General features: G+C 39.5%; 1 protein-coding gene and 1 long non-coding RNA gene across 5 annotated transcripts; both read left to right on the top strand.

The window, feature by feature from the left end:
• Positions 1–14077: 14077 nt before the first annotated feature.
• Positions 14078–35212, top strand: LOC107790499 (putative protease Do-like 14). 3 transcript variants are annotated; one of them, XM_016612419.2, is made up of 11 exons: positions 14078–14278; positions 14375–14474; positions 14564–14695; positions 14790–14975; positions 15298–15422; positions 27453–27664; positions 27894–27975; positions 31377–31519; positions 31995–32115; positions 33134–33226; positions 34653–35212. In XM_016612419.2, the coding sequence occupies exons 1-11, from the start codon at positions 14264–14266 to the stop codon at positions 34767–34769; spliced, it is 1326 nt and encodes a 441-aa protein (XP_016467905.1). In that variant the 5' UTR covers positions 14078–14263; the 3' UTR covers positions 34770–35212. The 3 variants fall into 3 exon arrangements, with proteins under 3 accessions (XP_016467905.1, XP_016467906.1, XP_075103987.1); XM_016612420.2 differs by having other exon boundaries at positions 14094–14278; positions 14551–14695; XM_075247886.1 differs by lacking the exon at positions 14564–14695 and having other exon boundaries at positions 14128–14278.
• A 1681-nt stretch (positions 35213–36893) lies between these two features.
• Positions 36894–51296, top strand: LOC142178502 (uncharacterized). 2 transcript variants are annotated; one of them, XR_012706667.1, is made up of 4 exons: positions 36894–37223; positions 39936–40002; positions 49206–49275; positions 49800–51296. It is a non-coding gene; the product is annotated as an uncharacterized LOC142178502 (long non-coding RNA). The 2 variants fall into 2 exon arrangements; XR_012706666.1 differs by lacking the exon at positions 49800–51296 and having other exon boundaries at positions 49206–49428.
• Positions 51297–72089: the final 20793 nt, after the last annotated feature.

Raw genomic sequence — 72089 nt, 5'->3', positions numbered from 1 at the left:
TAATGAACTTTTGAACTTTCAACTTTCAAAACTCGTGCCGAACCATATCAAATCAACTCGGAATGACCTCAAATTTTGCACACGAGTTTTAAATGACATAATTAAGCTATTTCAACTCCTGGAACATAAATCCGAACCCGATATAACCAAAGTCAACTTCCGATCAAACTTATGAACATTCCAAAACTCAAAATTGCCAACTTTCGCCAATTAACGCTAGAACCATCAAGAAACATCCAAATGCAAATTCGGGCATACGCCCAAGTCCAAAATTACCGTCTGGACCTAACTGAACCATCTAAAGTTTGATCCAGGTTTAAATATACAAAAGTCAAACTTGATCGACTCTTCCCACTTAAAGCTTTCTAGTTGAGAATTATTCTTTCAAATCAACTTCGGAACACTTGAAAACCAAAACCGATGATTCACACAAGTCATAATACATCATATAAAGCTACTCAAGACTTGAAAAAGCTAAACGGAAGGTAAATGCTCAAAATGGCCGGTTGGGTCATTACTAAAAAATCAACGGGTAAACAATATTTATCAATAAAAATGATGAATCTTCCCGAAATCAATCCAACCAACCCGACAAGTCACATAATCACAAAAGAATATAAAAGAATCAATAAATAGGGGAACGGGGCTACAATACACAAGACGACTAGCCGAGTCGTTACACTAAGTTGCTCTCCTTAGTGGCTTCTATATAGGTAGTAACTAGGCAGGGATAGCATGTGCTGAGCACGAGCCCAATAACATTATGCTAAATCTCTAAGGGGTCATTTGGTATGTATGTATTAGGGAGTACATATTTTAGCATTAATATTATAATCCCTTATTTGGTCAGTGTTTTTCAGTTTATGTATAACTAATATTTGTATTAGTTATACACCCTATTCAATACTATTCTTATACATAGCAAACCATGACATTAGAAATATTATGATTTTTCATACATGGATAAGCATGTATAAAGATAGAACTGCCATTTCCAAACCTTTAATACACCAATCCAAGCAGTCGATAAGGAATAATCCCAGTATAACTAGTTTCAGTATAATTAATTTTAACATTATTAATCCTAGCATTGTTAATATACCTTATTCATTACTATTCTTATCCACCTTACGACACTGCCACTAAGTGTTGTTTTCTTTTTATTGTAAAAAAAAAATTATATTAACACTACATATTGTATTAACCTCTATTTAAATTCTAATCCCTTCAATCCAGTGATTTAAATAGATTATTAGCACTATATATTTGTTTAACCTCTATTTAAGTTCTGATCTCGTCAATCTAGTGATTTAAATTTATCTCCTTGAAAAATTCTCCTAACGAACTCTTATATTAGAGTCGATCTCCAAATGATCAAACAGATATTTCGAAATCTCTTAAGATAATTAAAAAGGGAAAATATTATAATTTATTAGTCACAACTATTACCTAAAAAGCTAAAATTCAAAAGAAACTCTCGTAAACTTTTCAAAACTAGGGCATAAAGGCATTCACAAATTTAGTGGTACGAAAAGTTTCAGCAGTGATATGTATGACTGTTGAGGAGAAAATGTTTTATTTTAATTAAGGTTTTAACATGACACATTATCTGTTGAATAGATATTCAAGGGGGAGTATTATAAATAGAATTGTATTTAAGGTGAATGTCTATATTGTAGAGAGATTTTAGGGTTTGTTACTTGGTGGCTAAGTCACTTTTCCCCTATAAATAGAGGAGTTCTATTCCATTATAATTCATCCCAAAAATCAATAAGAATTCTCTCTCTATTTTTCTCTGCAATATTATTCTTCTTCTTTTATTGTTTCATTACACTTACGTCAATTGTTCAATGAACTTCCTTCAGGAATAAATTCTTGACTTAAGGTAAGTATTTTAACCTTATTTTTCTCTTTTAAATTCTTGAAATTATATAATTTGATTTTAAATACAAGCAAAGACAATAAATTTTGATATAACTCTAATGGAGTTTGTAAGAAATTATAACCACCAGAAGTGGTGAAATTTCTTTGTCTTGCCATGATCAAATTCATGTATGATTGTGGGCACAAGAAGTGAAAACTCGTCCCATTGAATTTTCTTTATTCTCATTCCCTTAAGAGAATATGATAGCAATATGCGATAAGTCTGAAAGAAGATAAAATTATTACCGTGAAGTATCAATGGATGTGGACGTGGCAATAGACGAAATTATAGTCGTCATCATTGTGATCAGGAGAACAATAAGGATTCTCAAAATAATCCTTCACTCTGTAAAAGTAATGTTTGTCATCGATTTGACATGAGATTTTATAAAGCACATATAGATGATTATGGTCCATTCATGATGTGAATGTGACAACATGTGATTTATGAATATATATTTCATTCTTGGAAGAATGTGAACGTGCTAGTGGTAGTGAATATACCACACTCACCTCTAGAAGGAGGTTTGAGATGAAATAAGAAAATAATTTTATTATTATGGCATGAATGGTCATTGGCCACGTACCTATTGTGATTATGCCAAAATAGTATAGCAATGTGATTATTACAGGGCAAAAGTAACAGAAGCAATATATCTTGCCTATAATGATTTTGACCATGACCATGACCATAATGGTATAACTTTCTCCTTGAAAGATATATTCATCATATAGATGTTGATGAATATGTGGTAGTACAAAATTAATTGAAAGCTCTAGAATAGCCAATTATACTACTTTGGAGAAATAAAATTGATTATCAATAAGGTATGGCATTGTAGTAAGTCTCAAAGAAACGTATTGAGTTTCTAAAGTATTCGCGAAAGCGATCGGCTATATTGAGACTATAAATAAAGGAAAGATTTAATATCTTCTATTACTATAACTTATAGCGGGGTAATATGTATGTGAAAAGCTACCCGTTTTATTCTCCAGTTTGTACTACACAAACAAAAGAATGCCACAATAAATTAGAAGTTTATTGATATAAAAACTCATATCATAATAAACTTGGAGTTTATCATAATTGCACACGTCATGGTGTAAACCTAAAGTTTATCAATATTGATAATTTATCCAGTTGATATAATTGGTTTAGCCATGTTAATTTAAGTATGATGTGCAAAAATAAAAGAGAATTCACATGGGTAAATATTAAAGAACTAAAAAATTCTTTACGAATTCTCTTATGTTGCTCGTTCTCATTAATTAATAGACCAACTAAAATTGGGATTGAATCCCATGAATGCTGGAAATATCAAAGGTGAATATGGGCTCATTCACCTGCCATGTATACCATATGCATTTATGAGATGGTTACATGTGCGATTATTATTAACCCGCAATATGATATTTGTGAGGTAACTTGCTCAATAATTTAATTTAGAGCATAATTTTCAGATTTTTTTTATTCAAGAAAATTCATCTTGATAAGTTAGTTTACATCACAGTTGGTTTAGCAAAATAATTTATTGAGTGCATCCACTTAATAGCTAAACTACTGCTTATGAGAACAAAGTTATCTATATCAGTTTGATATACGTTATATACGAAAGTATATTACATTCTCCCCTCGCAAGTGGTTCAGGGTCGGGAACCAAATAATTCCATCTTATTATTATTGTTGTGCGGTGTATATTTTGATTAATATCATAATACACAAAGGTGAGTTTCCAAAGTTGAGGAAGCAAGTTAGTTTTTCTAACATGAGGGGAAGACAGGATAAATAATTGAGAAAAAGTTACGTGGAATGAATTATCATTTGTATAACTAGATCATCGAATAAGATAATATGAATATTAATTTCATAAAAAGATAATTCATCTGCAATATATTGCAAAGCATGCCAAACGTATTTGCGGACCCAAAGAAAGTAACTATATTCTCACTGCAAATGCTCCTATTAGTATAAGTCCTAGAAGGACAAAGTCTATAGTACGCTTAAAGCGTATAGACAAATCAGTTTCAAAAATATTCTTGATAAAGAAGATGAGCAAATGATCAAAATGATCATAACAAGGAGGCAAGTGATCTAGAAGATCACATGACATAACACTTCATAAAATCTCAGGAGAGATTTAGGTACCTGAATATATGAATGAAGAGATCTCTATGTTATATCTTTATGAAAAATTATTGGAACCGATATAAAATGTTCGTCGATGACATCTATCATAGCGCTAAGTATAGATGAGGATCTTAAGTCTATCGAATATAGACATAATTAGTTTCATATAAAAGACATGTAGTTTTGGACATATAGTTCAAACACTCGAAAGTATAAAGTCAATGGTGTATGCAATCACTTTCATATATTTTATATGTCTGGCATGACATGAAAACTTGATATGCATCTATAGTCCATTCATATAGCTTATATGACTTATTGGTCAATCCCTGAAGGATTTAAACCGCTTAAAATATATACAATTCTTGGTCCTGATGTACCATATCCTAAGTGCAATTTGTGTACATGTCACGCCTCAAAATCGAGGAGCGAGATTGGCGCTAAATCGAGTGAACCCGACTGAGTAAGCATGTTAGATTCCTTCTACCCAAATTAATTCATGAATAAAGAGGAGATGTGCTCCGTTAATTAAATACTGAAGAGATTTCATTAACCGCTTCCATTTCATTCCTATTAACAACATCATTCAAGATTTTCAAAATAGTACGAGTTTATAGATTTAATGAAAAATATGTTGCCAAATACCAACAATTCTAATCCAATTCTCAATATCAAATACCATCCACAACCTGTCTACGGAGCCTCTAAGTACAACTGAAGAGTAATATGGAAATGCCGGCAACAAGGCCCCGGCTATACCTCAACCACAAAGTACATGAGAAACAAAAGATACATGACCCCGAAATAAAGTGGGGCTCACCAAATCGGCTGAAAGAAGTGTACTGCTATCACTGATCAATACCACCTGCTGTAGAACCACCTGCATCCATTAAAGATGCAGCGCCCCCGGCAAAAGGGATGTTAGTATTGTCGAATAGCACTAGTATGTATAGCTAGAAATCCTCTTTCAAAATAGAATGCCCATATGATCTATACGTGGAACACATAATATAATGTAATTGAAACAACATGTACAAACAAGAACAACAAAAGGGGCACCTATTGTCTGCATTAATAATGTGTCTCATTAGACCGTCCTTAGTGTTCACATATCATATTATACACTTATGCGTTTCATAGACCATCCACAGTGTTTATTCATACCGTATATCTATACCTCTTATACACAATGCACTTATGCATTTCATAGACCATCCATAGGATTTCATACTACAATGGATTTCATAACACAATGTACCTATGCATTTCATAGACCGTCCACAGGATTTCATAACACAATGTACCTATGCGTTCATAGACCGTCCACAGAATTTCATAACACAATGTACCTATGCGTTCATAGACCGTCCACAGGATTTCATAACACAATGTGCCTATATATTTCATAGACCGTCCACATAATTTCATAACACAATGTACCTATGCGTTTATAGACCGTCCATAGGATTTCATAACACAATATACCTATGCGTTTCATAGACCGTCCATAGGGTTTCATAACACAATATACATATGCGTTTCATAGACCGTCCATAGGATTTCATAACACAATATACCTATGCGTTTCATAGACCGTCCATAGGGTTTCATAACACAATATACATATGCGTTTCATAGACCGTCCATAGGGTTTCATAACACAATATACTTATGCGTTTCAAAGACCGTCCATAGGGTTTCATAACACAATATGCCTATGCATTTCAAAGACCGTCCATAGGGTTTCATAACACATTGGAAATAAAAGTACAAATACGTACATCTCATAACCTTTCACATCACATATCACCTAAATCCGTATTTTCAATCACTTACAACATTATTATTTCATTGGCTCTCTTGGCCAAACATATGATTCTTTATTCATAGCGCAATGGCCGTATTTTATATTCCACACTTTTATTTTCTCCCTTTCATAGATCATCATCATAATTATCAACAAGTAGAATATTCCGGAAATCACAACTTTAAGTTCATTAGTAATGAAGGCTTTAAACATAATCGATTCATTTCCAATAAATGGATAAAATGATTGGCAATCGAAGCACAAATTAAAATCATACACAATTTTGACTCACGAATATGTAAGAATGCAAAGCACATTGAAAATTACTTACAAAGCATAGCATTAGCTAAAACAGCCACAAATGGGCATCACTTGAGTTCATAAACTTTTAGCCGATTATATTGTCGAAGTCAATTTTGAAATAGTTGAGTCAAAGCTCATTTCATAATCTTTCTCACATTATTTCATTACATCGGCACCATTGGACACAAGTATACCTTTCACTATTGGTACGTTGGCCACACTTTATATCTCCAATTCACTGATTTCACTTCCAAACATCTTTATAGGTTATCAACAATAAGACATTCTCAATCAAGACTTTAGGTACACATACGAGCAATTAAGAGTCTTAAGAATATTGAGATTTTCTCACACAATTTGGCATACTAGCTTTTATTTGAAATACGATTCAAAGCCACAACATTTTAATACGCAACCCATAATTTGAAACTCACGGTAACATTTTGGAATTCAATTCCAAGAGAGAAAGTTTAGCCAACATACCTCAATTGAGCTTTTCTTAAATTACTACAACGTTCCGAAAATTCTAGCAATCCCAATCTATTTGAGACATAACAAAATTAAATCATAATTAGGGAGATATTCATGGTCTCAGCTCATTTGAGCATTTTATCAAATACTAGGTGTGCAAATTTAACCACAAGGTTCTTCTACAAGATTTTCTTTACTCCACAACCCAATCCTTACTTATTTAAGTTCAACAATCTTTCCACAATTCTTATTGGTACATGCATGTATAAATAATACTCTCATACCCATGAATCATACTCCTAATCAACCATCTTCTACCCAAATTCGAAATTAAAAACTAGGGTATGGAACCTTACCTCTTAGATGAAGAACTTGTGGGTTTCCCTTGTTAATCTTCCAAGATTTGAGCAAGACTTGATGAATAATTAGTCTATGATTTTCTCTCTCTCTAAAACACTCTCCCTTCTCTCTAAAACATCAGAATATTTGTTCAAAAATGACCCTTTGCGTGTATTTAACGAAATAGGGTCGGGTTTTAAAAACCTAAAAATAAAGCTCCGGAATAGGTTCTGTGGTCGCATATGCGATCGCATAATGGTTATGCGGACCGCATATCGGTCACATAATTGGTGTCCAAAATGACCAAAAATCTATCTGAGTCTGCGGTCACTATGCGGTCCGCATAATTGTTCTGCGGTCGCATAGTACACCGCATAACAGTTATGCGGTCGCATAGTCGACCGCATAATTGCTTTCAACTGACCCAAATAACTGCGTCACTCTGCGGCCATTATGCGGTCCGTAGAGTAATTCTGCGGTCACTTAATGGACCGCAGAAATGCACAGTTCCGCCAAAAATATTCCTTTACTTTTTCGTGCATTGTTCAACCCAAAAGGTCTGAGCCGCGGCGAGCAAGCTCGCCGCGAAGAATTTCTAAAATCCTCAAACACGTAATCCTAGTCCGGCACCATGAAACATTATTTTCTTTGCAAATTTTACCGGGCTTTACACTTAAGTTCTTCAAAAAATTTCGGGATGTTACAGTACATATGTATCTTGCTATAACTATAAGCATGATATATATGATAGCGAGAATCTCTGTGAAGATATTGAAAAGACCATTTCACGATATTATATGAAGACATTACATATCTATCAAGAATGATAATTTCAAGGTGCAACATATTCATGCAAGTTAATATGGCTGATTTGTTTATCAAATCTTTACCAACGATCTTTTGAAGATGGTGCACAAGATTGGAGTGCAAAGGCTTAAAGATATGAATTGATGCTCTTATCAGGGGGAGTTAATATGCGTTGTACTCTTTTTTTCCTTACAAGGTTTTGTCCCACTGGATTTTCCTTGCAAGATTTTTAACGAGGCAACCAAAAAGCGTAGTTCTAAACATGTGTACTCTTTTTCCTTCTCTAGAATTTTTTTTCCACTGAGTTTTATTTTAGTTAAGGTTTTAACGAAACACATTATCTGTTGAATAGACATTCAAGGGGGAGTATTATAAATAGAATTGTATTTACGGTGAATGTCTATATTTTAGAGATTATTACTTGGTGGCCAAGTCACTCTTTCCCTAAAAATAGAGGGGTTCTATTTCATTATAATTCATCCCAAATCAATAAGAATTCTCTTTTTCTTTGTAATATTCTTCTTTATTGTTTCTTCTTTTATTGTTTATATATATATATATATATATATATATATATATATATATATATATATATATATATATATAACAGTTTACTCATGGCTCGAGAGTTTGTCAATACTCGGTACTGCCTCCAATGTAGGTCATGACTTACCATGTATAATTAGGCGCGTGTGTGATTCAGCATGTTGTCATGTGCCTTTCTTCATGTCTTAACTCTTTCTTTGATTTGTTCTAATGCTTAATTAAAAAATTTCATGTTACTATCCCCCAGCTTCCCAAAACATGGCAAGCATAAGAAAGATGCAGAGGCGGAGCCAGAATTTAAAAATTGTGGGCTGTAAATCATAATTGTTTTAAGTTACTGTATTCTAAATTAATAATTTATATATATTTTAAAAAATTTTAAGACAAATACAGAAGTGAACAGAAGCTATTGGATTCGGCCGAACCCGTATCCCACGCTCTAACTCCGCCCTTGGAAGAATGTCACTAAGAAGCCTATGATAGCAAAAAGAGCTGCATCTAACTCGTTTGGGTTCCGTATGAGAATTCAACAAAACGAGAATGGACGAAAAAAATCATAAAAGTCTCTATTGATACTACTTTGCTCTTTTTTAGGGAAACTTAGCGTGCACGACCAACTTCACTAGATGTTTCCTTAATTATTGGACTGGTGTTCTCTGCTTTCTTCATTAGCGTAATACCCCCTCTTTAATATAGTAAGACTTTGGTTAAATTTACCTTTTCTAGAAGTGGAAAAAAGAAGCAAAAATAACTAGGAATATTGTTTTTTGAAATGAAACTGAAAAGAAACGAAAGAAAATAGAGAAAGTTGACACAATTAAGCTTCGATTGTTCAAAAGAAGAATATGTGCATCGGGGATTATAACCCCGGCTAGTATCATGGGAGGCAGTGACGAAACTGGAAATTTTTCAAGGGTATTTAAATTTGAAAGAAGTGAAAAATAATTTCCAACAAAGGGTGTTCAATATGTATTATATACTTTTAAAACGTAATATTTTATCTATATACACAGTGCAATTTTTCGACGAAGGGTGGTAAGTTGACCATATGGCTTCGCCACTCATGGGAGGGTATTATGATACTACTACACTACATGCGCTTTCTTTAAAAAGTTACTTCTCCTCGTATAAAGAAGACTTACAGGCATATACCCTTCTTGTTAGGAAGATAGGCAAAACAAGAAGATATGGAGAAGAAATTTTGGGGAGAAGGGGGGATTTGGACTTTTATTCTCTGCTTTCTTCATTAGCGCAACACCTCCTCTTTAATATGGTAAGACTTTGGTTAAATATATCTTTTCTGGAAGTGGAGAAAAAAGCACTGTTCAAGAGAAGAATATGCGCGTCTGGGAAATCGAACCACAGGCAGTATTGTGGAAGAGTACTATGATACCACTACACAAGATGCCCTTCTTGTAAAAGGCTATTTCTCCTAACACAAAGAAGACTTCACAAGTGTATACCTTCTTGTGTGGGAAGATAGGCAAAATGTCACGACCCCAATTTTTCTATGTAGGATATCGTGACGATACTTAGTTTCTTAGACTAGGTAAGTCTAATAAACATGTGAAAATAGTTGAAACAATAATTTAAAAATCCCAAAACCCAACAACTAATATAAGGAAATATCTCCACAGCTCCGCGTATATACAATAGCCCAAAACCCAACGTAATACAAGTCACAAGTTCTATGCCAATATCAAAGTCATCCCTATACAACTGTATCTAGTAAAGAAGGAAAAATATAGAAATGGATAGAAGGTGACTCTGAGGCCTGCGGACGCGGGCAGGTATACATTGAAGTCTCCAAATGCGAACTCAGCTCACTGGTGCCGGGACTGATAGGAAGTACCTTGATCTGTACAAAAAGATGTGCAGAAGCACAGCATGAGTATACCACAATGATACCCAGTAAGTGTCAAGCATAACCTCAATAGAGTAGTGATGATGTCAGGTCAAGGTCCTACTGGAAATAATAAGAAACATGACGAAATATTTAACAATATAATAATAATGACAAGGAAATGAAACAAGTAAGGAATATACCAAAAGTTAGCTACACAGAATCAATGCAAATAATACATCATGGAAGGGAACAAGGACTTGACATGTTAAGGAAACAAAACAACCAAAGACAAGTACATCAAATAGAGAAAGATCAACAAGGGTCACTATCGAGGTACCGCCTCGTAGTCCCAAATCACAGGAATAACTCACAATCATTCTTTATATCACCGCGGGAGCCTTTACATTTAGTTTTAAAAATTATTTTTCCGAAATAACATCCCGCGTTTTAGCTCACATTATCACACCGCATGACTTCTAGTAGTTCCCCTACTAGCCACGCGTATCAAGCCCACCTTATCTCACCGCATGTGTTTCAACCCTAAAAACTTTTACCACCGTATATGTATCAATATCATAACGTATCACAAATCGCACTTCAAGTGCCCAATAACACAACTTGCTAGAGAAACCAAACAATAACAGTATTTTCACAGTAAAGAGCCCATGGCCCAACCACAATGTACACAAGAATCTCAACAATAATAACCGAAAAGGGACAACTCAATAGAATGGTATTTCATAGCTTAACACTTTGCCTTAATTTGAATCACAACCTTTATATTTCAATACCAATTTCAGCAACCAGATATTCCATAATTCAATAACTTCAAGTAAAGGGTTCAACGATCAAATAATGAATACAGAATAAAGGAAACAAGAACTTCAATTAAACATTTAAGGCAATTAGCATGCAAGAGAATAAGATAAGTAGACATGCGAAAATAGACTAGAAATGATGACTATAACATGTTAAGGTAACTCAATTACTGCATGAAAGGAATCTACATAGCTAAAACCGGTAATTTTTATATTTAGCCCGTGTACACACTCGTCACCTTGCGTACACGGCTTTCACATATCACAATTATTACAACCAGTCACAAAATCCTAAGGGGTAATTCCCCCACACAAGGTTAGGCAAGTCACTTACCTCAAATCACGCTAAATCAATCCACTAGTAGGCCTTTTCCTCGGGTATCCAACTACGAACGGTGCGAATCTAGCCAAAACAACTTCATACTATAAATATAAACTATAGGAAACTAATTCAAACAATGAAATTACGATCTTTGCAAAGAATTAAAAAGTCAACTCAAAAAGTCAACCCGAGTCCGTGCCTCAGAACCTGACCAAAATTACAAAATCCGATCATCCATTAGATAACGAGTTCAACCATACAAGAATTACTCAAATCCGACCTCAAATCGCCTTTCAAATCCTCAAATTTTACCCTAAGAAGTTTATACCATTTTCCCCAATTTTCCATATCAAACCACTAATTAAATGATAGAATTAACAATAGATTCATGTAAATCAACCAAAATCGAGTTAGGATTCCTTACCCCAAAGTTTTTCTTGAAGAACCCTCGAAAAATCACCTCTCACCGAGCTCTCTAAGTCCAAAAATGGATTATGAATCAAACCCTCGAATTTCTTATTTCTGCCCCAGCGACTTCCGCTTCTGCGATCTTTTTGTCGCTTCTGCGACGCCGCACCTGCGGAAAAATCATCGTAGGTGCGGATTCCACTTAAGCTCGGGGGATTCTGCTTTTGTGGATAAAGTCTCGCACCTGCGAGTGCTCTCATGCGAAAATTCCCCGCTTCTGCGATGACCGACCAAGCTTGCCCCCTTCTGCATCTGCGACCATTTCTCCGCACATACAAACTCGCAGATGCGGACACCACCTCGCACCTGCGATCCCAGCTAGACCGGGCCAGCTTCACTTCGGCGACCAATTGCTCGCTTTTGCGAGTCTGCACCTGCGATCAGTCCCTCCGCAGGTGCGAAGACACAAGAAGCTGGAAACTTCAGCAATTGCATAAGTCCAAAAATTGATCCGAATTCAATCCGAATCACACCCGGGGCCCCCGGAACCCCGTCCGAATATGCCAACAAGTTCAAAAATACATAACGGACCTACTCGAGGTCAAAAATCACATCAAACAACATCAATTCTACGAATCGCAACCCAAATTCAAGCCTATGAACTATGAATTTTCGAGTTCCGAAACCAATGCCGATTCATACCAAAACAAACTCCGATTGACTTCAAATTTTGCACACAAGTCATGAATGATATTACAGACCTATTCCAACTTTCGGAATCGGGATCCGACTCCGATATCATTAAAGTCAACTCCCGGACAAACTTCCCAATCTTCCAACTTTCTAACTTTCGCCAATTCATGCCGAAATGACCTACGAACCTCCAAATCAACGTCCGGACACGCTCCTAAGTCTAAAATCACCATACGGAGCTATTAGAACCATCAAAACTCCAATCCGGAATCGTCTACACAAAAGTCAAACTACGGTTAACTCTTACAACTTAAACCTCCAACTTAGGAACTATGTGTCCCATTGCACTCCGGGACTCACCCGAAACCAAAACCAAATACCCCCGGCAAATCACATAACCATAATACAACATAGATGAGGCAACAAATAGGGGATCATGGTTTAAATACTCAAAACGACCGGTCGGATCGTTATACAAAACAAGAATATATGAGGAGAAATTTTAGGGGAAGGGACGGTGTCAGTTTTTATTTATATTAAAAGAATAAAAACCCATACTGTGATGCTTACACAAACTTTAGGCACACCAAAATAGGAGTAGCAAAACTGATAATGTTAAAGAGTGAATCGTTCAGTGAATTTAAATTATCGAAAGTCGCAAAAATTATAATGGCAGAGACTGCAAACTGCTTGTTAGGAATCTTTCTGAAAAATTGCGCGAACACTTTTGAATTTGATGGGCCTTCCAACGGGCTTGTAACTTGCATCTACGTAATGGGCCTTCCAATGGGCTTGGAGGTAGATAGCAGGGGGTGAAGTACACAAATAACGCTCAAAGTAGAACGTCTTAAATTTTTGTTCTTGCTTTTTTCATAGGCAAAACTTCAATATAATAAGTGCACCATGATTAACACTTTTAACTTTTGACTTAGAAGTTTTACCTATAAAATCAAAAGTTAAAAACCATACAAAAAAATATTATATTTCTGCAATTTTTTGGATAGTAGGTAGGGGTGTTCATAAAACCTGAAAAACCGATTCAAACCGAAAACCGAACCAAACCGACCAAAAAAACCGATATTTTTTAGGTTTGGTTTGGTTTTGGTTTTGAATTTTAAAAACAGATCAAATTTGGTTTGGTTTTGGTTTTAATAAAAAAAATAACCGAAAAAACCGGAACCAAACCGACTATAGAAATAACTATTTAAATTTAAATATTTTTATATAAAGTTTCTAAAAATTTTATGGTACATATTAGTCATTTATATTTTTAGTTTAATTCTTTGCTATTATAATAATCTAATTCTTTGTTTTTATATTCTAGTTTGATTGGTAATTAAATTATTCATCACTATTTAATTCAATTATCATCAATATATTTTGTTAAGTGATAGATTTCTCAAAGAGCAATTAGTTTGATAGTGTTACATTAAAAATGTACTTGTCGGAATATGTGTTTGGCAGTGTATGTCTCATATTTAAAAAAAAATCGATAAATAACCGAAAAATCGATAAAAATCGATAGAAACCGAATCCATAAAAAATTAATTTAATTTATTTAGTTTGATTCCAATATTTGAAAAATCAACTTACTTTATTTGATTTCTTTTTTGAAAAAAATCAATCCAAACCGAATAATTACCGCCCCTAAAATAGGTAGGTTCAGAAAATAGCCCATCATCTCAGCTGCCTTGCTCCCCAAGTGTCAATAGGTTCGAGAAGGAAACCACTTTTTCTGGGTTTTGCAAAGTGGGGTTTTTAGAGTGGAGTGTGGAGCATCCCCAATTAACTGCTCAAATCTCCTTCCGAATAATCAATTGAACCGAATATTTAATTGGCATATCAACCACTCATGAAACGATTTCTGGTACAAACACTTCCCGAATTCCTCAAAATTTTCATATATCTTGATAATACAATCGTTTTCTATCTTATTGAGTAAAACTTTTTAACTGTTGTGCAGAAAATATTATCAAATTGCGGTGACAAATCCTTCATTCCTGTATTAGCTTTGGCAGCAGCTGGATCAACAGTAGTTTTTACTGGCAACGGGACCAGTTCAAGTGAGCATTTTAATTAAGATTTTTGCTATACTTCTAACTTTTTCTAGCGATCAAATGTGCCTTAAATTTCTGATAGAGGTCCATTCCAGGAACCTCAATTTCGGTTTCAGTACCGCAACCTTTAAAAGATACTTTGACATTGCATTTGACATTGCATTGGACGTATATGAAAGACAAACTTCTTCGTCCTGCTTTTCTTTCCGGGGGCCCATCGCAACTTTGTATGTTGTCATAAATTTTTGTTTTCCGAATTATAACTTCTCCTACTTTGTTTCGTTTTTGTTTTTAAATTCAACTGATACCACTTTATTTTAGGTATTTTCCCATTATCTTTTGCTAGAACTGGTTTGGAACCCCCTGAGAATGTGAAGAAAGAATGTAGTGGGGAAGATGGAGATGATGAGAAGAAACATAAATGTTGTAATTGTTTCGGACGAGATACTATTGCCAATGCAGCTGCCGCCGTTGGTCCTGCTGTTGTTAATATTTCTGTTTCAAGGGGTATGCTTTTTAACTATATTTGCTTAATTACTCCTCCCTTCCAATTTTATGACTTTCTTTCTGTATTAGTACGTCCTAAGATGTTGACATAATCCATTTTTGTACAACTTTTGCAACTTATAAAAATCTAAGTTTTTAAAGTAATCAAATTTTAGCTTTGATGTAATATTTTCTCGATCAGACTAACTTTTAACCATTTCTTGAATGTTTCTTCTACTATCATCTAGTGTATAATACTGTCATGCGAAATGGGATGGACAGAGTTTTCAATATGGGGACTGCCTGTAATATGCTATAACATATATATTTGGTCCTTTTGTAGGCTTTCATGGGTTGAGCGCTGGAAGGAGTATAGGATCAGGAACTATAATAGATGCTGACGGCACTATTTTGACTTGTGCTCATGTGGTCGATTTTCAAGGCTTGAGTATTTCATCAAAAGGAAAGGTCAGTGTGTTGTAAAGTGTTATTGCAAACATTTGCGGGGACAAAGCGTCGTATAACAATGCTATAATTTTTCAAGATTACTTGAACGTACATGCGTGCACCCAAGCTCAAAGAGTTCTATGGTGCAATGATTATTGGGTGCACCTTAAAGTGAAGTCGGAGTTTTAAATCTCACTGTTCCTCTAGAATTAGGTTGGGAGTTTCAAATCTTATGTCTATCTTGTTGCTTTTTTCTTTCTTTTTCTAAAATTGGGTCAACCAATTGGGGATGGGCATGTCTTGTATCCCTTTTGGCGTTTCAATTAAGTACTTTTTTTGTTTTTCTTTCTTTCTTTATTAGTTTATTCTTTCAAAATTCCCAAGTCATACATCCAAATCGGAATCAGAGGATAGAAAGGCAGAATGCTCTCAAGCACCCTTCTCGAGGCTAACTTTTTCTAGCGTTCCTTTTTTTCAACCACTTTTTCAGGGGAAAATTCCAGCGGTACTGGAATTTATTCCCGTCTTCAGTTATTTTCGACAAAGTAATTCTTGTTCAGAACATGGAAGAAGATAAGATTTATTATAATGCAGGTTTTAAATCATATGACATCACAAGGAGATGCTCCAAGGCGGAGAAGTGGTTTGATTGGGTTGAACATAGCAGGAATTTAATAAGACAAGTTACTATCAGCATAAATGTTATTAAATGGATAGTTTATGTATTTAATATGGCATCCAAGGAGCAAAAGAAGACAATGAAGAGCAGTGTTGTAAATAGCGCTTGCTCCGTCGCTAATAGCGAGTAGCGACGCGAAGCGAGGCTCAGACGCTTTTTTGGTCTGTTGCGATGCGTTTTTAAAAAGTGCCGACGAGGCGAAGTAGCGCCGGCGAGGCGAGGTAGCGACAGAGGCGTCGCTTTTTAAAAAAAAAGAAAGAAAAAAGAAGAGACTTAAATAAAAGTTAGGATTTTCTTCGACTTACAGGTACTTCTTTCTTCTTTCTTTTCTCTTTCTTTTCCGGCAGTAAGGCTCGGTTTTTCCGGCAGTAAGACTCTCTTCTTTCTTCTTTCTTTTCTTTTTCTTTTTCCGATAGTAAGTCTTCTTTGTTCTTCTTTCCGGCAACAACCGATTTCCTGCAGAAATATTCTTTTTTTCTTTCTTTTCTTTCACCTGTGTTTTCGCTTCTGCTCTTCTTTTTTCTTTTGTTTCTCTCTTTTGATTTTTTTTCCAGTTTAGTGAACTATTAATTGCATATTAACTTCTCTCTATAATTACAATTATAATTAATTGTTATTTTCTCTCTTTAATTGTAATTAATTTCTCTCTATAAACAGTATATTAAAATATTTGATTTCTATCTATTGAGTTTTTGAATTGATATATTTATTAGTATGTTGTTATTGAGTTTTTAGTTATTTATACATGCAAATTTAATATTTTATTTTTTGTATTAATTGGTGCTTCACATATAAAAGGCAAGCGCTACGCTTCTCGCTTCTCGCCTCAGTGAAGCGGGCCCTCGTCGCTTTTTGTCGCCTCACTCTATCCAAAACACTGGTGAAGAGGTGGAACAAGAAGGGTCACTTTGCAGAGTTTTTCTGTACTCTCAAATACAATGAGCATGGTAGATACATCAGCTTTATTGTTATTCTAGGAGAAAGCAAATCTATCATTATTACATCGGAGACTACATATAAGGAAGGGTGGAGACATATAGGTCTTAAGATATCCACTTTCATTAATGTTCCAGAAAAAGAAAAGGTGCTATCTCTTCATCACCAACCTTCAAGTTGAGTCTTCTTTCATGGAAACCTTCAGAAACAACAGATGGACGACAAAAGGGGCAAAAGTTTCTCCGATCAGAAGCAGCAACTCTAGAATATTCATCCCTGGTGGCACAACAGTCTCATACAAAGATCTATTGGGTAGATGCCTTGTCAGCAGATTTTAGGCTTCTGTTCAGGAAACTACGACTTTGAATGATGTCCGGTGATGGGCCTGTAACTCATGGAAATCATCATGCCGGGTCAATGTCTTTGAGATGAACGATCATCAATTTCTGTTTGAACTTCTATCAAGAAGATAGCTGAACACGTCTTTTCTGGCGAATGGAGTTAGAGGAAATCGAAGTGGAAGCTTGAATGGTGGAGCCCTACCACTGGCTGCTGGCCAAATGAAGTTGAAAGTAACTAGGTTTGGATAAGGTTGCTGGGATTACCTATGAATGTATGATCTAAGAAGGTATTCAAATAAATAGGGGATCGTTGTGGGGGATGGATCAAAATAGAGAAGGAGACTACTCTGAAAAATTATCTCCATCGGGCACACATTAAAGTAAAGAAGTTCCGAGAGATATCGAGGTGGAAAGGGATGGACTTTTGTACACCATTCCAATTTGGTGTGAAATTCTAGTGAGTGAAAACCAGAATCTTTCCTGGAGATGGAGATAGGCAAAGACCTTTGGATGATACAAGAAGTCTATCCTATATAGGGGGAGAAGTGACTTATTAGGCGGAGCAGGGGCTAGGTCACGTGGGCACATCGAAAGAAGAGGAAAATTTTGAAAGGGAACACGTGGGGTAAGAGGGTCCGGAAAGAAAGTGTTTAATGGTCAACTAAATGGACTATTAAAGAGTAAGGAGAATCTAGGCCTCACCAATTTGGGCCCAAACCTGAAAAATAACAGTTTAGTGGGCACGTGCTCCACTTCAGACACACTGGCTGAACCCGTTAATGAAAGTATTGGGCCGATTCTGAATGGCCCATCCGACAAGGATCTTCTAGTCATCTCCCAGCTTTTGTTCCACAAACTCCAACTCTGGAAGAACCGATATTTATCTTGATAGAACATGAGGCAGAGATAGAGAAGTTTCTTTTGATATCATGTTTTTGGAGTTCAACTCTTCTTCTCTTTCTACTGACTCTGGTCTAGTTCCAGAAGAAGGTCTGCTCCAGACCCCTCACATAGACATGCAATCGACCCAAGAGATGGACAATGTTGAACTCACTGGAGCAGGGGAATCAAGCCAAAATGATAAAGGTAACAAACAATTGGTCATGTTTGGGGAATCGACTACAAGCATTGATGAAGAAGCCACTCCAATAGAAATTCAAGTTCAAAGGGCAGAATCAGAAGCGATACTATGGATGCATTTGAATGTACTCAAATTAAGCAAACAATTTGGTGTTGATTTTGAAGGGTGTGAATGGGAAGCCATTTCTTTATTTATGAAGATTAATAGCAGAAGGCGCAAGAAGATGGAGAACACCACAATCTGAAATTTTCCTACAACCAAATCAAAAGGCCAGAGATAATTGGAAGATCTCAAATCAGGTATTCAATACAAAGACGGGCATTCTAAGGTTAAGGGGAGAGCAACCTTAAAGTAGATTAATGAAAATAAATATACATTCGTGGAATGTATGGTGATTGAATGATAGAGAAAAAATGGGAGTTATTAAAACTGTTCTTAATGAATCGATATGTGATGTAGTGGTTGTTCAAGAAATAAAGATAGAAGGAGATATAACCTATATAGCCAGACATTTATGGGGGAGCAGATGGGTGGATTTTGTTAACCTTGAAGCTATGGTACCAATGGTGGAATTTTTAGCATGTGGGATAAAAGGATACTTTAAGGGGAGGTGATTACTACTGTAAATCAGTGCATCACTTGTAAATTAACTGTTATAGCTAATGGTTTTCATGGTTTATCATTGGGGTCTATGCATCAACTTTCAGAATTGAGAGGCAAGACTTATGGTGGGAGCTGGCAGCCTCAAAAGGTCTTTGTAGTGGCCCGTGGGTGGTTTGTGGTGATTTCAATACAACTAGAGATTCAATTGAAAGGATCAATAATCACCACTTTACTAAAGATGTGAAAAAATTCTCTGATTTAATTAATGATCTACAACTAGTTGATCCTCCACTTTTTGGGGGCTCCTTCACTTGGAACAAGGTAACAACCAGGGGATTGCTTCAAGACTTGACAGGTTTCTTTTTATCACTGAATTAGATGAATTTTCCAGGAATATCAGACAGTCTACTTTGCCAAGAATCACATCTGATACATCTAATCACTGTGCTATCCAGCTTTTTTGTGGTGATTAGGAATGGAAACAAAGAAAATCATAATTTAAATTTGCCAATTGGTGGTTGGAGGTAGTAGAGATGGTTAAGGAATGGTGGTCATCTTTTATAGTCCAGGGTTATCTAGATTATATTTTAGCAACAAAAACTTTTAAAAGTTAAGCTGAAGGAGTGGAATGCTTCTAACTTTGGGGATCTAGCAAGGAGGAAAATAGAGCTTTTGAACCAATTAGCCATTCTTGATGTTTTGAAAGAACAAAGAAACCTTACTGACGATGAATTGATACACAAAACCAACATAGCATTGGACTTTGAGGAAATCCCCTAATATGAAGAGTCATCATGGAGGCAAAAATCCAGAATTCTATGGTTAAAACAGGGGGATAAGAACAAAGGTTTTTAATAAGATAGGCAATGCACACAGAAGATACAATACCATAGACAAGCAGGAGATCAATGGGGTTGAAGTCACTAATCCAGTTGGGATCAAAGAAGAAATCATATCTTTTGTGTAAACAGTTATATTCCGAGTCAGAAGCATGGAGACCTAATTATAACCTTTAGAATCCAGCTTCAATAACAGTGAAGGAACAAAACTGGTTGGAGAGACCTTCTGAGGAACAAGAAGTTCTCAATAGACAATATAAGGCTTTGTGCTGTAGACAAAGCTCCTGGCCCTGATGGCTTCTCAATGGGGTTTTTCATTACTTGCTGGGATTTTTTGAAGGATGACATCCTACAAACCATGGCCAATTTTCACTCTTGGGGAATCTTTGAGAAGAGCCTAAATGCCACTTATATGGCTCTTATACCCAAGAAGAATGGAGCCAAAGAATTGAGAGATTTCAGACCAATTAGTCTGATCGGCAGCATCTACAAGATTCAGAAACATCCTCTCTGCCCTCTTGAAGGTAGGGATAAGGCCGGTGTACATACTACCTTCCCCAGACCCCACTTGTGGGATTACACTGGGTCTGTTGTTGTTGTTGTTGGCAACATCTACAAGATTATCTCCAAGATTTTACCTAAAAGACTCAAAAAGGCAATAGATTAGATTGTGAACAAGCATCAGCTGGTTTTTATCAAAAGAAGACGGATTATTGATGCTGCCTTTATAGCCAATGAGTGTGTCGATGCTAGGCAAAAGGAGAAGAAACTAGGGATCTTGTGCAAATTAGATATTGAAAAGGCATTTGATCATGTAATTGGAGGTATTTGATCAATATTCTGAGAGTTTTGGATTTGGGGATGAATGACTCAATTGAACCTTCTTTTGCATTAGCATAGTGAATTCTCTGTCCTTACTAATGGATCTCTAGGCTTCTTCCCTTCAATGAGGGGTTTAAGACAAAGAGATCCTCTATCCCCTTTCCTTTGCATACTTGCCATGGAAGGGTTAAGCAATATGCTGAGAATTTCCACTGCTACCGGATGCTTGAAGGGTTTTATAGTCCAGAACAGGAACACCAGTATGGAGATTTCACACCTGTTGTATGCTGATGATGCATTAATTCTTTATGATGCTGAACTCGCTCAGTTAATGCATTTGAGGTTGGTCCTCACAATTTTTGAAAGCATCTCATGTCTTCATGTTATTAATTGGAGAAAGAATTTGCTGGTACCAATTAATGCAGTTCCAGATAGTCCAATTCTAGCAGGGATTTTGGGTTGTAAAGTAGGAATTTTACCAATCAAATATTTGGGATTATCACTGGGTTCTAAGAACAAAGCTGCAGAAATATGGGAAGGGGTACTTGATAAATGTGAGAAAAGACTTACAAGAAGGACAACTCAGTACTTATCCCTAGGGGGAAGGAAGGATCATTTTGTTAAGCACTGTCTTGGATTCCCTTCCCACATGCATCATGTCCTTATCGCCTATTCCAGTCAAAGTAAGGAATAGAATTGACCAGCTGAGAATGAACTTCATTTAGGAAGGCAACAGAGAACCCAAAGGCCTTCATCTTGTTAACTGGAAGGCTCTTATTTCAAGCAAGAGAGTTAGAGGTTTAGGCATTAGAAATCTAAGTCTGCATAACAAAAGTCTCTTAATGAAATGGCTTTGGAGATACAACACTGGAAAACAAGCTTTATGGAACAGGTTATCAAGTGCAGGTATGAGCAGTCAGGACACTGGAGTACCAAACCAGTGAGAACTCCTTATGTAGTTAGCAACGGGAAATACATTAGGAACCTATGGGAGGAGTTTTCAGCAAAAATAGGTCTTAAGATAGGGATGGAAGGATCGTCTCATTCTGGAGTGAGATTGGCTTGGGCATGGAGCGTTAAAAGACCTCTTTCCTAATCTATTTATCTTTTCAGCTTCACCTAATACCATAATAAAAGAATCTTGGACGCCCCATGGTTGGAACTTAACTTTCAGAAGGTTTATCAGTAACTGGAAAGTTACTAGAGTTACTGAAATTCTCAAAATGCTAGAAGGTTGCAGGATTGGATGGGGAAGAAGAGTCTCTTACATGGAAAGGAGGAAGTAACTCAAAATTCACAGTCAAGAGCAGTATACACCTATCTTTCATTTATTAGGCAACCCAATACCCCTAGCCTTGGAAAAGGATCTGGAAGATCAGAGTACCATTCAAAGTTATCTGTTTTCATGGTTAGTAGTAAGAAAAGTCTGCCTTACACTGGAAATTCTACAGAGAAGAGGTATTCAGACCAATTCTACATGCTTTCTATGCTTGCAGGATGCTGAAACCAATGAACATCTGTTCCTACACTGCGTTACTAGACAATTTTGGCAGCTCTTTGTAACACTACCTGGAACTGTTTGGGTGATGCCTAAAGACATTATTGGCCTGATATGCAGCTGGAACAGTATAAAAGGAAGAACTTGACACAAGGTATGATGGAAGATTGTTCCAGCTTGCGTATGGTGGACAGTTTGAAGGAGAGGAACACAAGATGTTTTGAAGGAAAGAGCAGCCCAACCCAGAAAATCAAGAGTTCATGCATTTCTCTTTTTGATTTTTGGTGTAAAGAACAGTTGGTAGATGATGCAGAATCATTGCTAGACTTTTTTCACTCCTTGTAAGAATTGCAGGGGTTTTCTTCTTGTAATTATTAGATACTAGCCCTATTTTGGGTGCTGATGATAAAATTATTAACCTTTCTTAAATAAATTAAATTCCCAAGTCTAATAAATTGAAATTCTTATTTTTCTTTTGTTATCACCTGTTAGATAGTAATGTACATAATATGAATTAGTCCTAATCCCACATAGAATAGGAGTATGATATGTATTGTATAAATAGGGCTCATTGTAGTATAATTAAACTGAATATCAATAAAAGATTTTTCTCCGTGCATTCTCACATGGTATCAGAGCAATCGTGAGAGATTTATCGCTGTGCATAAATTACAGCGACTCCGGGAAGAAAAATCAGTCAACCGGAAGTCTTTTTCCGGCAAACACAGGTATGCCGCAAGTAAAAAGTCACTTTTCGTCAGTGTTGTGCAAAAACCAACACCACCACGAAGTAGATCGGTCTCCGGCGACCTACCAATAAACAAATCTCCGTCAGAAGCCTTCTACGCGCTGCCACGCGCCGACGGAAGAAAATTTTCCGGCGAAGTTCCGACGTCATGCGCCGGCGCGTGGGCCACCTTCCGGCCATTTTTTGGCGACGACTCTTCAGGACAGATTGTTCCCATTGCAATTCCGAGCCTACCCATCCAATTTAAATCAAATTCCGACCACTTTCATATTTTTCCGGCGTGAACAGTGATATTTTCCGGATAGAACAGTAATTTCCAGAAAATTTCTGTTTTTTTTTTCCAGCGTAACCATTATAATGGCATTCGTATTAGAAGACTTTGACTCACAATCCGTTAGATCCAATGCATTGAATCCAATACAGATGGTTTCTTTACCGGATTATATTGAGTTCCTTCAGTACAAAGCATGTAAACAGACATCTTCAGGGATAGCTTCCGTTGTTCAAACAGATAGTAGCGTGACTTGTGTCTCCCAATCTTCAACCTCTGAGTCTTGCGTCATTTTTTTAGGTGTATCTGATCATATTTCTGGTAACAAATCTCTTTTCACTACTATTTCCTATTCTCAATCTCTCCCAACAGTAACAATGGCCAACGGGTCTCAAACCATGGCAAATAGAATAGGTCAAGCAAGTCTACTTCCTTCCTTACCTTTAGATTCAGTTCTTTATGTTCCCGGTAGTCCTTTTAATCTCATAGCCGTTAGTCGTTTAGCCAAATCACTTAAATGCTCTGTTTTATTTCTTGATGACCTTATTTTTATACAGGAACGCAGCACAGGGCGGATCATTGGTACCGGACATGAATCAGATGGACTTTATTACCTTATCCTTGCAAAACCACATGGACTCACATCTTGTCTTCCTTCACAACTTGTCCTGTCACTGATTCACTAGATTTATTACATAAATGGTTGGGACATCCCAGTTTGTCAAAACTTCAGAAAATGGTACCTGGTTTATCTCACTTGTCTCTTTTAGAGTGTGAGTTATGTCAGCTCGGTAAGCATACCCGCTCCAATTTCCCTCGGCGTCTTGATAATCGAGCTGAGTCACCTTTTACTTTAGTCCATTCAGATGTTTGGGGTCCTAGTCGGGTCAGTTCTACCTTGGGATTCCGCTACTTGTCAGTTTCATTGATGATTATTCCAGATGCACTTGGATATTTTTGATGAAAAATCGATCCGAGTTGTTTTCTATTTTCCAGACCTTCCACGCTGAAATTCAAAATCAATTTGGGGTTTCTATCAGCACATTTCGTAGTGATAATGCCTTAGAGTATTTGTCTTCTCCTTTTCAGCAGTTTATGAACTCTCATGAGATTATTCATCAAACATCTTGCCTGTACACATCCCAACAAAATGGGGTAGCTGAAAGAAAGAATAGACATCTTATTGAAACAGCTCGTACCCTACTCATACAATCTCATATTCCGTTGCGTTTTTGGGGGATGCAGTTCTTACATCATACTATCTTATTAATCGTATGCCATCTTCAGCTATCCAGAATCACGTTCCATTCTCTGTCTTATTTTCCCACTTACCTTTGTTCTCTTTTCCACCCCGTGTCTTTGGGAGCACGTGTTTGTTCATAACCTTACTCCAGGAAAAGATAAGTTAGCTCATCGTGCTCTTAAGTGCGTATTTTTGGGTTACTCGAGAACGCAAAAGGGATATCGATGTTATTCTCCTGGTCTCAGGTGGTACCTTATGTCTGCTGATGTTACCTTCTTTGAAACCCAATCATACTTCACAAGTCCAGGTAATCACTTAGATATTTCTGAGGTGCTACCAGTTCCATCTTTTGGAGATTGAGTCACTATCTCCTATTCATCTTCACCTACAGCTCCAACTCCAACTCCACCACCTATAGCTCCAGCTTCACCAGCTCCAGCTCCAGCTCTAGCTCCACCACCTATAGTTCCAGCTCCACCACCTATAGCTCCAGTTCCACCGCCTAGTCCAGTTAAACCTTCTACAGCTCCACTACTTCTGACTTATCATCGTCGTCCGCGCCCAGCATCAGGCCCAGCTGATTCACGTCCTGCACCTGACCCTGCTAATACTACGGACTTGTCTCCTCTTAGTCAACCGATTGCACTCCGGAAAGGTATACGGTCCACACTTAATCCTAATCCCTATTATGTCGGTTTAAGTTACCATCGTCTGTCATCAACCCATTGTGCATTTGTATCATCTTTGTCCTCTGTTTCTATCCCTAAGTCTACAGGTGAAGCACTGTCTCATCCAGGGTGGCGACAAGCTATGATTGACGAGATGTCTGCTTTACATACGAGTGGTACTTGGGAGCTTGTTCCTCTTCCTTCAGGTAAATCGACTATTGGTTGTCGTTGGGTGTATGCAGTCAAAGTTGGTCCAGATGGCCAGGTTGATCGACTTAAGGCTCGTCTTGTTGCCAAAGGGTATACTCAGATATATGGGCTCAATTACAGTGATACTTTCTCTCCCGTGGCTAAAATAGCATCAGTCCGCCTTTTTCTATCCATGGCTGCTGTTCGCCATCAACCTCTCTATCAGTTGGACATTAAGAATGCTTTTCTTCAAGGTGACCTTGAGGATGAGGTTTATATGGAGCAACCACCTGGTTTTGTTGCTCAGGGAAAGTTTAGTGGCCTTGTATGTCGGATGCATCGGTCCCTCTATGGTCTAAAGTAGTCTCCTCGAGCCTGGTTTGGTAAGTTCAGCACAGTTATTTAGGAGTTTGGCGTGATTCATAGTGAAGCTGATCACTCTGTGTTTTATCGGCATTCTGCTTCAAATCTCGGTATTTATCTGGTGGTTTATGTTGATGATATTGTTATTACCGGCAATGATCAGGATGGTATTACTAAGTTGAAGCAACATCTCTTTCAGCACTTTCAGACTAAGGATCTGAGCAGATTAAAGTATTTTCTAGGTATTGAGGTCGCTCAATCTAGCTCAGGTATTGTTATCTCATAAAGGAAGTATGCCTTAGACATTCTTGAGGAGACAGGAATGACAGGCTGTAGACCTGTTGACACTCCTATGGATCCGAATTCTAAACTTCTACCAGGACAGGGGGAGCCGCTTAGCGATCCTGCAAGATATAGGCGGCTGGTTGGTAAATTAAATTACTTCACAGTGACTAGACCTGACATTTCCTTTCCGGTGAGTGTGGTAAGTCAGTTCCTGGATTCTCCCTGTGATAGTCATTGGGATGCAGTTGTCCGCATTCTTCGATATATAAAATTAGCTCCAGGCAAAGGATTATTTTTGAAGATCGAGGCCATGAGCAAATTGTTGGGTACTCAGATACTGACTGGGCAGGATCACCTTCTGATAGGCGTTCTACATCTGGATATTGTGTTTTAATAGGAGGTAATTTGGCATCTTGGAGGAGCAAGAAACAGAATGTGGTTGCTCGGTTTAGTGCATAAGCAGAATATCGAGCAATGGTTGTGGCAACACGTGAGCTAGTTTGGATCAAACATTTGCTTAATGAGTTGAAATTTGGTGAGGTCAGCAAGATGGAACTTGTGTGTGATAACCAAGCTGTCCTTCATATTGCATCAAATCCGGTGTTCCATGAGAGAACTAAACACATTGAGATTGATTGTCACTTCATCAGAGAAAAGATACTCTCAGGAGATATTGCTACAAAGTTTATGAAGTCGAATGATCAACTTGCAGATATTTTCATCAAGTCCCTTACTCGTCCTCGTATTAGTTACATATGTAACAAGCTCGGTACATATGATTTGTATGCACCGGTTTGAGGGGGAGTGTTAGATAGTTATGTACATAATATGAATTAGTCCTAGTCCCATTGTATTGTATGATATGTATTGTATAAATAGGGCTCATTGTATTATAATTAAACAGAATATCAATAATAGTTTTTTCTCCCGTGCATTCTCACATCCCAAGTCTATAATTTAATTGAATGTCTTTATCAAAAATTGCGATAGTGGAGGATGTAGCATATAGGCAATGGGTTCACTTGATCCTAACAATTTCGGTACAAATTATAGATATATACATATGTGGAAAATCACTGAAATTGCCCAAAAAAAAATTACTTTTAAACCTATAATTTTGGAAGTATAATGAATTCATGGTAAGAATGCAAAGGTTGAATGCGTCAAATGTAAATCCTGAATCTACCTCTTCGTAATAGTGTACCCATGTTCTTGAAATCCTGGATACACCGTTGTATGCAAGTGGATCTCGGGTTGTGTTTCTTTCCTCTGATTTTATTTTTTGGTTGTAATTAGTGTATTTGATCTTCTGTCTTGGACCTTGAAATCCGAAGGATGATCCTCTTCTTTTTTCTTTTGGAGTGGTATGCATGGGTCATTATGTTAAAGTAGCTTGTCCATATCTATCTATCTATCACCTGTATTCTTTCGCTGTTGTCCTTATTTCAATTGTGTGTAAGTCAATTTTGAAAACCTTTTTTGTAGGTTGATGTGACTTTGCAAGATGGCCGTGTATTTGAGGGTACTGTGGTCAATGCCGATCTACATTTTGATATTGCAATTGTAAAGATAAAATCCAAAACTCCACTTCCAACTGCCAAGCTTGGCACTTCAAATATGCTTCGCCCTGGGGATTGGGTGGTGGCTATGGGTTGCCCCCTCTCCCTTCAAAATACAATTACAGCAGGCATTGTGAGGTAATATGAGCAGAAAGCAACATGGAAGTTTCTTCTGTTTCTTTTAGTAGTGCAAAATTATTTGTTTCATGAAGTCTCGGTTAAAGATAAGTTTGTATGGGCATGCAGAATAACATGAACCAGAGAAATGTCCACTGCTGTCAGACCTAATTATCTCTACTCTGAGTAGATGTTGCATAAATGATTAATCTTTATTGATCCCAATTTTTACTTTCCCTGTTCCATGTAGCTGTGTTGATCGTAAAAGTAGTGATCTTGGACTTGGGGGCATGCGGCGAGAGTATTTACAGACTGATTGTGCTATTAATGCCGTAAGTTACTCATAGTTGATGTATAAGTTTGCTTATTTCTAATGTTCCTTGCTCTTTAGATTTCTTGATTTTGGAGGTGGATTGGGGGTTTCGGTAATTGGTGGCAAATCAGATCTTAATTTTTCCATGAGAAGCACATCAAACGATGAGCTTTCAAGACTTTACTAGTTGAGAGAGTAAATGAATAATGCCGGTAATGAAGTGTAATTTTCGCCGTCAGTATGTGTAGGATTAGAGTCCTATTCTTTCTTTAATCTAAGCTTATCAACACCTGCAGTCTCAATGCATTAGAGTACATAATGTTCTTTAAGGATATTGGCTGTCAATGGAATTTGTGCAGCTTGAATATTTTTCCTTTCCTTTTTACAGCAAGAAGCTTCAGTAAAGGATTGTGGCCTTAGTCATCCCACCTCAACAACCGTCCTCCTCATCAGGTTTAGCATTTGAGATTACTCATAATCTATTTAGTCCTCTTCCCTACAAATAATAGATTTTAGTTTTTGTAGTTCTATATGAAGTGCTGATTTTTGAGGGATATACAATTGCATAATGCTAATCAGATACATAACATAGCTTACTTTGCTTTGATCTATTTCTCGTTGAACCTTAGCACCCTGTGGTGTTGATTGTCCCCTGTTACGTGGATTTAGAGCTTCTTAGAAAGAGTATTTCTAGGAATTTAATGTCCTATTTGCAGAAGACAATCCCCAGTTGAAAGTTAGATACTAAGAAAACTTTAGCTGTAGTGCTTCCTTAGGATTGATCAATCATGTCATCCAAAAGCGATACATGCTGAAACTATATCTCATTAAATCTGAACTGAAGTCTGGTCCAGTTATGTCTTAAGATTCCAACAAGTTTTTTTTGGTTTCCCACCCGGTGTCCGGTACCCACATTGGGGCCCGACTAAATCCGGATTCGCTCCAGGAAGCCCCACATTGGGGGGTAAAGCGCTCCCTAACAAAGGCGATTCCATACCCTGGGACTCGAACCCGAGACCTCTGGTTAAGGATGAAGGAGTACTTACCACTCCACCACAACCCTTGTTGGTAAGATTCTAGGAAGTTTCATTTCTTTCACATGATTGTGTATGATTAATTCAGGCAATTGTGCAACTTTGCCAAATGTGTATTGCCGAGGAAAACATTTGGGTATGCAGAACTTTTCATAATCAGGTGGAATGATATTTTCTGAAATTAGCACTGCCATTCCATTTTATATGATAGTGTTTGATATGGAGTTTAAGATGTTACTTTGACTTTTATATTATAGTTACTGAAAAAAATTTAAGGGGATAGGTGATTAGTTTAGTAAGAACATTACATCAAAATTCTAAATTATTAGTGGAATAGTGTCAAACGTTTTGGAACGTCCCCAAAATAGAAAGAGTATCATCTAGATTGGAACCAAGGAGTATAATATAGCTGTTCCAGTTATATTATCTAGCCGTGAATTTAAGAATGCGGATAACACGGATTTATATTAAGTAGTTTACTAAATAATTCAAATTTTATTTTCTTATAAATCAAATTTTTTAGATATACACCAAGATGATGTTCACTAAAAGAAAGTTATACTACAAGATTGCATTGATCATCCAAAACTCCTGCCAACTATCTACACAAAATGGATGTCATGTTTACGCCTAAAGTAAATGAAACAAGGGTTCTTTTAACTTTTAGTACAGAATTCTCAAAAAGTTCTTCTATTCCTCTCTTTTATATTAGCTAAACAATACATAACGGAATGCTGTTCCATAATTTCTTCTTGTAGCATCTAATTTTTTATCCTGCAGCTTATGCATGCCTCTTCTGAATACTGCAAACTTACTATCTGTACAATTAATTATCAGTGGCTTAAAATTTTCGGTGACATACAGTTTAGACATAAATATTTAGTCTTTAAGCCTAAATATTTATTTACGCCTACTAAGATAAAGGAGCAATAGTAAGGGAAAGAGACAATAAACAAATGCTCCCTCTATCCAAAATACAACATATTATTATCCCTTTTGGATAATCTATATATATTTCTCTTTTCCAAAAAAAGACTTTTGTTCTTGCGCTTTTGCATATTTCTTAAAACTCAAACTGCCTCACAGGTAAATGTAAACCTTTTATGTAATAAAAGGGCAGCCCGGTGCACTAAGCTCCCACTATGCACGGGGTCCGGGGAAGGGCCGGACCACAAGGGTCTATCTAAACCATTTATGTACTAAGAAAAATTCCATTCATCAAGAAATTATTTTATACCCACTTATGTTGTCGCTCACATTTGAATATGATATACTTCCGATCTTGCTTTAACAGCCACAGGCTAATAACTAAGAAACCTGATTTGGGTTTCGGGACTAGAAGTAATTTTCTGGAATCTGCCAGTAAACATGTGGTCCCGAAAATTGCTGCTGTGAAGGTTCCCTTGAATCAATAACTGTTGGTAAATTGCTAATTATGCCAATTGTATACATTCTTTTTTCTGGGTGACCAACTAATTGGGATTAAACTTTAGTTGTTATTGTAGCACTCAGATCGTTTATTTTTGTCCAGTGTTTGTCAGATGCCTATTTAGTCCAGTTAGAGACTTGTATTGGATAAGTGGGAGATTTTAATTATCTTAATTGAAAAACACTCCCAATATATATATTTGAATGAGGGATTCGAAGGGAGTCAAATGATTATAGAGGATTCATATATTCGATCGAACTAGTTTGGGAGTGAGATGTACTTGTTAATTGCTTGATACCTTTTGAGGCTCAGAGGCGATGGGTCGTCCTCTCCCCTTACAGTTGAATATGGGAAGGAGAAAATTGATATTAATGAATCTGATTTACTTCATCGGGAAAAAAAACACTGGTTGACGTGAGAGCTTTGAGGCATTGGATTTTATACCTGCTTAAGGGGCAGGCAAAGGAGATATTATCGTTTTCTTATTTTTATAAATAAAGAGAGGCGTAGGAGCAATATATCAGGAGGGAGCAGGAACAGTTGATTGTTATGGAGTGTGTGTGGAGTGGCATCATAAGTCATTTTGTCCAGTAATGTCAGAATTTCTTATTGCCTTCTAATTGGGCTAATATTCCTGCATAATGCAATCCTTTATGTAAGTCGAACAGCCGTTTGACAGATCGAAACGGTGGAAAAATGTTCTAATTGTGTTGACGTCTGCATGGATCTATGAAATCCTGAGAAGCATGTCTTGTTTTATTATCTCTTCCAGATTGACTGGATTATGATAGATAAATTTTTTTCCTCTTTTCAGCTTCAGTTTTCAAAATATGAAATTACCTATTTTGTTTTGACAGAGATAATTTTTTTTTCTCTTTTCAGCTTCAGTTTTCAAAATATGAAACTACCTATTTTGTTTTGACATATAGCATAACTTTTAGTCTTTCCTCAATGTAGGGAAATTCTGGAGGACCTCTTGTAAATGTCGACGGAGAAGTAATCGGAGTTAATATCATGAAAGTATTGGCAGCTGATGGTTTGGGCTTTGCTGTACCAATTGATTCTGTTACCAAGATTATAGACCACTTCAAGAAAAGGGGGTATGATATCAAGACACTATAGTTGTCGTCAGGTGCTAAATTATCAGCATTTTGTGTAGGCTTGATTTTAACATCTCCTTCCCCCTCTCCCCGATTCACTCGCACTAACAGGAAAAATCAAAAGATATGAATACTGAATATACTGAAAGATCCAAATGCAGACATAGAGCCACAGAGGCTCTGTCACTGTGTTGAATGGATATTTGGAGATTTCGTGAGCATTTCTACCATAATTTTACTGACATCTCTTTGTTTTTTTTTTTAAAAATCTCTGTTGGCTTTCAAGGACACTTTTCCTCTCGTCTCACAAACTTGTACTAATTGATAAGAACCAATAAGTTTCCATGTAATCATTCTTCTTGCATGGGCATTTAAGAGTTACTCATTCCTATTCTGAGGTATTTGAGACTCTTTTTTGATTGATTTTGAGACTTTTCTTTAAAAAATTTTAGTAATGGAATTTGATCTTACACAGGAGAGTTATTCGACCTTGGTTGGGTTTGAAAATGCTTGATCTAAATGATATGGTTGTTGCACAGCTTCAGGAAAGAGATCCATCTTTTCCAAAAGTCAACAAGGGAGTTCTTGTATCAATGGTATGTCATCTTGTGTTTTTCCTCTTTCCTTATTTATAGATTGTTCTTTTATCTGGTGAAGGAGTGGTGGTAGGCTCTCTTTTACAGACCTTAGGGGCAGATATTATGTGCACTACAGCTGCGCAGAAACGACTCTGGTACTTGTTTTTTTTGATGAAGTAAGACAACTCTGGTACTGAATTCTAGATTGTAGCAGATTTTTATTTTTCCGGAAAACGGGGAAGAAATGAAATATTTCATGTCATGGACTCAAAACTAATTTAACGAGAACATCTTTACCATCTGAACTTGTTTCATTGGCTGTAAAAAGCTTTCTCCTTGTTTATCATTTGATTTGTGGCATTTGCCAGGGAAAATTCAGATTTACACGTGTAGCAGCTCAAACATGAGCGTTCAGCTTTTCTTTAGTTTGGCTTATTCTATTTTTTGATCAAACCTAGAATCAGCTTCCTGCCTGGAACTTCCCTATTATGTCTATGAATGCTGCTACACAGATGGATGTTAGGCTGGTGTTTAACTATCACCAGCTTTGTCACCACTATTTTCTATTGTTGATGATCAATGATATTGGGCATTTGCACTATTTCAATGACAATAAATTTCATTGTCTTGTTTTTCCTCATATACTAGTACATCTCTGAATAGATCTCCGTGTTATAAATTTGAAGGAGCACTGGCGTGAGGTACGTGTCTTTGCCATTTGTTTGTGTATGGGGTTTGAACTGTGGACACTAAACTTCAAGTTAATTTATTTCATGGATTCTTAGGCACTACTGCTGCATCATGAATCTTTAGTCTTTAGATATTCACCCTTTTGATGCTTTGGTGCTATCATGAGACCTGCTAATCATTTTCGCTGTCATTTTATTGTATAGGGTGGATGTTAATGTTGTAAAGTAGTGAACATACATGTTGGTCTTTTTCTGGGTTATGTACATAACTTATTGGCTCTCTTTGGACCTTTACATGCTTGTCTGTTGAATATGTTTTTGAGACAGTGGATCATTTATTTTCGCAGGTGACTCCAGGGTCCCCTGCTGATCGTGCTGGATTTCACCCTAGTGACGTGGTTGTTGAATTTGATGGAAAGCCTGTTGGGAGTATAAAGGAGGTAAAATCACCTTAAGAGCCATAATGTTAATGATGTCCGGTTGGAGGGACCAAAAGGACAAAATGAAAAGAATAAAAAATTGATAATTTTCTACCTGCAGACTAGGTGATCTACAAGTTTCTTATTTCTTTATAATACTTCTTGGGGAGGTGTATTTTTATGGTTTGCAAAATACCAGATGACATTTTATTATCTACTCTAACTCTCTAAGTTGGTCCCATGTAAACAACCTGATTTCCCTCAGCTGATACTTGCTATATTTGTACTAATCACCAGAACCTGGTCAGAGTTTGTAGCCATTACCTTCTCATTTCACACACTTCCACTTTGAGCCCTTTTGCTTAGGATTTTCTTCTGAAGACCAGTTGCTTCATGTAAAGATAACTCTACCTTTACTTCCAGCTGGCACATTGTCGAAAGCCCTTCCTTATCGTTATTTGTGTTATTATTAATTGTCCTACCTTTTTCTCATTGTTTTACTTGTCAAATGCTGCCTTTTCCACCTATTGCTTCCACCCTAGCATGCACAAACCTTCTTTGAAATAGTCTCACACGCACACACCAAAGAAAGAAAAAGCACCTAGAACTCAAGACAAGGCAATGATTGGGTGCTTTTGTCACTTCTTTTCTTTTTATTTTTGTGTTTCTTTTGGAGGGGAAGGGGTAGGTGGGTTGACTGTGGAATTGTGGTGCTGGATCTAGGGGGTAGAAGGCTCCAATAAAAACGGGACGAGACTTAGGTGTCAATATGCTTGCTTCAGAGCAACTGCGCTGGAAAAGCAGCATAGAAGAAGATGGTGAGATTCTCGTAGTTCCATCTAGCGTCTAGTAAATTCTTCATTCCCACAATTATTCTAAATATCTCATTCCAGCAAAATGGAAACTACAAAATGGTTTAACAGCCTTCAGTTTCTTCCTCCTTGCTATTGGGGCGAAGGAGCAGTAGACGTGCTTTACTGATAAAAAGGGAATAGGGCTATCCGGTGCACAAAACATCCCGCATTCACGCAAGGTCCGGGGGAGGGCTGCATCCCAGGGGGTGTAATGTAGGCAGTCCATCCTGATGCAAGCATCAATGGTTGATTCCACGGCTCGAACCGATGATTACAACTTTACCATTGCTCCAAGGCTCCCCTTCTACGTGCTTTTATTGATAATCAGGGTAATTTTGACTGTTACAGTGCAGGTGTCATGGTTACTCTGCAAATTTTTGTAGTTGAAAATGAAAAGACAAATATTCATTCTACTGATGAAAAGTTAAGACATTCATGTGAAGTGCAAAATTTGAAACCTGAGTGATGGTATATAATGACAATTACCTGCGATATATTATTATTTTAATTGGTTGATTGGCTCTTATATAATAAATACCAGCATTACTCTGTACTAAGCACTAGTGACTTTTAATTCTCTGATTTTTCTACAGATCATTGATATAATGGGCGACAACCTTGGAAAACAATTGAAAGCTGTGGTGAAAAGAGCGAATAATGCTACTGCCACCTTGACTGTGATTCCAGAAGAAGCCAATCCTGACATGTGAAATGACCATTTTGCTTTTGTTCCTATAATGTGGCCTGTGAGTTCCAACCACTTTCCGTCACTGGCCTGCTACTTCGTTGAAGTTGATTCAGAACCAATTCCATGCGTGTCAATTTCTCTGGGGTACATATTTCCTTACTATGCATGACTGTACTATGCCAATGGTCTTTTTTTGGCTAATGTTCCGTTATGCCACATTCAACGGGTATTGGTGGAAGAATTTAGGTTGAAGGAATATTTTCCCATGTAATTGGTGACACAAATTAGGAACTTTAGATTCTGAACACATTGATCGAGTTATGGAGAACGCGACAAATGCTTCCAAAGGACTTCTCCTCTAGGGTTTGCCTTTTCTACCATCATTTAGAAAGACGAGGGGAGATACTGTGCTATGGAAACCTAATAAGAGTTTAGTAGACGAAATGAACATGACTCCAATTCTATTCCCCTTGTATATCATCTATACTATATTAAAAACATGAACCCTAAGAGAAAAATTAAATTATAAATATACCCCTTTTTTATATCTAAATACACTATTAAATGAAAAGAAAAGTAACGCCTCTTTTGCGACTTATCGGTAAAATATTTAAATGACCAGGCAGCACTTGACTTTTTGCTTCCAGTAAGCAACCCCTTAGTTTGCTTCATTTTCCATATACCATCGGCATCTTTCTTTGTTTTTCTCTCTGTCTATCTTTACTGGCTTATCTTTACCAATCATTTGTCGATTCTCAACTATCATCTTTTACCTTTTGATCATGCTAATTGTGTTTTAGTTTGAGCGCTTCTCCATTTTAGCTTTGGTTGTTCAGCTTTCCTGGCGAGTTTTCTCCAGACTTTGTCCTTGGTTATTATTGTTTGTACAGTTGATTGATGTTAAATATTGTAAACCTTTGATGCTTTTTCCTTCAAAATTATTGATCTTAAAACCTTTATTAAGTTATCTATAATTTGTGCTACTATTTTTGATGTTGGAACTTGGATAGTAGATACTAGGGGTGTCAATGGTTAGGTTCGGCCGGTTATTTTATAAAATATATACCATACTAATTTTTCGGTTATTCTATTATGTATAATCAAAATTAGACTTTTCAAAACCGTTCCAATCATGTCGGTTTTTCTTCGGTATCGGTACGGTTCGGTTAATTTTCGGTAATTTTTTAAAATATCATGTAAAAGTCACTAGTAGAAGTAGAATGCAATAACATACGTACTTTTGTAGGACTTAGCAAAACTCTCTAGACATTTTTACAGTTTAAAATGTGATGAATTAAGAAAATATGAAAGATGGTTAGAGTATATATCCATCAACTATTCTACAACAACGTAAAATAAACAAAGCAAATACAAAAAAAATAAATATAAATCACACGAGTGGAAAGATATTAACCAAGTTGGGATTCAAGAATAAAGTTTATAGAAGATTAAACATTCAAAAAGATAAATCTAAATCATACGAAAGGAAACATATTCAATACACTGTAGTTTGCTACATATAATCGCTACAATACCTTGTGTTTTGCTAGTGAATATGCTAGAAATAATTTAGTTTCAATAGAAGTAGCATAATAGGTTTGAGAATTAAGATTTTGAGTTTAATTACTTGTTGGCTTATAACAGTTTCATAATTTCAAGGCCCAAGAACAAATTTAATACTTTATTATTTTTAAACTTAACATATAAATATATTTTTCACGTTGTAAATTTATTCGATACGGTTCGGTATTTTTTCGGTTTATTTTCATAAAATAAAAAACCTACCATAATTATCGGTACGATTATAGATTTATATAAAATTCTACGGTTTTATTAAAAAAAAAGAAACCTAAAAAACGGTTCGGTACGATACGATTCGGTTGGTTTAATCGATTTTTAAATATCCATTGACACACCCCCAGTAGATACACATGTGTTCCTGTTTTTCTCCAGTTTTCTTGGTGGAAATATGTACATGCATATGGTTAATTTTCACCAGTTTGCACATGTTTTTTCGGATATTTGTTGTCACTTAATCTGTATTCCTTGTGGGTTTCCTTACATTTCGTTTGTCTAGATCTATTTGTTAATTAGGGAATAATACTGATGCCCATAATGTGTTTGATAAAATTTTCCATAGGAAAACCTTCCTTACTGCTTTAGGAGATGTTTCCGTTCGTTCACCAACAGTGCCTCCTTGCTACAGCCTTTTTCCTGCAGTTCTCATGGATTCAACTCTAGCATTATTCTCAAATACTATGTTTTTATCCCACATTTGTTACTGCTATTTGACTAAAACCTTCGTCTGCCACTATTTAAGAGTTGAACTCTTGGAGAATAGTTATGTATTTGTTATCATCACATAAATGAACCAATCCCATTTACATTTTAAATGAAACTTAGTATTTTCGCAGGAGAACAGTCACGTCCAATGACTTCGAAGCATTAGCTGCACGATGTACTAACAAACGATAAGGTAAACATTGTGACTGATATTATGGCTTTTGCTTAAATGTTAGCAATTGTGTTTTATTTTTTCAAGAGGATTTAAAAGTAATTCAAGGTTGAATGATAGAGATCAATGGTAACTCGAAGCAAGTGTCTATTGCATGTATCATAACAAGTGTTTTAAATATTTCACTACTATATTTTTTATTAGTCATTCTGCTTACAATTTTTTAAGATAATGAGTCTCTTGAACAACACAAATTGACATAAACTGATTTTGGATCAAGAATTCTCCATTTCCCATAAATTCTTCTTTTAGCCTTTCACTGACTTCATCCTGAAACTGTTTGAGGAGGACTTGAAGATAGGTCTTCTTAGATATCGATTTGGATACAACAAGTATACACAAATGATACTTAATAAAAGTTAGTTGTCGTGTTTCTTCGAAGGGAATGTAGCACCAACTGTTTACTAGTTGGTGTTGCATACTTACTGTTACGCGGCGCCTTCCTGAGATTCCTTGGAAGGGCGACATGAGGCTAAGCAACCGATGTCTGTACAGTTACTATCCGTCAACTGGGGTTCCCTCCGTACGCTAGACGAGATCGTCAGTGCCGTACGGGAAAACCAATGTCAAGAGCAATTGAGAGAATAGAAAAGAGAATTGAGAATGAAAGAAAACTTGATTGCATTAGTGAAAGCTATTACAGAAAAGGAACACGGTGTTGAGGGGGAGAGATACCAGTACAGAGAATTGTTTGCTTGCTAGAAAGCTTGATCGCTTGATCCCCCCTAATAATGATTAAAAAAAATAAACAAAGTTACATGACTTGACCTAACTAAGCTAGAGAGACATAATGGAAATACATGAAATAAAGCTACTCTATATTTACAATGAAAAGAACTTCGATTCCTACAAGGTAGAAGCAGGTCTGTTGGCAGCAACCTTGTCTTTAGTATCAGAGTCTGCGCGTGTGGCGCTGTTGGCATCTGCCTGCGGTTGGGCGCTGGCGAGGGCTATTGGTGGAGCGACATAGGCACATGTGTGCTTGTCACTTGGCGCGGCTAAGACAACGGGGCCGTCCATGGCGCTAGACGTTGGGAGGCTTGCTCGGACGCCATGGGGCGCGTCCAAGGGGTCATGGGACATGGCTGGAAAGCCGCCCATGACATTCTCCCTGTAACGACCCGGCCGGTCGTTTCGAGAGTTATAGCCCCGTTTTCCCCATTTCTACTTCTTTTTGTGTTATTCAACTATATTATGTTATATCGGGTTAGTTGGGTCGGGTCCGGGAGGAACTCGGAGTGAAATGAGACACTTAGTCTCATAATTGAAAAATTAAGTTAGAAAAGTGGACCGGATATGGATCTATGTGTAAACAATCTCAAATTCGAATTCTGATAATTCCAATAGCTCTGTATGGTGATTTTGTGCTTAGGAGCGTGTCCGGAATATTATTTGGAGGTCCGTAGAGGAATTAGGCTTGAAATGCCGAAAGTTTAATTTTTGAGAAGTTTGACCGGGGGGTTGATTTTTTAATATCGGGGTCGAAATCCGATTCTGAAAATTGAAATACCTCTGTTATGTCATTTATGACTTGTGTGCAAAATTTGAGGTCAATCGGACGTGATTTGATTGGTTCTGGAGTCGTTTGTAGAAATTAGAAATTTTAAAGTTCATTAGGCTTGAATTGGGGTGTAATTCATGGTTTTAGCGTTGTTTGAGGTGATTTGAGGGTTCGACTAAGTCCGTATGATGTTTTAGGACTTGTTGGTATATTTGGTTGAGGTCCCGAGGGGCTCGGGTGAGTTTCGGATAGTTAACGGGTTGGATTTTGGACTTGGAACTCTATTGGAATTTTTCTGATACACCATCTGGTTTCCTTCATCGCGTTTGCGAGTGGAGCCTCGCGTTCGCGAAGAGGAACTGAGAGGCTGGCAATATTTGCTCTTCGCGTTCGCGAAGAGAAGCACACGTTCGCGAAGGGTGGACTGGGTGTGCATCGCGAACGCGAGAGGTGTTACGTGTTCGCGAAGAGGAGAGGAAGCAGCCGAAGACCCCATGCAATTGGTCTACGCGTTCACGTAGGGGGTGTCGCGTTCGCGTAGTGAGAGGGAACGAAGCATCACGTTCGCGATGGGTTGAACGCGTTCGCGTAGAAGGCATTGAGGCAGAGGCATTTTGTGCTTCGCGAACACGAGGGTGATGTCGCGTTCGCGAAAGAGGAATTTGGACGGGAGTTATTTTGTGCTTCGCGAACGCGAGGCACTGACCGCGTTCGTGAAGAAGAAAAGTCTGGGCAGTGAGTTTAAGTTCTGAAAATGGGACTTCGTCCCATTTTCAGTTTTTGACGATTTGGAGCTCGGATTTGAGGCGATTTTGGGTGATTTTCAGAGGAAATAACGGGGTAAGTGTTCTTAACTCAATATTGCTTAAATTACCCGAATCCATGATTATTTTTATCATTTAATTGGTGAATTGAGTTGGGAAAATTTGAAAACCCTCTTGGTTTAAATTGAAGATTTGAGGGTCGAGTTGGTATCGGATTTTGGTAAAATTGGTATGGTTCGACTCGTGGTTGAATAAGCTTCCGGATTTTGTAACTTTTGTCGAGTTCCGAGGCGTGGGCCCCACGAGCGATTTTTGAGCTAATTTTCGAATTTTTATGGAAAATCATTATTTTCTTATGGGATTAATTCCAATGAATTTTATTGACTGAAACGAATTATTTATGATCAGATTCGAGGCGTTTGGAGACCAATTCACGAGGAAAGGACATTGAAGAAAAAGAATTTCACGGCTTGAGGTAAGTAACGATTGTAAATCTAGTCCTGAGGGTATGAAACCCCGGATTTTGTATCATTCTACTATATTTAGTGACGCACATGCTAGGTGACGGGCGTGTGGGCGTGCACTGTTGGGGATTTGAGACTTGGTCCGTCCCGTAGCAACTGTAAAGTTGCATACTTTGTTGAAACTATATGATACTTATATGTTTTAGAAAGAATTTCTGTAAATTGGGCTGAATGCCATGCTTGAGCCTTGCGCCAATGCTGTTTGGACCCTTAGGGGCTGTTTCTTACCATCCTCTCATTGTTTTCGATTGAAAATCTATACTCAGTCATATTTATACTTATTTACCGCATAACTCGGTTTTATGACTCTATTTTGATGCATATAAATATTTTAGGCCGAATGCCCTGTTTTACTGAAATGCCCGAGTGGCTTGAGAGGTTTATGAATGAGTGAGGCCGAGGGCCTGATTTGTGAGGATGAGTGTGGCTCGGGGCTGCCCGCCTGCAGCATACTTTATTATTATGGCACGTGAGTTGTCCGTGCAGATTATAGCGCTTGGGCTAAAGGAGCCCCTCCGGAGTATGTCAAACCCCCAGTGAACGCATGTACCTACTGAGTGCGAGTGCCGAGTGCGGAGTGCTGAGTGACTGGGAGGCATGAGTGATTGTGAGGTATGCCCGAATTGTAAGAGTGATTGTGAGGTATGCCCGAGTGGCACGAGTGACTGTGAGGTTTGCCCCGAGGGGCTGTATATGAGTGATGTTTTGCCCGAGGGGATGTTTATGATTTCATCATTTTTGCTCACCTTTGCATTGAGCCTTTGTTTGAAAAACTGTTGGAAAAATATCTTTAAATGATTTTTACTGGAACCGGGTTTAAACGAGATGATTTGATTCAAACACTGATTTTTAAAGCATGTTGTACTTTACTGAGATTTCATGATATGAACGTTATATGCTTTATTGCTCGTCACTACTGCTCAGTCTTTATTTATTGTTGTTACTTACTGAGTTGGCGTACTCACGTTACTCCCTGCACCTTGTGTGCAGATTCAGGTGTAGCTGGACACGGTAGCGGTTATTGAGTGTTCTGGTTGCAGATTTTCTTGGAGATAGCAAGGTAGTTGTTTGGCGATCTCAGCCCCTGCTCTTCTCCCTTTTATCTTCCTCTAGTTGTATTTAGTTACTTTCCAGGTTGAGTTAGCCTTGATATTGTTAGACAGTTTGTAGTAGATGCTCATGACTAGTGACACCCCGATGTCGGGCTTTTCTTTGATTTGAACTCCTTAAATGAAGGTTTTATGTTAAATAGTATTGAAATTATCTTTGAAAGGAAAATATCGGTTTGTTTGGAAATGAGTCGGCTTGCCTATTTTCACGATAGGCGCAATCACGACAGATTAGGTTTTTGGGTCGTGACAGTTTGGTATCAGAGCCTAGGTTACATAGGTCTCATGAGTCATGAGCGGGTTTAGTAGAGTCTTGCGGATCGGTAAAGAGACGTCTGTACTTATCTTTGAGAGGCTGCAGAACCTTTAGGAAACTTCACATTCTTGAATTCCTGTCGTGCGAATCTGTTGATTCTAGTAACTAAATATCTGTTGTTTCATTCTCTCACAGATGGTGAGGACTCGTGCTACTGGTGAGGAGGGCCAGCTACCAGTACCACCATCCAGGGCCGCGAGAGGCCGAGGCCGCGGTAGGGGCCATGGTAGGGGCAGAGGTGCAGCCCGTACAACAACTGGGGCAGTACCTGCAGATCCACCGGTTGTCTCAGATCAGGACCAGATTCCAGTTGTTGATGCACCAGCTCAGGCACCACCTGTGCCTATTGTGATTCTAGGTCTTTTGGAGGCCCTAGCTCAGATTCTGACAGCGTGTACCGGCCTTGCTCAGGCGGTCTCTATTTCGACGGCCGCAGCCACTTCTCAGGCCAAGGGAGACACTCAGACTCCCGTCGCTCGCACACCCAAGCAGGTTATTCAGGGACTTCAGACACCGGAGGCACCACCAGCCCAGCAGGTTGCTGTTGCTCAGGATTATGTGGTGCCTGCTATGCCTGAGGATGATCAACGTAGGTTGGAGAGGTTTGGGAGACTCCAACCACCACCTTTCAGTAGCACAGAGAGAGGGGATGCTCAGGACCTTTTGGATAGGTGTCAGAGGATACTCCGTATTGCTGGTATTTTGGAGACTTGTGGGGTCTCATTCACTATCTTTCAGTTTTCTGGGGCTGCACTCAGATGGTGGGAGACTTACGAGAGGCGTAGGCCTGTTGGCGCAGCACCCTTTACTTGGCAGTAGTTCTCCGTGGTCTTTTTGGAGAAGTTCGTGCCTCGATCCCGCAGAGAGGAGCTGCGTAGACAGTTTGAGCGACTCCGCCAGGGTGATATGTCTATGACGCAGTATGAGATACGGTTTCTCCGAGTTGGCCCGTCATGCTATCTGGTTGGTTCCCACGGACAGAGAGACGGTCATGAGGTTTATTGATGGCCTCACTTATCAGCTACAATTGCTCATGACCAGGGAGCGGGTTTCGGGTGCTACCTTTGATGAGGTTGTCGACACTGCTCGGTAGATTGAGATGGTTCGCGGTTAGGAGAGGGTTGAGAGGGAGGCCAAGAGGCCTCGTGGTCAGGGTAGATTCAGCGGTGCTCCTTTTGGGGGTCAATTCCAGCACGGTAGAGGTCGTTATTTCAGACAGGCTCAGTCAGCTCGGCCATTTCACCGTGGTGCATCATCTGGCCATGGTTCTCACAGTTCTCATAAGGGCCACTCATCACTTAGTGCCCTTCCAGCTCAGAGTCAGTCCCGTGCTCCACCTGTTCAGGGCTTTTCCATGCCAGGTTCTTCTACCAGTTATCCCAGTACTAGGGGTCCGCCGCCAGCACCAGGGAGTTGTTTTGAGTGTGAGGAGATTGGGCATATGTGGAGGCAGTGTCCTCGTCGGCATGGAGGTATATCTCAGTAGAGGAGTCAGCCTCCAACTACAGCACCAGTTACCTCATCACCCGCCCAGTCAACTCGGGGTGGAGGTCAGTCAGCTAGGGGTCGCCCTAGAGGGTGAGGCAGATCAGGGGTTGGTCAGGCCCGTTTCTATGCTCTCCCTGCCAGATCAGAAGCTATTGCTTCAGATGCTGTGATTACAGGTATTGTCTCAGTTTGTCACCGAGATGCCTTAGTATTATTTGACCCTGGTTCCACGTATTCATATGTTTCCTCGTATTTCGCCCATTTTCTGGATATGCTCCGTGAGTCTCTAGTTTCTTCTATTCATGTATCTACTCTTGTGGGCGATACTATTATTATGGACCGCATATATCGGTCATGTGTGGTGATTATTGGGGGTCTGGAGACCCAAGTGGACCTTTTGCTGCTCAGTATGGTCGACTTTGAGGTGATATTGGGTATGGATTGGTTATCTCCATGTCATGATATTCTAGATTGTCACGCTAAGACGGTGACGTTGACTATGCCGGGAATTCCGAGGGTTGAGTGGAGCGGTTCTGTAGATTATGTACCAAGTAGGGTGATTTCATATTTGAAGGCTCAACGCATGGTTGAGAAGGGTTGCCTATCTTATTTGGCTTTTGTGAGGGATGTTAGTGCAGAGACTCCTGTCATCGATTCTGTTCCGGTGGTACATGATTTTCCGGATGTGTTTCCTGCAAACCTGCCGGGCATGCCGCCTGACAGGGATATTGACTTTGGTATTGATTTGGTGCCGGGCACTCAGCCCATTTCTATTCCACTGTATCGTATGGCACCGGCAGAGTTGAAGGAATTGAAAGAACAGCTTCAGGAACTCCTTGATAAGGGGTTTATTCGGCCTAGTGTGTCACCTTGGGGTGCACCGGTTCTATTTGTGAAAAAGAAGGATGGTTCCATGAGAATGTGTATTGATGACGGGCAGTTGAACAAGGTCACAGTCAAGAACAAGTATCCTTTGCCTCGTATTGATGATTTATTCGACCAGCTTCAGGGAGCGAGGGTGTTCTCCAAGATTGATTTGAGGTCCGGTTATCACCAGTTGAAGATTCGGGATTCAGATATTCTCAAGACAGCTTTTAGGACCCGATATGGCCATTATGAGTTCTTGGTGATGTCTTTTGGGCTGACCAATGCCCTAGCAGTGTTCATGCATTTGATGAACAATGTATTCCAACCCTATTTGGACTCATTCGTCGTTGTATTCATTGACGACATCCTGGTGTACTCTCGTAGCCAGGAGGAGCACGCTTAGCATTTGAGGGTGTATTGCAGAGATTGAGGGAGGAGAAGCTTTATGCAAAGTTCTCCAAATGTGAGTTTTGGCTCAGTTCAGTAGCATTCTTGGGGCACGTGGTGTCCAGTGAGGGCATTCAGGTGGATCCGAAGAAGATAGAGGCGGTGCAGAGTTGGCCCAGACCGTCCTCAGCCACGGAAATTAGGAGCTTTCTTGGTTTGGCGGGTTACTACCGTTGCTTTGTGGAGGGATTTTCATCTATTGCATCGCCCTTGACCAAATTTACCCAAAAGGGTGCTCCATTCAGGTGGTCGGATGAGTCTGAGGAGAGCTTTCAGAAGCTCAAGACTGCTTTAACCACAACTCCAATGTTAGTTCTGCCATCAGCTTCAGGTTCTTACACCGTGTATTGTGATGCCTCGAGGATAAGCATTAGTTGTGTCTTGATGCAGGAGGGTAGGGTGATTGCCTATGCCTCGCGCCAGTTGAAGACCCATGAGAAGAACTATCCTGTCCACCATCTTAAATTAGCAGCCATTGTTCACGCCTTGAAGATTTGGCGTCATTATTTGTATGGGGTTCATTGTGAGATCTATACTGATCACCGGAGTCTGCAGTATCTGTTAAAGCAGAAGGATCTTAATTTGCGTCAGCGGAGATGGTTGGAGCTTCTTAAGGACTATGATATTACTATTTTGTACCATCTAGGGAAGACCAATGTGGTGGCCAATGCTTTGAGTCGTCGGGCAGAGAGTTTGGGGAGTTTAGCATATCTTCCAGCAGTAGAGAGACCTTTGGCATTGGATGTTCAGGCCTTAGCAGCAAGCTTGTCAGATTGGATATTTCGGAGCCTAGTCGGGTATTGGCTTGTGTGGTCTCCAGGTCTTCTCTTTATGACCGTAGTAGGGAGCGTCAGTATGATGACCCCCACTTGCTCGTTCTTCAGGACAGGGTTCAGAGAGGTGATGCTAGGGATGCGACTATTGGTGATGACGGCGTGTTGAGAATGCATGGCCGGATATGTGTGCCTAATGTAGATGGGCTTCGAGAGTTGATTCTTGAGGAGGCCCATAGCTCGCGGTATTCCATCCATCCGGGTGCCGCGAAGATGTACCAGGATTTGAGGCAACATTATTGGTGGAGACGGATGAAGAAGGATATAGTTAGGTTTGTGGCTCAGTGTTTCAACTGTCAGCAGGTTAAGTATGAGCATCAGAGACCGAGTGGCTTGCTTTAGAGATTAGAGATCCCATAATGGAAGTGGGAGCAGATTACCATGGACTTTGTAGTTAGGCTCTCACGGACTTTGAGGAAGTTCAATGCTCTTTGAGTTATTGTGGATCGGCTGTCCAAGTCCGCGCACTTCATTCCAATTGGTACTACTTCCTCTTCAGAGTGGTTGGCTGAGATTTACATCCGAGAGATCGTTCGCCTGCATGGTGTCCCAGTTTCCATCATTTCAGATAGGGGTACTCAGTTCACATCGCAGTTTTGGAGGGCCGTGCAGCGAGAGTTGGGTACTCAGGTTGAGTTGAGCACAACTTTTCACCCTCAGACGGACGGGCAGTCTAAGCGCACTATTCAGATATTGGAGGACATGTTGTGTGCTTGTGTCATTGACTTTGGGGGTTCATGGGGCCAGTTTCTGCCACTCACGGAGTTTGCATATAACAACAGTTATTAGTCGAGTATTCAGATGACTCCGTACGAGGCTTTATATGGGAGGAGGTGTAGATCTCCGGTTGGATGGTTTGACCCGGGTGAGGCTAGGCTCTTAGGTACAGACTTGGTCCAGGATGCATTAGATAAGGTGAAATTGATTCTGGAGCGGCTTCGCACGGCGCAGTCTAGGCAGAAGAGCTACGCGGATAGGAAGGTCTGTGATGTGTCTTTTATGGTTGGGGAGAAGGTTTTGCTGAAGGTATCACCCATGCAGGGTGTTATGAGGTTTGGGAAGAGGGGCAAGTTGAGCCCCCGGTTCATTGGGCCTTTTGAGGTGCTTCAGAGGATTGGGGAGGTGGCTTTTAAGCTTGCCTTGCCTCCCAGCTTGTCGAGTATGCATCCAGTGTTTCATGTTTCCAAGCTCCGGAAGTATATTGGAGATCCGTCCCATGTTTTGGATTTCAGCACGGTTCAATTGGAGGGTTATATGACTTATGATGTGGAGCCGGTGGCTATTTTGGATCGGCAGGTTCGAAGGTTGAGGTCAAAGGATATAGCTTCAGTGAAGGTGCAGTGGAGAGGTAAGCCTATGGAGGAGGCCACCTGGGAGACCGAGCGGGAGAGAAGATATCCACCCCTATTCGAGACTCCAGGTATGTTTCTAGACCCGTTCGAGGACAAACGGATGTTTAAGAGGGGAGGATGTAACGACCCGGCCGGTCGTTTCCAGAGTTATAGCCCCGTTTTTCCCATTTTTACTTCTTTTTGTGTTATTCAGCTGTATTATGTTATATCGGGTTAGTAGGTTCAGGTCCGGGAGGAACTCGGAGTGAAATAAGACACTTAGTCTCATAATTAAAAAATTAAGTTAGAAAAGTGGACTGGATATGGACCTATGTGTAAACGATCTCGGATTCGAATTCTGATAATTTCAATAGCTCCGTATGGTGATTTTGGGCTTAGGAGCGTGTCCAGAATATTATTTGAAGGTCCGTAGAGGAATTGGGCTTGAAATGCCAAAAGTTTAATTTTTGAGAAGTTTGACCGGGGGGTTGACTTTTTGATATCGAGGTCGGAATCCGATTCTGAAAATTGGAATAACTCTGTTATGTCATTTATGACTTGTGTGCAAAATTTGAGGTCAATCAGACGTGATTTGATAGGTTCCGGAGTCGTTTGTAGAAATTAGAAATTTCAAAGTTCATTAGGCTTGAATTGGGGTGTAATTCATGGTTTTAGCGTTATTTGAGTTGATTTGAGGGTTCGACTAAGTTCGTATGATGTTTTAGGACTTGTCGGTATATTTGGTTGAGGTCCCGAAGGGCTCGAGTGAGTTTCGGATGGTTAACGGGTTGGATTTTCGACTTAGAACTCTGCTGGAATTTTTTTGATACACCATCTGGTTTCCTTCATCGTGTTCGCGAAGAGGAACTGAGAGGCTGGTAATATTTGCTCTTCGCGTTCGCGAAGAGAAGCACGCATTTGCGAAGGGTGGACTGGGTGTGCATCGCGAACGCGAGAGGTGTTACGCGTTCGCGAAGAAGAGAGGAAGCAGCCGAAGACCCCAGGCAATTGGTCTACGCGTTCGCGTAGGGGGATGTCGCGTTCGCGTAGTGAGAGGGAACGAAGCATCGCGTTCGCGATGGGTTGAACGCGTTCGCGTAGAAGGCATTGAGGAAGAGGTATTTTGTGCTTCGCGAATGCGAGGGTGATGTCGCGTTCGCGAAAGAGGAATTTGGACAAGAGTTATTTTGTGCTTCGTGAACGCGAGGCACTGACCGCGTTTGCGAAGAAGAAAAGTCTGGGCAGTGAGTTTAAGTTCTAATCCCATTTTCAGTTTTTGACGATTTGGAGCTCGAATTTGAGGTGATTTTGGGTGATTTTCAGAGGAAACAACGGGGTAAGTGTTCTTAACTCAATATTAGTTAAATTACCCGAATCCATGGTTGTTTTTATCATTTAATTGGTGAATTGAGTTGGAAAAATTTGAAAACCCTCTTGGTTTAAATTGAAGATTTGAGGGTCAAGTTGGGGTCGTATTTTGATAAAATTGGTATGGTTAGACTCGTGGTTGAATGGGCTTTCGGATTTTATAACTTTTGTCGAGTTCCGAGGCGTGCAATTTTTGAGCTATTTTTCGGATTTTTATGAAAAATCATTATTTTCTTATGGGATTAATTCCAATAAATTTTATTGACTGAATAGAATTATTTATGACTAGATTCGAGGCGTTTGGAGACCAATTCACGAGGAAAGGACATTGCAGAATAAGAATTTCACGGCTTGAGGTAAGTAACGATTGTAAATCTAGTCCTGAGGGTATGAAACCACGGATTTTGTATCATTCTACTATTTTTAGTGACACACATGCTAGGTGACGGGCGTGTGGGCGTGCACTATTGGGGATTTGAGACTTGGTCCGTCCCGTAGCAACTGTAAAGTTTCATACTTTGTTGAAACCATATGATACTTATATGTTTTAGAAAGAATTTTTGTAAATTGGGCTGAATGCCATGTTTGGGCCTTGCGCCAATGCTGTTTGGACCCTTAGGGGCTGTTTCTTACCATCCTCTCATTGTTTTCGATTGAAAATCTATACTCAGTCATGTTTATACTTGTTTACCGCATAACTCGGTTTTATGACTCTATTTTGATGCATATAAATGTTTTGGGCTGAATGCCCTGTTTTACTGAAATGCCCGAGTGGCTTGAGAGGTTTATGACTGAGTGAGGCCGATGGCCTGATTTGTGAGGATGAGTGTGGCTCGGGGCTGCCCGCCTGCAGCATACTTTATTATTATGGCACGTGAGTTGTCCGTGCAGATTATAGCGCTTGGGCTGAAGGAGCCCCTCCGGAGTATGTCAAACCCCCAGTGAACGCATGTACCTACTGAGTGCGAGTGCCGAGTGCGGAGTGCTGAGTGACTGGGAGGCATGAGTGATTGTGAGGTATGCCCGAGTGGCAAGAGTGATTGTGAGGTATGCCCGAGTGGCACAAGTGAATGTGAGGTTAGCCCCGAGGGGCTGTATAAGAGTGATGTTTTGCCCGAGGGGATGTTTATGATTTCATCATTTTTGCTCACCTTTGTATTGAGCCTTTGTTTGAAAAACTGTTGGAAAAATATCTTTAAATGATTTTTACTGGAACCGGGTTTAAACGAGATGATTTGATTCAAACACTAATTTTTAAAGCATGTTGTACTTTACCTAGATTTCATGATATGGACGTTCTATGCTTTATTGCTCGTCACTACTGCTCAGTCTTTATTTATTGTTGTTACTTACTGAGTTGGCGTACTCACGTTACTCCCTGCACCTTATGTGCAGATTCAGGTGTAGCTGGACACGGTAGGGGTTATTGAGTGTTCTGGTTGCAGATTTTCTTGGAGATAGCAAGGTAGTTGTTTGGCGATCGCAGCCCCTGCTCTTCTCCCTTTTATCTTCCTCTAGTTGTATTTAGTTACTTTCCAGGTTGAGTTAGCCTTGATATTGTTAGACAGTTTGTAGTAGATGCTCATGACTAGTGACACCCCGATGTCGGGCTTTCCTTTTCCGCATTTCTATTTTTTTTCTTTGATTTGAACTCCTTAAATGAAGGTTTTATGTTAAATAGTATTGAAATTATCTTTGAAAGGAAAATATCGGTTTGTTTGGAAATGAGTCGGCTTGCCTATTTCCACGATAGGCGCCATCACGACAGATTAGGTTTTTGGGTCGTGACAGTTTGGTATCAGAGCCTAGGTTACATAGGTCTCACGAGTCATGAGCGGGTTTAGTAAAGTCATGCGGATCGGTAAAGAGACGTCTGTACTTATCTTTGAGAGGCTGCAGAACCTTTAGGAAACTTCACATTCTTGAATTCCTGTCGTGCGAATCTGTTGATTCTAGTAACTAAATATCTGTTTTTTCATTCTCTCACAGATAGTGAGGACTCGTGCTACTGGTGAGGAGGGCCAGCTACCAGTACCACCATCCAGGGCCGCGAGAGGCCGAGGCCGCGGTAGGGGCCATGGTAGGGGCAGAGGTGCAGCCCGTACAACAACTGGGGCAGTACCTGCAGATCCACCGGTTGTCTCAGATCAGGACCAGGTTCCAGTTGTTGATGCACCAGCTCAGTCACCACCTATGCCTATTGTGATTCCAGGCCTTCATGAGGCCCTAGCTCAGATTCTGACAGCGTGTACCGGCCTTGCTCAGGCTGTCTCTATTTCGACGGCCACAGCCACTTCTTAGGGCAGGGGAGACACTCAGACTCCCGTCGCTCGCACACCCGAGCAGGTTATTTAGGGACTTCAGACACCGGAGGCACCACCAGCCCATCCGGTTGCTGTTGCTCAGGATTTTGTGGTGCCTGCTATTCCTGAGGATGATCAACGTAGGTTGGAGAGGTTTGGGAGACTCCAACCACCACCTTTCAGTGGCATAGAGAGAGGGGATGCTCAGTACCTTTTGGACAGGTATCAGAGGATACTCCGTATTGCTGGTATTTTGGAGACTTGTGGGGTCTCATTCACTACCTTTCAGTTTTCTGGGGCTGCACTCAGATGGTGGGAGACTTACGAGAGGCGTAGGCCTGTTGGCGCAGCACCCCTTACTTGGCAGTAGTTCTCCGTGGTGTTTTTGGAGAAGTTCGTGCCTCGATCCCGCAGAGAGGAGCTGCGTAGACAGTTTGAGTGACTCCGCCAGGGTGATATGTCTGTGATGCAGTATGAGATACGGTTTCTCCGAGTTGGCCCGTCATGCTATCTGGTTGGTTCCCACGGACAGAGAGACGGTCATGAGGTTTATTGATGGCCTCACTTATCAGCTACAGTTGCTCATGACCAGGGAGCGGGTTTCGGGTGCTACCTTTAATGAGGTTGTCGACACTGCTCGGCAGATTGAGATAGTTCGCGATCAGGAGAGGGTTGAGAGGGAGGCCAAGAGGCCTCGTGGTCAGGGTGGATTCAGTGGTGCTCTTTTTGAGGGTCAATTCCAGCACGGTAGAGGTCGTCATTTCAGATAGGCTCAGTCAGCTAGGCCATTTCACCGTGGTGCATCATCTGGCCATGGTTCTCATAGTTCTCATCAGGGCCACTCATCACTTAGTTCCCTTCCAGCTTAGAGTCCGCCCCGTGCTCCACCTGTTCAGGGCTTTTCCATGCCAGGTTCTTCTACCAGTTATCCCGGTACTAGGGGTCCGCCGCCAACACCAGGGAGTTGTTTTGAATGTGGGGAGATTGAGCATATGTGGAGGCAGTGTCCTCGTCGTCATGGAGGTATATCTCAGCAGAGGAGTCAGCCTCCGACTACAGCACCAGTTACCTCATCACCCGCCCAGTCAACTCGGGGTGGAGGTCAGTCAGCTAGGGGTCGCCCTAGAGGGGGAGGCAGATCAGGGGCTGGTCAGGCCCGTTTCTATGCTCTCCCTGCCAGACCAGACGCTATTGCTTCAGATGCTGTGATTACAGGTATTGTCTCAGTTTGTCACCGAGATGCCTTAGTATTATTTGACCCTGGTTCCACGTATTCATATGTTTCCTCGTATTTCGCCCATTTTCTGGATATGCTCCTTGAGTCTCTAGTTTCTTCTATTCATGTATCTACTCCTGTGGGCGATACTATTATTATGGACCGCGTATATCGGTCATGTGTGGTGATTTTTGGGGGTCTGGAGACCCAAGTGGACCTTTTGCTGCTCAGTATGGTCGACTTTGAGGTGATATTGGGTATGGATTGATTATCTCCATGTCATACTGTTCTAGATTGTTACGCTAAGACGGTGACGTTGACTATGCCGGGAATTTCGAGGGTTGAGTGGAGCGGTTCTGTAGATTATGTACCAAGTAGGGTGATTTTATATTTGAAGGCTCAACGCATGGTTGAGAAGGGTTGCCTATCTTATTTGGCTTTTGTGAGGGATGTTAGTGCAGAGACTCCTGTCATCGATTCTGTTCCGGTGGTACATGATTTTCCGGATGTGTTTCCTGCAAACCTGCCGGGCATGCCGCCTGACAGGGATATTGATTTTGGTTGTGATTTGGTGCCGGGCACTCAGCCCATTTCTATTCCACTGTATCGTATGGCACCGGCGGAGTTGAAGGAATTGAAAGAATAGCTTCAGGAACTCCTTGATACGGGGTTTATTCGGCCTAGTATGTCACCTTGAAGTGCACCGGTTCTATTTGTGAAAAAGAAGGATGGTTCCATGAGAATGTGTATTGATTACAGGCAGTTGAACAAGGTCACAGTCAAGAACAAGTATCCTTTGCCTCGTATTGATGATTTATTCGACCAGCTTCAGGGAGCGAGGGTGTTCTCCAAGATTGATTTGAGGTCCGGTTATCACCAGTTGAAGATTCGGGATTCAGATATTCTCAAGACAGCTTTTAGGACCCGATATGGCCATTATGAGTTCTTGGTGATGTCTTTTGGGCTGACCAATGCCCTAGCAGTGTTCATGCATTTGATGAACAATGTATTCCAACCCTATTTGGACTCATTCGTCGTTGTATTCATTGACGACATCCTGGTGTACTCTCGTAGCCAGGAGGAGCACGCTTAGCATTTGAGGGTGTATTGCAGAGATTGAGGGAGGAGAAGCTTTATGCAAAGTTTTCCAAATGTGAGTTTTGGCTCAGTTCAGTAGCATTCTTGGGGCACGTGGTGTCCAGTGAGGGCATTCAGGTGGATCCGAAGAAGATAGAGGCGGTGCAGAGTTTGGCCCAGACCGTCCTCAGCCACGAAAATTAGGAGCTTTCTTGGTTTGGCGGGTTACTACCGTCGCTTTGTGGAGGGATTTTCATCTATTGCATCGCCCTTGACCAAATTGACCCAAAAGGGTGCTCCATTCAGGTGGTCGGATGAGTCTGAGGAGAGCTTTCAGAAGCTCAAGACTGCTTTAACCACAACTCCAGTGTTAGTTCTGCCATCAGCTTCAGGTTCTGCCATAAGAACCGAAAAGTTGTGCTCAACTCAACCTATTGGTTTGCCTCATTAGGCTTGAATTGGGGTGTAATTCATGGTTTTAGCGTTGTTTGAGTTGATTTGAGGGTTCGACTAAGTTCGTATAATATTTTAGGACTTGTCGGTATATTTGGTTGAGGTCCCGAGGGGCTCAGGTGAGTTTCGGATGGTTAACGGGTTGGTTTTTTGACTTGGAACTCTGCTGGAATTTTTTTGATACACAATCTGGTTTCCTTCATCGCGTTCGCGAAGAGGAACTGAGAGGCTGGTAATATTTGCTCTTCGCGTTCGCGAAGAGAAGCACGCATTTGCGAAGGGTGGACTGGGTGTGCATTGCGAACGCGAGAGGTGTTACGCGTTCGCGAAGAAGAGAGGAAGCAGCCGAAGACCCCAGGCAATTGGTCTACGCGTTCGCGTAGGGGGATGTCACGTTCGCGTAGTGAGAGGGACCGAAGCATCGCGTTCGCGATGGGTTGAACGCGTTCGCATAGAAGGCATTGAGGAAGAGGCATTTTGTGCTTCGCGAACGCGAGGGTGATGTCGCGTTCGCGAAAGAGGAATTTGGACAAGATTTATTTTGTGCTTCGCGAACGCGAGGCACTGACCGCGTTTGCGAAGAAGAAAAGTCTGGGCAGTGAGTTTAAGTTCTAATCCCATTTTCAGTTTTTGACGATTTGGAGCTCGGATTTGAGGTGATTTTGGGTGATTTTCAGAGAAAACAACGGGGTAAGTTTTATTAACTCAATATTAGTTAAATTACCTGAATCCATGGTTGTTTTTATCATTTAATTGGTGAATTGAGTTGGGAAAATTTGAAAATCCTCTTGGTTTAAATTGAAGATTTGAGGGTCAAGTTGGGGTCGTATTTTGGTAAAATTGGTATGGTTAGACTCGTGGTTGAATGGACTTTCGGATTTTATAACTTTTGTCGAGTTCCGAGGCGTGGGCCCCACGGGCGATTTTTGAGCTATTTTTCGGAATTTTATGGAAAATTATTATTTTCTTATGGGATTAATTCCAATGAATTTTATTGACTGAATAGAATTATTTATGACCAGATTCGAGGCGTTTGGAGACCAATTCACGATGAAAGGACATTGCAGAATAAGAATTTCACGGCTTGAGGTAAGTAACGATTGTAAATCTAGTCCTGAGGGTATGAAACCACAAATTTTGTATCATTCTACTATTTTTAGTGACGCACATGCTAGGTGACGGGCGTGCACTATTGGGGATTTGTGACTTGGTCCTTTCCGTAGCAACTATAAAGTTTCATACTTTGTTGAAACCATATGATACTTATATGTTTTAGAAAGAATTTCTGTAAATTGGGCTGAATGCCATGTTTGGGCCTTGCGCCAATGCTGTTTGGACCCTTAGGGGCTGTTTCTTACCATCCTCTCATTGTTTTCGATTGAAAATCTATACTCAGTCATGTTTATACTTGTTTGCCGCATAACTCGGTTTTATGACTCTATTTTGATGCATATAAATGTTTTGGGCCGAATGCCCTATTTTACTGAAATGCCCGAGTGGCTTGAGAGGTTTATGACTGATTGAGGCCGAGGGCCTGATTTGTGAGGATGAGTGTGGCTCGGGGCTGCCCGCCTGCAGCATACTTTATTATTATGGCACGTGAGTTGTCTGTGCAGATTATAGCGCTTGGGCTGAAGGAGCCCCTCCGGAGTCTGTACACACCCCTAGTGAGCGCAGGTACCTACTGAGTGCGAGTGCCGAGTGCAGAGTGCTGAGTGACTGGGAGGCATGAGTGGTTGTTAGGTATGCCCGAGTGGCAAGAGTGATTGTGAGGTATGCCCGAGTGGCACGAGTGACTGCGAGGTTTGCCCCGAGGGGCTGTTTATGATTTTATCATTTTTGCTCACCTTTGCATTTAGCCTTTGTTTGAAAAACTGTTGGAAAAATATCTTTAAATGATTTTTACTGGAACCGGATTTAAACGAGATGATTTGATTCAAACACTGATTTTTAAAGCATGTTGTACTTTACTGAGATTTCACGATATGGATGTTATATGCTTTATAGCTCGTCACTACTGCTCAGTCTTTATTTATTGTTATTACTTACTGAGTTGGCGTACTCACGTTACTCCCTGCACCTTGTGTGCAGATTCAGGTGTAGCTGGACACGGTAGGGGTTATTGAGTGTTCTGGTTGTAGATTTTCTTGGAGATAGCAAGGTAGCTGTTTGGCGATCGCAGCCCCTGCTCTTCTCCCTTTTATCTTCCTCTAGTTGTATTTAGTTACTTTTCAGGCTGAGTTAGCATTGATATTGTTAAATAGTTTGTAGTAGATGCTCATGATTAGTGACACCTCGATGTCGGGCTTTTCTTTTCCGTACTTCTATTTTTTTCTTTGATTTGAACTCCTTAAATGAAGGTTTTATGTTAAATAGTATTGAAATTATCTTTGAAAGAAAAATATCGGTTTGTTTGGAAATGAGTCGGCTTGCCTAGTTCCACGATAGGGGCCATCACGACAGATTAGATTTTTGGATCGTGACACTCCCCCACCTAAGTTGGCGACGTCCTCGACGCCTTACTTGCAAGATAATCATCGATCATGCTCTTGTAGGCTTTGAGGTTTGTTCCTCTCTCCCAAGTATGCTCCTATGCATCACAGCCCTGCCATTTCACCAAGAACTCTTGGTGATCTTTCTTTGAAGCATGAACCACTCAATCATCAAGAATAGCTTCTACACGCCTTTTCCCGGTTGAAGTAGGGCCTCAAATACTGGGTGTTGTAAGTTGGCCCCGTGAAGGATCCTCCATGTCTTCCCGAAAAGGTTTCAGAAGGTTGACATGGAAGATTGGATGAATCTTCCACCAGACTGGGGTATCCACGCGGTATGCAACTTTCTCAATGCGCTTATCAAAGGACAAGGGTCCAATGTATTTTTACAATAGGCGAGGGTCATGGACCCCTGAAAACAAGTATCTCTTTGGGATTTTCACCATCACTTTGTCTCCTACTTGGTGTTCAACAAAACGAAGACTTTGATCAGCATGCTTCTTCATCTGCTTTTGGGCTTTGACAAGATAGCTTTGCACAATTTCCAAATTTCGCTTCCATTCCTTTGAGAAGCTGGCAGTTCGAGGATATTTTGACATGTTTGGGGCATTCACAGTGTGTGGGAGTAGCGGTTGTTGTCCGGCAACAATTTCAAAAGCGCTTTTGTTTGTGCTAGAGCTCTTTTGTGAATTGAAACACAGTTGAGAAACATCCAGAAGCTTCATCCAATTCTTCTGCGATACGGTAACAAAATGGCGGAGATATTCCTCTAGCATGCCATTGAACCGCTCTGTCTGCCCATCAGATTGCGGATGGAAACTTGAATTGTGGCTCAATTTGGATCCGAGGCACTTAAAGAGCTGGGTCCAAAAGTTTCTAGTGAAGCGAGAGTCGTGATCACTAACGATCTCTTTAGGCAGACCCTAATATTTAACAACATGAGAGAAGAAGAGTTGAGCTGTATCTTCTGCTGATATATATTGTGGGGCTGCTATAAATGTAGCATACTTGGAAAACCGATCCACCACAACCAAGATAGTTGTAAGATCTCCGACCTTGGGCAATCCGGTGATGAAATCCAGTGAAACGCTTTCCCAAGGTCTCTTTGGAACAGGCAACGACTCTAAAAGTCCTGCTTGTATCAAGCGGTCTGACTTGTCTTTCTGGCATACTAGACAAGTCTTCACATACAGAGCAACATCATAAGCCATTTGAGGCCAATAATAAGCACGACGTAACAACGCCATAGTGCATTCTTTACCTGGGTGCCCGACCCACAAAGTATCATGGCATTCCATCAGAAGAGTCCTCCGCAGATCTTCTCCTTTAGGAACATAAAGTCGGTCCCCTTTCTCCTTCAGGAACCCATCTTCCATGTAGAACTGGCGAGTCTTGCCCTGTCATACCAAATCGACCAAATATTGTGCAACAGGATTCTTTGGGAGTAGATCTTGTATCTGGTCTCTTATAGTGGTGGCCACTTCGCTCCCCCTTAGGGTGACGAGTAGGCACACCGATGCTAAGTCAACCCTCCGACTGAGCGCATCAGTAACTTGGTTAGTCTCCCTACTTTGGTACTCCAGGTTGAAGTGAAATTCTGCTAGGAGTTCCTGCCACCTAGCCTGGCGGCCATTCAGCTTTGGCTTGGTCATGAAATGGCTAGCAGCTGTATTGTCTGTCTTGACCACGAATGGGGTTCCCAATAGATAGTACCTCCAAAGGCATAAGCAATAAACAACAACCAATAATTCTTTTTCGTGGGCAACATAGCGCCGTTATGCATCCTCCAACTTCCGGCTCTAGTACGCAACTGGATGCCCCTCTTGTAGCAAGACTCCGTCCAGAGAAAAGTTAGAGGCATCCATCTGTACTTCAAATGGCTTGGCCAAATCAGGAAGGGCCAAGACGGGGCTACTAGACATAGCCGCTTTCAATGCGTTGAAGGCCTCCGCTAGCTTGTGACCCCAACCCCAAGACATGACTTTCTTTAGGAGTTTAGTTAACGACACTGCAATGAGATAGTAATTCTTCACAAATCGCCGATAAAAGTTGCATAGGCCAAGGAACACCCTCAAGGCGTGGATATCCTTAGGCGGTTCCCAATCTGTGACATCCTAAATCTTCTGTTGGTCTATCTTTATCCGCCCTTCCTCGATGACATGTCCGAGGAAGTCAATCTGTTTTTGGGAGAATGAGCACTTGGATAGGTTCACATATAATTTGTGCTCCCGCAGTCGGGTTAGGACCTTCCGTAGGTGCTCCAGGTGTTTCTCCAATGTTTTGCTATATACCACAATGTCGTCCAAGTAGACCGCTACGAATTCGTCAATGTACTCTGAAAAGACTTGGTTCATCAAGGTGAAAAATGTGACTGGAGCATTAGTCAAGCCGAATGGCATGACTAGGAAGTCGTACGACCCATATCTTGTCACACAGGTCGTCTTGTGTTCATTTCCCTTAGCAATTCGGACTTGCCAGTAACCTGTCTTTAGGTCTATTTTGGTAAACACTATAGCACTACCCAATCTATCGAACAAGTCTGCCATTAGCGGGATAGGGTACTTGTTCTTCACAGTGATTTATTTTAGGGCTCGATAATCTACACAGAGTCGTAGGGTGCTATCCTATTTCTTTTGGAATAGCATAGGGGACCCATAAGGGGACTTGGAGGGCACAATGATCCCCGTGTCTAGCATTTCTGTCAACTGTCTCTGAAGCTCGGTGAGTTCGGGTTGTGACATTCTGTAAGGCGCTCGGGCAAGTGGATTTGCACCCCGCACCAACTCAATCTCATGGTCCACAGTGCGCCTAGACGGGAGTCGCCTTGGCATGTCTTGTGGCATGACGTCTTCAAACTTCTTTAGCAGTTCTTTCACTGGAGTAGGAATGGGGCTCGAAGCACGTTCTATATCTTCAATACAGAGGGTAGCCAGGAACATAGGTTCATGTTTTTTGACTCCCTTCTTCAACTGCAGGGCCGAGATGTTCTCAGCGGTCATCTTTATGGTTCTGCATGGGATAATGCAGGGCTTGGCCCCGTTTGTTCCCATCATCAGTAGCATGTCGGCATAAGGTACATGAATGGTATTGGTTTGCCTCATGAATTCCAATCCAACTATCAGCTCGAAGTCATCTATGATCACCATGCGCAAGTTGAATTTTCCTTCATAAGGATCAAACTTCACTGGCACTCCTTTGGCTATTTCACCAACTGGCTGAGGTGGTGAGTTGATAGCCTTGACACGACCTCTGCCCTTTCCCACAACTTGAGCAAGGCACTCTACCTCAGTTGAGGCTAAGTAGTTGTGAGTAGCGCCCGTGTCTATCATCGCCCGGATGGGCTTGCCATTAACTTTCATCTCGACGAACATCAAGGTCTTCTTTTAGTTAATAGGAGGCCCCTTATCCGCCTTCTTTTTCTCTTTCTTAGTGGTTGGGCATGGGTCCTTCTTCTTATGGAAACCAACGCTGGTTCTCGCTAAGGCCTCAGAAATAGAACAAACAAGTGCGTTGAAGGCACCTATTGGTTTTGTCTGGTCATCATCATCTATGTCGTCATCCGTCCCATCATCAAAAGTTTGATGGGCGTTCATCTGTGCATGCGGGTATTTATTGTTCCAATATGGCCCGCCGCAATGATGTCATCCTGAAGGGGGCTTCCTCCCCCGATCATTGTTGTGAGACGCAACACTATTGCTGCCTAAGAAGGAGTCTTAGATTTGGTTGCACTCCGATCTCCTCCACTTCTGCTAGGGCCACCATTGCTAGGCTGGCCCTTTTTGTATCCTCCACGAACATGCGGTTGAGGCCTATCCTTCCGACCCAAGGCATTCCATTGCTTGGATCCCCTCGGGTAAAATGTCTCCCCTTTGTCTTTGCAGCTCCAAACGGGCATAAGGCTTCAAACCTTCCAGGAATGTGAAGAGTTTGTCTTTATCCCCCATATCCCGTATGTTCAGCATGAGCGCGGAGAATTCTCGCACGTAATCCCGCACTCACTTGGTCTGGCGGAGCTCCCGTAGCTTTCTCCGTGCATTTTACTCAATATTTTCGAGGAAGAACTGTAGGCGCATGACTGCCTTTAGTTCTGCCCATGTCTCGAGAGTATCTTCACCAGCCCTGGTGGCTTCGTATTTCACTCGCCACCAGAGTTTAGCATCACCCTGAAGATACATGGCAACAATTGCTACCATATTTGCTTCTTCTAACTCCCACAGGACATCGAAGTACTGTTCAATGTCGAAGATGAAGTTCTCCACTTCCTTGGCATTCCGAGCTCCATTGTATGGTTTTGGCTCAGGAATCTTCAGCTTTTGTGGCACAAGGGCGAGGTTCACAGCACCTCCAATCTGGTTTTCGCCTCCTCGAAGTAGGCCTTGTAGTGCAGTATTGACAGCATTGAACTGGCCCGTCAAGTTGTCTATGGTTTGCTGCATGGTAGTCACCCTATTTGCCTCTTGTGCCCTATAGGCTAAATCCTCGGTCCGCTCCTACTGGAGGCCCTCGAATTTACCAAAATTTCCGGCTGCCTCTGTGACTTCCGTTTTTCGATCTCCTTCAGAGTTGCTATTGATGTTCGCGATGTCACCTTTGGCCTGCCGCATCCTGCGGTCCAGGTCGTCCAACCTTTGCACTAGGCTGGTTCTTAGATCAAGCACCATATTCACGATAAGCCGTAATACGTCAACCGTTTCTTCAAGGGCCACAATGCAATCCCCATGATTCACCATGGTCAGAAATGGTAGTAATGGAAATGTGTTCCCTCGTCCGATGTCGAGCCTAGGCTCTGATACCAACTGTTACGCAGCGCCTTCCTGAGATTCCTTGGAAGGGTGACGTAAGACTAAGCAACCGATGTCTGTGCAGTTACTATCAGCCAACTGGGGTTCCCTCCGTACGCTAGACGAGATTGTCAGTGCTGTACGGGAAAACCAATGTCAAGAGCAATTGAGAGAATAGAAAAGAGAATTAAGAATGAAAGAAAGCTTGATTGCATGAGTGAAAGCTATTACAGAAAAGCAATACGGTGTCAATGGGGAGAGACACCAGTACAGAGAATTGTTTGCTTGCTAGAAAGTTTGATTGCTTGATCCCCCTAATAATGCTTAAAAAAAAAAATCAAAGTTACATGACTTGACCTAACTAAGGTAGAGAGACATAATGGAAATACATGAAATAAAACTACTCTATATTTAAAATGAAAAGGACTTAGATTCCTATAAGGTAGAAGCAGGTCCATTGGCAGCAACCTTGTCTTTAGCATCAGAGTCTGCGCGCGCGGTGCTGTTGGCATCTGCCTGCGGTTGGGCGCTGGCGAGGGCTATCGGTGGGGCGGCATAGGCACAAGCGCGCTTGTCAATTGGCGCGGTCAAGACAACGGGGCCGTCCATGGCGCTAGGCGTTGGGAGGCTTGCCAGGACGCCATGGGGCGTGCCCAAGGAGTCTTGGGGCATGGTTGGAAAGTCGCCCTGACGTTACGACTGCACTTTTGAGGCATTGTATGCTTATGGTCAGTTAAGTTGGGAACAAGAAGCATTATTTACTAATCTACGTATTGCACTCCACATTTCAAATAATGAATATTTAACGGAGTTGAAACCTTTAATTTCTACTTGATCTGGTCTTCATTTCAATTGACAATTAATTATTGCCTTTTGGAATTATTTTTGATGGTAAGCTCATTTCTATATACTAACTTGAGTAACATTGCCGAGCTTCTCCTAGGTTTAAAGCATTTTTTTTAAAGTTGAAGTTTTTGGCCAAGTTTTTAGAAGAAAAAAAATACTTCCGAGTAGAAGCAGAAAAAAGTAGCTTCTCCCCAAAAGCACTTTTGAGAAAAATATATTTAGAAGCACTTTTTAAAAACTTGGCTAAATACTAATTGCTGCTCATAAGTGTTTATCAAATTAATTAGTCAAACACAAATTGCTTCTCACCAAAGTACTTTTGAAAAAAAATACTTCTCAAAATAAGTTGATTTTAGAAGCTTGGCCAAACAGGCTATAAAAACATCAAAATAGGTGACCTTATTTAAGTGCTTGACTGTAGGAGTATTTTGGTGTGAACTTTAAAGGTGTGTCCAGTTCGCATCATCAAACATCTGCTAAAAGAGTATCTTATTTGGAATTTTCATTGCCCGCAAACTTTTAACAGATTTTTGGGGAGTTTTATCCTGCTAGCTCATATCTCTTCCAAATTGGGTCATTATTGGTTGAATGGTTTTCTGTAGGTATATTAAGTCATGCCTTTGAAAGAATATGCGCTATTCTCTATTAGTATTTTTTGATATCCAGAGACTTTTCATGTTATTTAGGCAATTGCTTTGGTTAATATTAACTTTTTCCTTGCAGTAAGGATGTTGAAGGATGTGCATTCCAATTGCAAAACACAAAAGAGAAAGGATTATTGATCTTTTTTCCTGACAAATTATTATTACAGATGGCTACGTCATGCATGCCACCAATAAATATTTAAAAGATGTTAAAAATATGGTATAATGTTGTACATTGGTGTTTATTGAAAAGCTCAGCTTTAAGTTCTTTGTTTATTCTCTTGGTAATTTTGGCACCATATGAATGAATGTCTAGTTTCTTGGGATCTATCTCTTAAGTGAAAAATATTTAAATTTTACTTATACATAATTATTCAAACAGAACTACGTTTACCTAATAAAATAATATACATGTTAGAATGGAAGAATATTTTCTGTTAATTCTTTAATTTTAAAGCGTATTTTTCAGGCATAACTTTTGACTCAAGTATATGCAATTATTTTAGGTATCCACTGAATTGGATACTACCTTTCTATGATGGGTTTGGGCGTTATAATATTGATTCATGTATAATTATTTACTCAAAGCTTTATTTTAATAATATTTATTTAGAGAATCGGGGTACTAGATGAATCAGCATATACATATGCTATATTAAAAGTGGGAGCACCTTAAGTCAAAAGTCAATTTACCTATATCATTTTGTCCTTTTACAAAAAAAAGTAAAACACTTCTTGTTAGATGAAAAATTCTAACTACACTTAATTAAAAAGAATCTTTCATCTTCCTATTGTCCAGAGCTGTATAGTTCATCTGAACTTTAGTTTATAAGTTCACCATTTCATATCTCATATTTACGTTTTCTTCTCTTAGATTCCAGTTGTTTTTGAACATTTCATATCCTTTATTATTTACTATAAAGTGCACACTGAATTTATCTACACTTCAACCACTATCGTTTAGTCTTTATGTCAAATCATTATATTATTTTTCTTTTCCCTTAAAAGCTCTATTTGTTGAGGTTTTGCTATGCATCTTCTGCAACAAAGGTACAATCTTTCTTGATAGTTGGTGAAGAATTCTCCCTTCACTTTCAATTATTATTTTAGGTTGGCTTTTGTCAGAATTTTCTAAAAGTTAGTAAAATGCAAGTCTATATCATCATTATTATTATTATTGTTATTGTTGTTGTTGTTATTATTATTATTATTAAGCAACAAAAAGGATTAGCGTAAAGGAAAAAATTGGCAAATCTTTCAAGGTTACCGTTTCTATCTATTAGCAGTATCACCTATCCCTCTTCATTTTAGTAGGTTTATCTCTGATCAATTATTTTAGTTTTCTTGCTCGTGTGCAGGTTATCGCCTAAATTATTTCAGCAATTTTTTCTCTTATATGATGTCTATCATCAACTTAATGAAAATAAAACATAAATTTTATTTTTCATAATCCAATTGACATATATCGCTTGACAACTTAAAGGAAAACAATAAACAATAAACAATAAATAACAAAAAAATTCAAATTGATGTGGACACACATTGGACGATTAGTTATTGTGGGCGTTTGAAGCTATTGGTGTGAGACCAAAGCTGTAGTTATTCTTCTTTCACCTTGTATCTTTTCATATAATCTGCATTTTAATAATATAAACATATCTTTCTAAATTTCTTTAATTTAACATAGTTTACCTTTTAGTTGTATTCCATAGATTTTCTTAAATGATATCGTATTGCAAGCTCCGTTGGTTAACAAAGTGTGTCTGATCTCCATATGTTTGCAAGCGGCCAAAACATCGTAAAAATACATACTATTTAATCACAGTTAAGTGATATATGTGTGTAAGCAAGACAAACAGTTTGTATTCATTGTATATTGTAAACATCAAATTCGAATAAGTTTTTACCCTCTTGTGTGTCTGAGTTCAAATATATAAGGTTTTACCAAAAATAATATAAGCTCATCCTTTTTAACATTAAATATTTGATGAAATTTTGTTTAACCATTGTGTCGAGGTATTATCATCTATCAGTCCTTCATATGTTTGTTATAAAATAAAGAGTTATTTAAAAACAATTTAACCCATAATTTTGGACAATTTCGATATCAAAGGCTTTGGCTTTTGTTGTATTAATATAAATAAGAATTATAAACTCCACTTTATGAATCCTACAAGAAAAGAGGTTGCCCAGGAAAAGGAGAACCTTTCTAGCTTAGTGGTAACAGTTTGATGGTCTTCTTTGAAGCTTAATAATACCACCCAAGTATACAAAATGGCTAATCTCAGGATTTTGGGGGCAAATTTTATTTTTTTATTGAGTGAACAATAACTATTGGGGTATCAAGCTGCTTAGCCATACTATGAAAGTCTGGGAGAGAGTGGTAGAGCTAAGGGTGAGGAGGAGTATGTCTATTTTCGAGAACCAGTTTGGGTTTATGCCGGGGCGTTCGACTACAGAAGCCATCCACCTTATTAGGAGATTGATGGAGCAGTATAGGGAGAGAAAGAAGGACTTGCATATGGTGTTCATCGACTTAGAAAAGACGTACAATAAAGTTCCGAGGGAGGTTTTGTGGAGATGTTTGGAGGCTAGAGGTGTACCTGTTGCCTACGTTAGGCTGATTAAGGACATGTATAATGGAGTAAAGACTCGAGTGAGGACGGTGGGTGGGGTCTCGGACCATTTTCCGGTTATGATGGGGTTGCATCAGGGGTTGGCACTTAGCCCTTTTTTGTTTGCTCTGGTGATGGACGTACTGACGCACCACATCCAAGGGGAGGTGCCGTGGTGTATGCTATTTGCTGATGATATTGTACTGATTGACGAAACGCGAGACAATGTGAACGCGCAATTAGAGGTATGGAGGCAGACCCTGGAATCTAAAGGTTTCAAGTTGAGCAGGACTAAGACAGAATACTTGGAGTGTAAGTTCAGTGGTGAGACTCAAGGAGGGGAAGGGGAGGTGAGGCTGGGCTTGCAGTCCATAGGAGAGGGAGTTTTAAGTACCTTGGGTCTATTATTCAGGGGGATGGGGAGATTGATGGAGATGTCACACATCGTATTGGGGCGGGATGGATAAAATGGAGACTCGCTTCCGGTGTTTTGTGTGACAAGAAGGTGCCACCGAAACTTAAGGGTAAGTTCTAAAGAGCGATGGTCAGACTAACGGTGTTGTATGTGGCTGAGTGTTGGCCAGTCAAGATCGCTCATGTCCAAAAGATGAAGGTAGCAGAGATGAGCATGTTGAGATGGATGTGCGGGCACACCAGATTAGATAGGATCAGAAATGAGGTTATTCGCGACAAGGTGGGTGTGACCCCTATTGAGGACAAGATGCGAGGAGCGCGACTTAGGTGGTTTGGTCATGTGAGGAGGAGGAGCACAGACGCACCGGTGAGGAGGTGTGAGAGGTTGATATTGAAGGGCCTATGGAGAGGTAGAGGTAGGCCAAAGAAGAGGTGGGGAGAGGTGATTAAGCAAGACATGGCACAACTTCAACTGATCGAGGACATGACCCTTGATAGGAAGATATGGAGGTCGAGGATTAGGGTAGTAGAGTAGGTAGTCTAGAGTGTTCAAACAGTAGTATTGGCACACAGTCTCGCTTTCTATTGGTAGTAGAGTTTTATGACTAACCGTTGTTTTCTTTCATTGTTGATCATCTTACTGTCTTTTTGTTTTTATTCTACTTTTATATGGCTTTTTGGTACTGTCCCTTCTTGTCTATATTTTTATTAATGTGGTGTTTATGCTTTCCTAAACCGATGGTCTATTGGAAATAACCTCTTTATCCTCACAAAGTAGGGGTAAGGTCTGCGTACACACTACCCTCCCTAGATCCCACAGTATGAGATATCACTAGGTATGTTGTTGTTGTTGTTGCTGTGACCTAAATAAGGATTTACATTTACTATTTCTATTAGATGATTTTTTTTCTGATATTATTTTTCGGAAAAATTATGCTATATACCCATAAAAGACAAAATATTTACCGGTGTCTAACCATATTCATTTCTTTTTCATTTTATACCTATTCGGCGCATTTATTTTACCCGCTTTATCCATTCTTACCTTTCGCATTCTTTAGCATGAAAGTTCATGTTCTCAGTGATTCATTTATACACCTTTTTTTGTATCTTTAAAGTGCATCACATTTTTTCAATACATTTCATCATCTTATCATAATAATACTAATTAAAAAATATAATTTAGTATTTATTAAATAATATATAATATAACAAAAATATATAAACTCGAAAAACACAAAAGGATATTATTATTATTTTGAAAAAGGTATCCATCAATGTTAATGCTCACATATTCAATAGCATATTTAGAAAGTAAATTAGCTAACACTGAATTTTATTTCAACATACGCCAAGAATTTTCTTTTAAGAAACTCGATTTTCCCCCAACTCTTATTTTCTTTATTGTTTTGTCCTTTGATTTAATTTATCTTTTCCCTTTTTTTTTTGTCTTTTTATTTTTCTTTTCAAAATTAAAAATAAAAATAATATAGTATCTTATTATTTTTAGACTAATTAAAATATAGAAATAAATAATTAGACTACAACAAGAAGTAATTAAGAAAAATACTAAAATCACTACCTTGTTTATTAAAACATAATTAATAGAAAATTTGTTCTTATAAATTTCCTTTTTATTTTGTATATAAAAATATATTATATCTAAAATATGATTCTATTTGTTTGTATTTTTTTCACAAGTGAAGTTTGCTAAAGATGTATAAAAATTAAAATATTAAATTTATGCTTAAATTTTACTTTTTATATTTTTTTTAAAGGAATGAAACAGTCTTCTATGATACCCTAATAGTATATATGTATACCATGTGGGTATCACAGAGGACTAATGAGTATTTTTTGAAGGAATGAACCAGTCCAGTTTGGTATCATAAAGGACTGAGTTTTATTTTTAAAGAAATAAACCAATCCTATATGATACCATGTCAGTATATGATATATACTATATGGGTATCATAGAGAATTGAAGAGTATTTTTTTGAAAGAATGAACCAGTCCTTTATGATACTATGTGTCACGCCCCAAACTCGGGGAGCGCGACCGCCGCTCAACCGAGAGAACCTGACCGAGCAAGCCTGTTAGATTTCCTTCTACTCAAACTCATCCATGAATAAATAGGAGATACACTCCTTTAATCAAACACTGAAAAGATTTTATTAACAACTTTTATTTTATTCTCAGTAGCAGTTTCATTCATAATTTCCAAAATATTACGAATTTATAGAATTAATGAAAAAAAATATGATTTCCAAATACCAACATTTCTAGTTCAATTATCAACATCAACCACAATCCACAACCTGTTTACGGAGTCTCTAAGTACAATAGAAGAGTAATATGGAAATACCGACAACAAGGCCCCGGCTATACCTCAAAATACAGTACATGAGAAACAAAAGATACATGACCCCGAAATGAAGTGGGTCTTACCAAATGAGCTGAAAAGAGTGTACTGCTATCACTGATCAATGCCGCCTGCTGTAGAACTACCTGCATCCATTAAAGATGTAGTGCCCCCGGCAAAAGTGACGTTAGTACTGTCAAATAGCACTAGTATGTATAGCTAAAAGTCTTCTTTCAAAATAGAATGCACATATAAGAAAAGGCAACACATAGAAACAGCAAGTCACAGTCAACAATATTCAAATGTCTAGTTAACACATAATAATTTTCAAAATACGAACTTCATATCTAATTTTTGGTTGGGAGATCATTAGTACCGATATACCACCGTCTTTGTTAGCACGGAGTCCGATCAGCAATCATATAACTCAAATTTATTAGTAATGGAAACTTTAAACACAAAAGGTTTCTTCCCAAATAATGGGGCATATCGATCAGCAATACAAGCACACATCAAAATCATAAGCAATCAATACACCATTTATTCTTGCAATACTCCTTCCCAGAAATTACAATATACAATTTCAACACCTGAGTATGTAAAAACTCGAATCACACTGGATATATTTGTAAAGGAAAGCATTAGTTAAAGCAGCCACTGATGGGCATGAATTGAGTATAAAAGCTTTTAGGCAATTCTATTTTCGAAATTATTTTTAAGCAATTGAGTCAACGCTAATTTCATATTCTTTATCGCATTCTCTCAAATTATTTGCACTACTAGCCACAATCATAACTTAAATTCTTTGCACGTTGGCCACACACTATTGGTCACACTTTATATCCCCAATTCACTTATTTCACTTTCAACCATCTTTATAGATTATCAACAATAAGACATTTCCAATCAAGACTTTAGGTACACATATGAGGAATAAAGAGTCTTAAGAATATTGAGATTTTCTCACACAATTTGACATACTAGCTTTCATTTGAAATACGATTCAAAGCCATAACATTTTATTACTCAACCCATACTTTAAAACTCACAGGAACATTATGGAATTCAATTCTAAGAGAGAAAGTTTAGCCAACATACCTCAATTGAGCTTCCTTACACTCTAAAATATTCTGGAAATCTTAGCAAGTTCAATCTATTTTGAAAATATAACAAATTGAATCAAAATTAGGAGGATGATCATGGTTTTAGCTCATTTGAGTATTTTATCAAATACTATGTGTGTATTAAGGTTTCAAGGTCCTGTTATGGAGGATTCCTTCATCCCACAACTTATTTTTTACTATTTTTAGCTCAACAATCTTCCTACGCCCTTTGACAACACATGAATGTAAGATGGACATCTCCCATGCCCAATATTATCTTGCTAATTATCCAATTCTAGACAAAATTCAAAATTGAGGGTTAGGGTATAGAATCTTACCTTTAGGATGAAGACCTAGTGAGTTTCCCTTCTTAGTCTTCCAAAATTTGAGCACGAATTGAAGAACAATAATTGAGGAATACCTTCTCACTCTAGGGCACTCTCTCTCACTCTAAAATGTCAGATTTTAGCTCAAAAATGGCCCAAAGCATGTATTTAACGAAGTACGGTCGGGTTTTAAAAAAAACCAAATTTGAAACTCCGAAACAGGTTCTACGGTCGCATGTGCGACCGCATAATGATTATGCGGTCCGCGAAATGACCTCAAAATTTGGGTGCCAAAACTGGAAAGGAACTGACCATGTCTGCGATCACTACGCGGCCCACAGACCTGTTTTGCTGTCTCATAATGCACCGCAGAACGGTTCTGCGGTCGCAAAGTGCACCGCAGAACCTCCCTCCAAAAAATCTCAAAGCGGGATATGAGACACGAGTGCGGCCTGCGAAATGATTATGCGGTCTCATAATGGGCCGCAAAAATGACATTAAAAATGGCCCAAAAGACTGCTCCACTCTGCGGCCATTCTGCGGTCGCAGAACAGACTGCAGAAATACCTACTTCTGACCAACATTTTCCTTCAACTCCCCAGCGCACTGTTCAATCTAAAAAGTCCAAATCACATCGAGCAAACTCGCCGCGAAGAATTTCTACTATTATTAACCTCTACGCCTACTTCGGCATCACAGAATCCAGGTTTTTATGAAAACTTTTACGGGGCCTTACATCCTCCCCCCCCCCCACTTAAGATCATTCGTCCTCGAATGAGGGTCAAAATCCGTCATTAGCATTCAATGTGGCCCAACTGTTAGTTTATACACACCCGTAGTTTTAAAATTTGGCTAACTCCGTAAATTTTCAAAAATTTCGCCAGAGTCTCCCTTGTAACTTGGCTTATCCACCTGCCAGAGAACCCCAAAAATATATCCTAACAACATATCAATTACTCAACAATGCATCACAGTATATATCAACAACACCGATCTTAATATTAGGGCATTACATTGACAAAAATGGTATCTTGATATGAACTGCACATAAATCATAACACCTAGAAAGTACCTTTCAAATCAAAGCCTATTGCTATACAATTAAGCGAAAATATTTTCTTTCCACAACACTTTCGGCCTTAAAGGTAATCTTTTTGACTTACAGACTTCTCCATAACATATTTTCATAGACAATCCCAACTTCTGGACTTATCTAACAAAGATGGCAATTAGGTATCTTTCATAAGCTAACTATCCATTAACTTCACCTTCAATAACCTCCACCGGAACCATATGCATAGGGTTTCCAAGTACCTCCTTAGACATAGACACATGAAACATCGGATACACGGAGGACAATAATAGGGAATCATCATACTCATAGTTTGGCCTATTTCCTTCGAGATTTTGTAAGGCCTAATGTGACTACACATACTTTACCTTCCTTAACAATTCACCCAATATATTCATAGAGAAAATTCGGAGAACAACCCGTTTACTTTCTTCAACTCTAAATATCTACGCCGAACACCCAAACTAAACCTTTGGCGACCTCCAACAATTACTCTGAAATATGCTAGCATGTATATGACCATAAAAAGTTTCTATCCAATATATTTGATCATAGGATGATTCTTCTTCTTTGACATATTTGAACCTTCAACCCCCATAGGTTACTATAAATATGAAAAACGATGTTCGAGATTAGCTAGAATTATTCAAGAATCCATCAATGTGCTGAGCACGACATTTCAGGAGGTTATATCCTAAGAGACATGAAGGTTGCTACCAACAGCGCTGACATGGTTACTCATTGTGATGACATCATTGATTTGACAATTGAGGCATAAAGTTACCTCATAGGTATTGATAATGTAGGGACCGTGTTCATGCTTCTGAGATTTAAAAGAAATGAGTCATGAAAAGTACAACAACAATTATTTTATTTCATATGTGCCTTGTTCGGCAATAGTAGGCCTCAAAGAGAGATAGCCAAGTATGTGACACTAGTCGCCTCTTGGAATGTAGGAAAATATCAGTTTAACTCGAAATGAGAATATTCTAACACTCTAAATGTGATATGGGTTTCAAGATACACGAAGTTGCATTACTCTCTTAACAATATTTGACACAAGAAATCTATGCCACAATCGTACGAGGATGAAAAAGAAGTTGAACACTTGTGAGATTATTATCATTCTGACAGCTTAATGTTTGGATGAAATCATGTATTGGTTAGAGAGAATGTACACTTTTCTATGAGCTAGACATGTCTTTGCCATAATAACTCTCAAGCCGCAATACCAAGCCACTTCATGGGCAATTACAATACTAGGAACAAAGTGAGCTACTTACTGCAGAATGATCTAAGTGGACATAAAAGTCAGATTGAGATGGGAAAACAAAAAGATCTTCCTGTGATGAATTTGTGAAAATCTCAAATTTCTCAAAAACTTTATGCGGTCAAGTGGCCCCCTTTCAATTGACAGGTACACATATGATAGGTGCTGAGATATGCTCTCATGTTACTGGATAGTGGAAAGGTTCCATGATATTACTCACAAAGGAGTAAAATGACTGTTCCAATAATAGGAGCCACATACACCGGAGAGTAAAAGAGTAGCTCAAGAAGGATCTCAACACTAGGCTGCTTTACATTAGATATGATACCACATAGGTAAATATTATGATGGTGCATGCATATGCACAAGTGAGCAGATGTTAACTATTCGAATAAAAAGTTACCGTACGAAATTCATCAGGTATAGTCCCTTTTTGAGAAGTTAGAAAAGCATGTGGGAATTATTAATCTTAGGGTTATAACTCAATTAAAGGACATAAATATAGAGCTCAATTCCTCAAGAGGTTGTAAATAAGAGAATTTGTGATAGAATGGCTTCACGAATAATGCGTCTCGTTCAAAGAGTAGATACCGAGAGTGACTCATAAAGTTGTTCTGGTTCTATCCTAACTTCCATAATAACATAAGGAGTGACATATGACAAAGTGAAACCGGGATCAATAAGAGCATACACATCAGGAGATTGGACAGTCAATATACATGTAAGCACATCTGGAGAAGCCTTCGACTTTTGACGCCTCCTCATAGCATAAAACCTGTTGGGCCCTCCCGAGCTCTGAATACCACCCCTAGCTGCTCCACGCCCTGCGGGCGGTATAGTGCCTCTAGCTGGGGGAGGCGCGGTGGATGTAGTAGCTACATAACTGGATGGTTGTGTCGCACCCCCACCCATGCTTTGGCAAAATGAATGACAATTTCTCTGAACGTGACCCCTCATACCACACTTATAACATACATTGGTACCATAGTGACATACTACCGGATGATATCTCCCATACTTCACACAACGGGGATGAGGTCCGCTAAACTGACTCGTTCCACTAATCTTATATTTATCCTTTTTGCTTACATCATAAGTATCCCCCTTATCCTCCCTCCAAGATTTCAATGCAGTAGTAACAAACTCTGTACCGGTTTGCTGTGTGGGCCTTTGGAATTTCCCAAACCTGCCACCCCTAACATGCTGCTGAGCATACTCACCACACGACGCCAAATATTCCTCCCCGCACATCGTGCAGACCGGGATGGGTGTGCCCAACCTAGGGCATTTGTTCTTCTTGTGCCT

The sequence above is a fragment of the Nicotiana tabacum genome, chromosome 24 (genome assembly GCF_000715075.1).
Source record: "Nicotiana tabacum cultivar K326 chromosome 24, ASM71507v2, whole genome shotgun sequence".
In the NCBI taxonomy this organism is placed as follows: Eukaryota; Viridiplantae; Streptophyta; class Magnoliopsida; order Solanales; family Solanaceae; genus Nicotiana; species Nicotiana tabacum.
Note: the sequence above shows the minus strand (reverse complement) of the source record. Positions and strands in the feature narration are given on the sequence as shown.

Coding starts and splice junctions, on each gene's coding strand:
- LOC107790499 (XM_016612419.2), top strand. Junction 27,976..31,376: donor CTGATTGTGCTATTAATGCC/GTAAGTTACTCA, acceptor TCCTCAATGTAG/GGAAATTCTGGAGGACCTCT. Junction 32,116..33,133: donor AGGGAGTTCTTGTATCAATG/GTATGTCATCTT, acceptor TTATTTTCGCAG/GTGACTCCAGGGTCCCCTGC.